The sequence below is a fragment of the Monodelphis domestica genome, chromosome 2 (genome assembly GCF_027887165.1).
Source record: "Monodelphis domestica isolate mMonDom1 chromosome 2, mMonDom1.pri, whole genome shotgun sequence".
NCBI lineage: Eukaryota > Metazoa > Chordata > Mammalia > Didelphimorphia > Didelphidae > Monodelphis > Monodelphis domestica.
The window spans coordinates 260,145,863-260,217,951 of record NC_077228.1 but is presented as its reverse complement, the minus strand read 5'-3'; the positions used below and the strand labels follow the sequence as shown (position 1 = coordinate 260,217,951).

Sequence of the window (72,089 nt, the reverse complement as noted above, 5' to 3'; positions counted from 1 at the left end):
GGATTAAATCTGAAGTTTCCAGAACCTATAGTTTAGTGGAAGTCAATTAGATAAGATAGTTAGAGAAATGGTTTCATGTATTGGGGAAAGGATTGGATTTGGATTCAGGACAACTTGGTCCAAATCCTACTTCTGACACTTATAGATGTATAACCTTGGTCAAGTCTCTGAACCTCTCTGACGTTCAGTTTCTTTGTCTGTAAGACAGAGACAATAATATTTCCACTACTTACCTTGTAGCATTGTTGTGAGGAGATATGAGATAGGGAGTGCTTCTAGAAAAAGGTGTTTCTAGAACTAGTGTTGATTTAGCCCCAAGAGTCAGACTATTTGTATTGTGACTATTTGTTTCAGATCATACTGGCTGATAGTATGGATGAGAATGACTGGGCAGGGAAAATATACCTAAGGAATTCGGAAAGAGGGCCAGTCAGGACTGAGGCTAAAACTCTTGGGTGCAAGAAAAGGATCTGTCAGAAGTAGGGAGAGCAGAACTAAGACCTCAATGAGCGGTTGGAATAAGGCAGGGCAAAGGTGTACAGGAAACCCAGCTAGCAAATGAGGTTAATAAAGAATTGATAGAGATTCTTGAGAATGAATATGTTTTGACTGCCTGACTTAGAATTTATGGTCCTGTTTTCTTTGACGCTTAAATATGAGTCACAGTATCTAAGGGCTGAGAGAGATTTCAGAGGCCAATTGGTTCAAAATATCTGTAAAATAATCCTTTCTATAGCATCGCTGGCAGTTGATTATCCAGTCTCCGCCTGGATAATTAAGACCTCAAATGAAGAAGGAATTCCCTTATACCTATATTATTTTTTGAATAGCTGTGATAATTAAGGAGTTTTTTCTTCTATTGAACTTAAATGCCCTCCATAATCTCACTCATTGCCCTTAGTTCTGCCCATAGACCAAGCAAAACAAGTTGAATCTTTCTTGCATCATGACAACCCTTCAGATACTTAGAGACCATTATCATGTCCTGCGCCCATCCCCCCAAGTCTTTTCTTTTCTATTCCTTCAACTTCTCCTTATATGGCATGTTTTTCAATTCCCTCAACAATCTGGTCTCCCTCTAGATATTCTTTTTTTATGTCCTCTTTCAAAATGTGGCCAGAACCGAACACAATGTTCACTTCCATAAAATATGGATAATAATAGCACCTACCTCACAGGGCTGTTGTGAGGATCCAATGAGAGAACATATAAACACTTCACAAACCTTAAAGCATTATATAAATGCTGTTATTATTTCCTTCTTAATTTTGGATACTCTATCTCCCTTAGTGCAGCCTACAAAGGCAGCAAGTAGCACTTTTGGCTGCTTGTTGCAGGGCTCTAGGTATGTTCGGAGTCCACTAATGTTCACAGAATCTTTTCACAGGAATTATTATCTAGATATATCTATCGTCCTGTCATTTTGAAGTTGATTCTTTGAGCCCAAGTATAGAACTTTACATTTTTCCCCATTAAATTTTTTAATGACATATTTTAACATGAGAAAAATGTATGTTAGTTAGAGAGAGCATTTGTAGTATAGAAAACAGCATGAGTTGAAGGGGGGGAGGGAATGAGAAGTATGTCTGGGAAACTGTGATTATTCTAATTCTGTACTTATCTGAACTTCCAAGAGTTATCTGCTGGGAGGTCCTGGGTTCAAATGTGGCCTCAGACATTTCCTAGCTGTGTGACCCTGGGCAAATTATTTAACCCCCATTGCCTAGCTCTTATCACTTTTCGACCTTGGAACCAATACACAGTATTGATTCCAAGTCATAAAGTAAGGATAAAAAGAAAAAAAAAGAAGGGGCAGCTAAATGACTCAGTGGATTGAGTGAGGTCCAGAGATAGGAGGTCCTGGGTTTGAACCCAGGTTCGAAAGAAAGGAAGGAAGGAAGGAAGGAAGGAAGGAAGGAAGGAAGGAAGGAAGGAAGGAAGGAAGGAAGGAAGGAAGGAAGGAAGGAAGGAAGGAAGGAAGGAAGGAAGGAAGGAAGGAAGGAAGGAAGGATATTCTGTTCATCATTCCTTATAGCACAATAGTATTCTATCACCATCATATATACCACAATTTGTTCAGTCATTCCCCAACTTAGGGCCATCCCTTTAGTTTCTAATTCTTTGCCATTATAAAAGAGTAGTTATAAATATTTTTGTACAAGCAGGTCTTTTCCCATTAAAAAAAAAATCTCTTTGGGATACAGATCTAGTAGTGATATTTCTGGATCAACAGGTATGCCTTCTTTTTTTTTTAATGGCACATTTATTAAAAATAAAGACTCAGAGTACTGTCTAGTTTCAGTCCCAAGCCCTCGATCCTGAACATGTTGAGTTCGGTTTGTGGATTACAGGCCGCGTTTCCCTGTCCTCCAGGACCGCACATGCAGGTTGCCTGGTATGCATTCTTTTAAAGCTCTTTAGGCATGATTCCAAATTGCCCTCTAGAATGGTTGAATCAGTTCACAAATCTACCAGCAATGCATTAGTGTCCCAATTTTGCCACATCCCCTCCAGCATTTATCATTTTCCTTTACTATTAGTTAGGACATTCTTGATACTTTCCCTTTGGTTTTTTTTTTTTTCAGGAAGTAATCAAAGGATTCTTTCTATCTTTATTTTCTTTGCTTCTGATTTTAATAGACTAGATGTGGGCAATTTCAATTTATAATTTCTTGAAATATAGTGCCCCAGCCTTCCCCCCCCCCCAACCTTTACCTTCCATCTTAGAATCAATACTAATTGGGTTTAAGTGGCTTGCCTAGAGTTACACAGCTAGGAAGTGTCTGAGGCCACATTTGAACACAGATCTTCCTGACTTCAGACTTAGCTATTTGTCCATTGAGCCACCTAGCTGCCTCACCAGGCCTTTTTTGTTGTTGTTTTAAAATCAGGGTTTTCAGAGTACAATGATTCTTAAATTATCTTTCCTTTACCTGCTTTTCAGGCTAGTTTAAAAAAATACCAGATACGTATGCTTTCTTCTAATTTTCAAACTTTTCATGTTATTCTGATGTTTCTTGTCCCAAGGAATAAATAATTTGCATTTGGGCTATTCTAATTATCACAGAGAAAAGTTATTTGGGTAAGATTTACCACTTTCATTTGGTTTATTTCTTTTAGATATTTATGTAGTTCCTATAGAAAATCCATTTTTTTCCTTTTCCTATGTTTTCAGTTTTTGTTTCTTCTAGGTTGGATTTTTGTGTATCATTGTATATATGATATTTCTTTTTATTGGTTGGTGTCTTCTGTTTACTCACATCTTTAATCTTAGTTCCTGAATTGGGCCATTGGGCCAGCGCCTGGCTCTACCCTCATTTTTGCTTCTGAATGGAGTGGTTGGTCCTGCTTGATTTTCGTCTTGCGATATTTTTTTTTCTTTTGACCTCTATCTCTGATGGTATGTCTACACTGAGTGTTTATAGGTTTTTGGCCCCTCTTGATCTTTGAGGTTCAAAGTGATAAATCTCAAGTCCTCTATAATATCTCAGTATACAATGTTATTTCCTTTCAAACTCTCAGGATTGAGGTTTCCTGGTGCAAGAAATAATACTCTCAGACTTGGTTGCTCCAGTGCCTAGTTATTTCCATGGTTCATGTGTTGGGCTTCTTTTTTTTTAATTTTTATTTGGTCATTTCCAAACATTATTCATTGGAAACAAAGATCATTTTCTTTTCTTCCCTCCCCCCCTCCCACCACCTCTCCCATAGCTCACGCGCAATTCCACTGGGTATCACATGTATTCTTGATTCAAACCCATTTCCATGTTGTTGGTGTTTGCATTAGAGTGTTCATTTAGAGTCTCTCCTCAGTCATATCCCCTCAACCCCTGTAGTCAAGCAGTTGCTTTTCATCTGTGTTTTTACTCCCACAGTTTATCTTCTGCTTGTGGATAGTGTTTTTTAGATCCCTGCAGATTGTTCAGGGACACTGCATTGCCACTAATGGAGAAGTCCATTACCTTCGATTGTACCACAATGTATCCGTCTCTGTGTACGTTTTCCTGGTTCTGCTCCTTTTGCTCTGCATCACTTCCTGGAGGTTGTTCCAGTCTCCATGGAATTCCTTCACTTTATTATTCCTTTTAGCACAATAGTATTCCATTACCAACATATACCCCAATTTGTTCAGCCATTCCCCAATTGAAGGGCATCCCCTCGTTTTCCAATTTTTGGCCACCACAAAGAGCGCAGCTATGAATATTTTTGTACAAGTCTTTTTCCTTATTATCTCTTAGAGGTACAAGCGCAGTAGTGCTATGGCTGGATCAAAGGGCAGACAGTCTTTTATTGCCCTTTGGGCATAGTTCCAAATTGCCCTCCAGAATGGTTGGATTAATTCACAACTCCACCAGCAATGAATTAGTGTCCCTACTTTGCCACATCCCCTCCAGCATTCATTACTTTCCATACCTGTTATGTTAGCCAATCTGCTAAGTGTGAGGTGATACTTCAGAGTTGTTTTGATTTGCATCTCTCTGATTATAAGAGATGTAGAACACTTTTTCATGTGCTTATTAATAGTTTTGATTTCTTTAACTGAAAATTGCCTATTCATGTTCCTTGCCCATTTATCATTTGGAGAATGGCTTGATTTTTTTTGTACAATTGATTTAGCTCTTTGTAAATGTGAGTAATTAAACCTTTGTCAGAGGTTTTTATGAATATTGTTTCCCAATTTGTTGCTACCCTTCTGATTTTAGTTACATTGGTTTTGTTTGTACAAAATCTTTTTAATTTGATGTAGTCAAAAATATTTATTTTACATTTTGTGACTCTTTCTAAGTCTTGCTTGGTTTTAAAATCTTTCCCTTCCCAAAGGTCTGACACATATACTATTCTGTGTTCACCTAATTTACTTATAGTTTCCTTCTTTATATTCAAGTCATTCACCCATTCTGAATTTATCTTGGTGTAGGGTGTGAGGTGTTGATCCAGACCTAATCTCTCCCACACTGTCTTCCAATTTTCCCAGCAGTTTTTATCAAATAATGGATTTTTGTCCCAAAGCCTGGGGTCTTTGGGTTTGTCATAAACTGTCTTGCTGAGATCATTTACGCCAAGTCTATTCCACTGATCCTCCTTTCTGTCTCTTAGCCAGTACCAAATTGTTTTGATAACCACTGCTTTATAGTATAGTTTGAGATCTGGGACTGCAAGTCCTCCTTCCTTCGCATTTTTTTAATGATTTCCCTGGATATCCTTGATCTTTTGTTCTTCCAAATGAACTTAGTTATGGTTTTTTCTAATTCAGTAAAGAAGTTTTTTGGTAGTTCAATGGGTATGGCACTAAATAAGTAAATTAATTTGGGTAGGATTGTCATTTTTATTATGTTAGCTCATCCCACCCATGAGCAATCAATGTTTTTCCAATTGTTTAGATCTAGTTTTATCTGTGTGGAAAGTGTTTTGTAGTTGTGTTCATATAGTTCCTGTGTTTGTCTCAGCAGATAGATTCCTAAGTATTTTATATTGTCTAGGGTGATTTTGAATGGTATTTCGCTTTCTAATTCTTGCTGCTGAAATGGGTTAGAGATATATAGAAATACTGATGACTTATGCGGGTTTGTTTTGTATCCTGCAACTTTGCTAAAGTTGTTGATTATTTCAAGTAACTTTTTGGTTGATTCTCTAGGATTCCTTAAGTAAACCATCATATCATCTGCAAAGAGTGATAGCTTGGTCTCCTCATTGCCAATTTTAATACCTTCAATTTCTTTTTCTTCTCTAATTGCTACTGCTAGTGTTTCTAGTACAATGTTAAATAATAGAGGTGATAATGGGCATCCTTGTTTTACTCCTGATCTTATTGGAAAGGCTTCTAGTTTATCCCCATTGCAGATGATGTTTGCTGATGGTTTTAGATATATACTGTTTATGATTTTTAGGAAAGGCCCTTCTATTCCTATACTTTCTAGTGTTTTCAATAGGAATGGGTGTTGTATTTTATCAAAGGCTTTTTCTGCATCTATTGAGATAATCATGTGATTTTTGTCAGTTTGCTTGTTAATATGGTCAATTATGTGGATGGTTTTCCTAATATTGAACCTTCCTTGCATTCCTGGTATGAATCCTGCCTGGTCATAGTGGATGTCCCTTGTGATGACTTGCTGGAGTCTTTTTGCTAGTATCCTATTTAAGATTTTTGCATCTATATTCATTAGGGAGATTGGTCTATAGTTTTCTTTCTCTGTTTTTGACCTGCTTGGCTTTGGGATCAGTACCATGTTTGTGTCGTAGAATGAATTTGGTAGAACTCCTTCTTGGCCTATTCTGTCAAATAGTTTGTTTAATATTGGGATTAGTTGTTCTTTGAATGTTTGATAGAATTCATTTGTGAATCCATCTGGACCTGTGGATTTTTTCTTAGGGAGTCCTTTGATGGCTTGTTCAATTTCTTTTTCTGAAATGGGGTTGTTAAGGTAATTTATTTCTTCCTCTTTTAGTCTAGGCAATTTATATTTTTGTAAGTATTCATCCATATCACCTAGATTGCCATATTTGTTGCCATATAATTGGGCATAGTAGTTTTTAATGATTGCCTTAATTTCCTCTTCATTTGAGGTGAGGTCTCCTTTTTCATCTTGGATGTCAATTTGGTTTATTTCTTTCCTTTTTTTAATTAGACTGACTAGTACTTTTTCTATTTTATTTGTTTTTTCAAAGTACCTGCTTCTAGTCTTATTTATTAAATCAATAGTTCTTTGACTTTCAATTTTATTAATTTCTCCTTTGAGTTTTAGGATCTCTAATTTAGTCTTCATCTGAGGATTTTAAATTTGTTCACTTTCTAATTTTTTAATTTGCATGCCCAATTCATTGACCTCTGCCCTTCTTAATTTGTTAATATGTGAACTCAAGGATATAAATTTCCCCCTGAGTACTGCTTTGGCTGCATCCCATAGGTTTTGAAAGGATGTCTCATCATTGTCATTTTCTTCAATGAAGTTATTAGTTGTTTCTATGATTTGTTCTTTAACTAACTGGTTTTGGAGAATCATATTGTTTAATTTCCAATTAATTTTCAATTTACCTCTCCATGTTCCCTTACTAATTATTATTTTCATTGCATTGTGATCTGAGAAAGTTGCATTTATTATTTCTGCTCTTTTGCACTTCTTTGCAATGTTTTTATGCCCTAATACATGGTCAATTTTTGTAAATGTACCATGTGCTGCAGAAAAGAAGGTATATTCTTTTTGTCCCTATTTATTTTTCTCCACATGTCTACTAACTCTAATTTTTCTAAGATTTCATTCACTTCTCTTACCTCTTTCTTATTTATTTTTTGGTTTGATTTATCTAGTTCGGATAGAGGAAGGTTCAGATCTCCCACTAGTATAGTTTTTCTATCTATTTCGTCCTTGAGTTCCTCTAGTTTATCCTTTAGAAATTTGGATGCTATGCCACTTGGTACATACATGTTGAGTACAGATATTTCCTCACTGTCTATACTGCCTTTTATCAGGATGTAATTACCTTCCCTATCTCTTTTAACTAGATTTATTTTTACTTTGGCTTTGTCGGATATCATGATTGCGACTCCTACCTTCTTTTTGTCAGTGGATGCCCAGTAGATTTGGCTCCACCCTCTTACTTTCACCCTATGTGTATCTACCTTTCTCATATGAGTTTCTTGTGGACAGCATATGGTAGGGTTTTAGACTCTAATCCACTCTGCTATTCGCTTGTGTTTTATGGGTGAGTTCATTCCATTCACATTCAGAGTTATGATTACTAGTTATGTATTTCCCAGCATTTTGATTTCTGCTCCTCTACCTGCCTTTTCTTCTTTCACTATTTCCTTCTACACCAATGTTTGCTTTTGAACAGTCTCCCTTGTTCCCACCCTTATTTTACTTCCCTTTCTACCCCCCTCCCTATTTATCCTCCCCCTTATTTTCCCTTAGTCTTTCTAAAATTAACCCCCCGCTCCCTCCCTCTCTTGTACTGTTTCCCTCCCCACCAGACCGTTTGTTACCCTTCTACTCCCCTATAGGGTGCAAATCTATTCTCTGCCCCAATGGATTGGATTGTTCTTCCCTCTTTGAGTCACTTTCAAAGCATGCAAAAGTTGAATATTTCCTGTCTCTGACCTCTTTACCCTTCCAGTGTATTGATGTTCTCCCCCCTCCCACCATGAGCTTCTTTATGACATATAAATTTATTCCCATTTGTTTCTTTTCCCATTTCTTTTAATATTAACCTATTTTAAGCTCTAGTTATATAAATATATATATGCATACTCATGCGTATGTATTTTTGCATGTATATATCTATATACCTATTTATGTATTGTCCTTTCATCCTATACAGTTTGTTGCTGTTCCCTCTAAGTATACTTCTTTTTGCTGCCCAGGTAATAACAACAGTTTTTAAGAGTTACCAATGACCTCTTTTCTTATTGGGATACATATCATTTTAACTTATTGAGTCTCTTAAATTTTTTTTTGTTTTTCTTTTTTCCCCTCTTTTTTAATTACCTTTTGATGATTCTCTTGAGTTCTGTGCTTGGACATCAAATTTTCTGTTCAGGTCTGGTCTTTTCTTTATGAATTCTTGAAATTCTTCTATTTTGTTGAATGACCATACTTTCCCCTATAAGAATATAGTCAGTTTTGCTGGGTAGTTGATTCTTGGTTGTAGACCTAGTTCCCTTGCTTTCTGGAATATCGTATTCCATGCCTTTTTTTTTCAGTGTGGATGCAGCCAGATCCTGAGTTATCCTCACTGTGGTTCCTTGGTATCTGAATAACTTCTTCTTGGCAGCTTGTAATATCTTTTCTTTGGTCTGATAGTTCTTGAATTTGGCTATAACATTCCTGGGTGTTGTCAGTTGGGGATTAAGTACAAGAGGTGAGCTGTAGATTCTATCAATCTCTACTTTTCCCTCTTGTTCATGGATTTCGGGGCAGCTTTCTTTAATAATTTCCTATAATATAATGTCCAGGCTTTTTCTTTTGTCATGGTCTTCTGGTAGGCCAATAATTCTTAAATTGTCTCTCCTTGAATGATTTTCTAAATCCTCTGTTTTGTGAATGAGACACTTCATATTTTCCTCAATTTTTTCATTCTTTTGGTTTTGTTTTATAGTGTCCTGCTGCCTTGTGAGGTCACTCGATTCTAGTTGTTGTATTCTGGTTCTTAAAGACTGGATTTCATCCTTAGTTTTTTGGTCGTCCTTTTCCTTTTGGTCAGATTTTCTTTGGAGGTCATCTTTCGTCTTCTTCACCTCATCTTTCATCTGCTTTGCCTCATCTTTCATCTCCTTTGCCTCATTTTCCAGCTGGTTGATTTTGGCTTTCAAGACACTATTTTCTGTTTACAGATGATTATCTTAGTTTTTAAGTTCTTTTCCCAATTGTCTTCAGCCTCTCTTAATTGTGTTTTGAATTGCATTTTGAGTTCTTCCAAAGTCTGTATCCAATTCGCTAGGATTTCTGATTTTTCCTTTGCTGGGTCCTCCCCCTCTGTTTCATTCACTCTTTGTTCATTACCTGTGCAGAATCTGTCTATTGTAATTTCTTTTTTCTTTTTCTGTTGTTTGCTCGAGTTTACCCCTTCTTTGCTCCCCGTATTTGGCTGTGCTCTTGCTCCTCTCATTTTGTTTTGGTTTGGGGGCTGTCAGTCTCCCCCCTTGGAGCTTTGTCAGACCTCTTGGTACAATCTCTAGGGGAGGAATGTTAGCTTCCCTGTCCTCTGGAGGCTTTTGATTGGATTGAGTTCAATTGGGTTGGGCTGTATGTGGTATGAAGCTCTGAGGCTCTGAAGACTCCTGGAAGGTTGGGCCACCCAGGCTCTCTCCAGTTCTCTCCAGCTGCTTCTCCACTGTCCACAAGTGCCTTTGCCCACCTCCCTAAACTCTGAGGAGTTCTGATGGGATTAGGTTTAACTAGATTGGTCTGGATGTGCCCCGAGGCAACGATGAGACTGGAGCCCGATGGAGGGACCCAGCCACAGCCTGTTTCTCCCTGGCTTCCTCCCCGCTGTCCAAGCTGGATGCTCCAAGCCCAGCACCCCGCTGCTCACAAGGTAGACCCTGCAAACCAGCACCTTTACCCACTCAAAAGTTCCCGCTGCTGCTGGGGGCTCAGCCCTCTGGGTTGTGGGGGAGGGGTTCTGGGACCTACCCTCTGCCTTCCCCTTAGCCCTGAGTATTCTCGGATTCTGGCTTTTGTGGAGGTGTACCTTTTGATTTGAGTCCAGAAGGAGGGTTCCCCGCTTCTGTCCTGTTGTTCAGATTGAATTTCGGTGCCCTAGGAGCATTCAGTCTGTATCGGTTAAGGAAGGGTCTTCCATGAGATCTGAACTTTTGCTGCTTGCTAAGCTGCCATCTTGACTCCGCCCATGTGTTGGGCTTCTAACAACTCTGGAGCTTTCTTGTAGGATTCCACCCTTCTTGTTGTCTCTATTTACAAATCCTTACAGACTTCGGAACTACAACTTACTCAGAATTCTAGGGCTACCTGACATGAGTGTTGGTGGGAGGAATATACTCCTAGTTAAACTAGTTCTCATATGTGCTTCATATTTACACAAATCAGTTACTGTTGCTTCTTAAACATGAAACATTTGCTAAACAAGACAGCAAAAGCAAGAATAACTACAGTTTACTTAGTAGATGTTAGTAGTAGTCTCTCGGTAACTGAGGATGACGATTGTCTTTGTGCATTTTCATCTATGATAGATGAGTGTGCACAAAGACACTTGTGCGTGAAGGAGATTTAAGTGGAAAAGTCGATGCATAGAGACAGTCCCACTCTCTTGGCATTGGAAGCCTGGGTCCAGTGGCATGAAAAGTTGTTACACCTGGAGACTTCCTCAGCTGCATTGGATGGCCGTGTTGTCTTTTGTGTTCCAACACGCCCTAAGCACTCCACAGTGCTTTGCTGCGTCGCCATCTCAGCCATTGAGCCTTCTTATTGGTTTATTCCATCTGTTCAGCCAAAGTAGTTTTCACATGCTGGGTGAGCAAGGCCCTGGTTCACCAGGGGTCTACGACCCGATGGCTACTCTCACAAGGTTTAGCCGGCCTGTCGAAGCTGTTGCCCGGGGTGTGGCTGCTGCCGCATGCTAGCAGCTACTAGGAGCCACAAGTGAGAGCTGGGTATCAGGTGGGGGTCAGAGGCTAGAGAGCTGCCCTAGAAGGGCAGGACAAGCCCTCCATACCAGAGATACTACCCGTCCCTGAACACCCCATATACCCCATCTTCTTCTTCATTACGCCAATGCTGTCACACCAGCCAAAGACCCCCAACCCTGTGGGAGGGCAGGTCCTACATACTGCAGCATGAAACATATTCTTAAGGTCTATAGCTGAATTCCAAGTTGGTTCCCTTAACTGGCAATGAAGGGTTAACACTAGATACTGTTAAGCTATTCCAATAACAAGTTGTTCACTTAACATGGAGATCTGCAAAGCACCTCAGATCTGCTCTGCAAACAACAAAGACAAATATAGCCAGTTCTTTACCTGATAGGATTCTGATAGAGTTCCCTGTCTTCAGTTAGCTTTCAAGTTATAGATAGTACAAAAGAGCAAAACAAGCAAACAGATAGATAGTACAAAAGAGCAAAACAAGCAAACACAGCCAGCTCTTCAGAGTAGGCTTCTACTCTCCCCAATCAACTCCCAGCAAAGCAGCTGTACTTATCTTATAATTTTTTTTTGTTGCTCTGTGTTTTTTTTCAAACAGTAGGAGTCAGTCTCTATTCACATTGTGAAGATTAAATTTAACTCTCCCCTGATTGTGAAAATGAAATTAATTAACTCTCCCCTGATTGTGAAGACTAAATTGTAACCCCTGCCCATTTTTAGATGAAATCACCAAAAGTGTAAACATCCCACTTAATCATTAAGTTGGAGGTCTGTGTGCAATAGTGGGTGACGAATCAGAATCAACTGACTGCCTCCTGGGCAATCCTAAGCAAGGCTTTAGACTATGATTTGTCCATGTAAAAAGTGGAGGAAGACATGGGAAGTAATGCAAAGGAAAGTGTCTTTAAAAGGGAGTGACAACTTCCTAAGTACAGTTTTTACTGGCAGTTCTTTCTTTCTTTGGAGTGCAGGCTGGTGGAGAATCTGCTGACTGAACCCAAGACATGGTGAATGAAAGGCTAAATCCTTTCATGTTGTGTTTTCTGAAAAGAATAGCCTCAGGAGAGACTTTTCCCAGTTCTTCGGCTTTGCCAAAGCCTAAGGACTAACTCTCCCTGCCCAGGTTGAACCAGGGGCTGGGAGTAAATTACTTAGTGCTTAGGCTAGATATCTTACCCTATTCTCTCTCTGATTTTCTTTTTTTACTCTTTCTATATTTTATAAATAATTTGTAAATAAATTTCTTTTGGAATAAATTAAATTCCTGGTGACTGTATATTTAAATATAATCCAGTCCATCCCTTTTAATAATTAACCCTTCCCCCCCTTACAACTTATATCTCCATCATCAGTTTATTTCTTCAAGTAATTTCTGTGTTTTTCAGTTTTTTGACCTTCTAGTTTCTAATGTCTCAAATCAAGACCTCAGGAGTAGTGACTTATTTCTAACTCAAGCTAAGAAACCCAACATCCATAATTTTATTAGATATAAGGCAAACAATATACAACTGGTCCTGTAATAGTTGTTTGATTTATAGTTTCTTAGCTATAGCCTTCAAAATCTTTAAAAAGTGATATGTAAATATGCTGATAGACAATAATGCCTTGCAACCACCCCCAGATGCAGTCAATACCTATGCTTCAGAGGATGTACTTTCAATCAGTTCCTCTCAATCCATTTATCTGAGAAGCTATTTTCTCTCAGAGATCCTCATAACTATCTCAAGCTCTTTTTTCTTATGTATTTTTTTGTCTTTTTCAGAAACTAAAATGTTTACATATAAAAGGAATAGTACTTTATAGCCAAAAGGGCTTATGCTATTCTTTAATACCATCTGTAATTTGAGAGAGAAGGAAATTAGTTTCATTTGGACATATTTCTAGTATCTCCTTGCAGAGAAAAGAGGTGGCATTTGTATTTTCTTTTTTTCAGATTCTGAGAACAGAATTAAGAGGAATGGAAATCAAAGCAGGACACTTCTAGAGATTAACCCATATGGGTCAGGTCAGAAAGACCTCAAAGTCATATTCTTCACAAATTTGAGTCTGTCAGAGCCAGGGAACATAAGAACAAATTTGATAGCACTGGCACTTCAAGGATGAACTGAGAAAAAAGCCCTTCCCAGGAGAGCTCATTGCCAAAAATCACATTTCCCTGGAAGAAAACAGTCCAGAATCTAACGAGAGTCAGAGAAGCTATCATCTGAGTTCAAACTTTATTATACAACAAAAAGTAGATATAAGAAAGGGCCCCCAGAACTATAAAAGATATGATCAATGTGTATAAGAAAAGTCAGAATTTAGTAGACTCCAGAAAATTCAGACTGTAAAGAAAATCTGTGAGTGCAAATATGGTGGGAAAGTCTTTCGTTGGAACTTAAACTTTAATATACATCAAAGAATTCAGGAAAAAATATCTATGTAATGAATATGGGAAAGATTTTAATCAGAGCTCAAATTTTATTATGCATCAGAGAATTCATATAGGAAATAAACCATATGAATGTAATGAATGTGGAAAGAAATTTAATCAATGATCTAATTTTGTTAGACACTAAAGAATTCGCAATGGAGAGGATCCCTATAAATGTAATTAATTTGGGAAAACCTTTAAAGGGAGCTCAAACCTCATTCTACATCTAAGTCAATGTGCAATGAATGTGGAAAAATCTTCCACCAGAGTTCAGATCTTATTATACATCATAGACTTCATACTGGAGAAAATCCCTTTGAATGTTATGACTATGGAAAAACATTCAGTCACAGCTCATATCTTGTACATCACACTGGTAAAAAATTCTACAAATGTAATGAATGTGGGAAAGCCTTCAGGCAGCATTCACGTCTTACTAAACATCAGAGAATCCATAGTGGAGAGAAACCCTATGAATGTAAAGAATGTGAAAAGACTTTCAGTGGAAAACCAGCTTTTCTTAAACATCAAAGACTACATACCAAAAAAAAATTTAATTAGGATCAATCAGGATGCAGGCCTTACTGGAGAGCAGAGAATTCCAAAGGAAGATAAACCTTATGAATGAAATAAATGTGGAAAAATATTTAGAAGTAGCCCAGATCTTCTTAGACATTGTATAATTCATACTGGAGAGAAATATGAATGTTATGAATGTGGGAAAGCTTTTAGTCAGAGGTCATACCTTGTGATATATCATAAAATTCATACTAGAAAGAAGCCTTATGAATACAATGAATGTGGAAAAGCTTTCAGGCAGCCTTCTCTCCTTCCTCAACATAAGAGAAGTGTAGCAAAACCCTATGAATATAATCAATGTGGGAAGACCTTCATTTGGCATACAACTTTCCTTAAACATAAACGAATTCATAGTGGAAAGGAGCTTCATGAACATGAAAGCATCTTCAACTGGGACTCAAATCTTACTGAACAAAGAATTAATAAGGAAGATAAAGCTAATGAATTAATAAGGAAGAGAAAATTCAGTCAATATAAGCAGGGTGGGAAAACTTTTTGCAATAGTTCAAGCCTTAAGACATCAGTCAATCCATTCCAGAAAGAAGCCCTATAATTGTAAAGAATGTGGGAAAACATTTAACCAGTGTTCAGACATTATCAGGAATCTTAGAATTCATAGTGGAAAAAACCCTTATGAATGTTATAAAAGCAGGAAGGCCTTTAAAGGTAGTTCAGATTTTATTAAGCACCACTGAATTCATATTAGATGCCCCATGAATGTAGTGAATGTGGAAAAATCTTCAGTCAGAACTCATACCTTGTTAGTCATCAGAGAATTCATACTGGAGAGAAACCCTATAAATTCAATGAATGTGAGAGAGCCTTCAGTAGTCATACAACTTGTCTTAAACATCAGAATCATCATTCCAGTGAGAAACTAAAAATGAATATGAAAATACCATGAACTTGGTGGTTAGAGCAGGGATTAACAGTTATGGCCAGAAGATCAAGTCTAGCCCACTTCCTGGTTTTAGGCCATGGAGCTAAAAAAAAAATTCTTAGCTCACTGTACATATAATAACAGGCCATGGGCCCTCTAGATCTAGTCTGCCAACATTTGATACCGAGAATTCTTATGAATTACTGAATGAAAAAGAATCTTGGAGCACAGACGGTATTGGATTTTATGTAATTCCTACTGCAGAGGAGCCTATTAATATCTTGAAACTGAGATGCCCTTCAGGCTGAGAACAGACCATGTTGGGCATGAAAGAAATCATGCTTGATAGAAATTCATTAATGCTATGAATATTCAAAATTTTAGTCAGTTCAGACCTTGCTAAATGCAGCAAACCCTCCACACTGAAGTAGAATCTTATGTTTTTGATAAATATGAAAATGAACATTTTAGCCTTTGTTTAATATAGATAAATAATACAATAAATCCAAACTATAAGCTCCTTAAAAGTAGGTCCCATTTCATTCTAACTGGCTTTGTAGGCTTTTGCTTAGGATCATGCACAAATTTGTTCTTAATAAACATTAAATAAATAAAGCATAAATAAAAAACACTAAGTTTAAACACATTTGATCACTTAAGTCTGTGATGTGTTGGGTGCCAAGACAGAATAGTGGTAAGGGCTAGGCAATTGGGGTTAAGTGACTTACCCAGAGTCATATAGCTAGGAAGAGGATGAGGTCAATTTTGAACTTAGGTCTTCCCTACTCCGGACCTGGCTCTCTATCCACTGAGACACCTAGTGAGGGAGGCCAGAGCAGGGAATTACCCAGCCTTGGAAGTTTAGAGACACAACACTTATAGGACCCCTTATAATCTTAATCCTACTCTTAACATTTGGCCCCTGCATTTTAACTGCCTTGTTCTGTTCATGAAAAACCGGCTGGATGCCATCCAGGTGTTGGCCCTCTGACAGCAGTACCAGCCCCTAGCCACTACCGAGCCCCAGGCTGGGAACTATGAACTGCCTCAGTGGGCCCCCAAAGGAGTGGAAGAGAGAAAATTCTGAGCAGAAAAGGGAGATTCTTGTTTCACAGTTAGAAACTTTCACTTAAAATTAATTCTCAACTTGCGTAGGATTGCTAATGATTTTGATATGGTACAAATGTAATGTATTATGGTTACTGTTTGTCAAATGTGAAATGTTGCCAGATTTTTATTGAGCACAGAAACTCCTGATTAGAAGTTTGTTTTGTTAAACCTTGCAATGCATAATGGTTCTGTATGGACAGAAATTGTACTGACTACTTTATAAATGTAAAAGTCATTCAGAAAAAGTTATGTTGTTGAGAAGAACTTTGACACTATTCAAGTTAAGCCTATACTCCTATGGCACTATGTAGATAAAGTCGGTGTTCCTTTTTTATAATCCCATTTTCTAGAATCAGACACAAACATTAACCACAGTCCCATAACATTTATCAATAAATGGTAGGTTTCCATAGTCTAAAGCTTTTGGGTATTGTGACAAGGAAATCACTTTAAAAGACTGATATATATTAATTTAAGGTCACCAAGGAATTCAGCTATGTAATTCCTAAATGAAAACTCAAGTCAGCAGTCAACCTTTTATGGAGTTTAATTACAAACAGGATGAAGAAAGGTATTAGAGATAGAGAGAGAGAGGGAGAGAGAAAGGGGAGAGAAGGGAATAGGGCTTAAATACCCCTTCTGTTTAGGCTGGGCCAAAAGGCCCAAGCCCTTACATAGCAGAGGCAAAGAAAAGAGATCAGTCCCTATTGCTCAAGTGACCAAAATGGAGAAACAGTCTCAGGGGCCTCCACCTCCAGCTTCCTTCAGAGCCAACTCTCAAAGCACCACCTCTCAGACCAAAAACCTCTCCAACCAACCACCCCTCAGTCCTCAGACCCCTCTATCTTTAAGGAAACCATCCAAGTTCCCTCCCCTCAGTTCTCACATCTACTAATCACTGTCCATGTCTTCCCTGTGCCAATGGTGGCTCTAGTTTAACCCAGGACCGCCCAGAGGTCTGTGGCTTTGCACATGTCTGTTGAAGGTCATATTCTCAATAATTAAATCTTGATCCTTTGCTGCAGCCCTTCCTAAATCCTGTTAGGACTGAGTGGGGTGGAAATTGTATTTTCCAAGACCTGGTTCTGTCATTCCAAGTATCTCTATTGTATCAATTCTAAAATCAATCATGACTCAAAGAAATTCCTGTTCTATGCTTAAGCATAGGTCAAAGCCCTTTCCATTGTTCAGCAAAAGGTTTCTGTCCTAAAGTAATCTTAAGAAGGGAGGAGGAGGAACCTCCCATGCCAATGGGGTTCACATTCCAATGGAGTTCCCACTATCAATAGGAAATTTTTCAAGTATGAAATTTCCCAATGGTGAAATTTCCAACATTTATAAGTCTAAGAAATTTTAAGGTTTACAATCCCCCCTGGTGATCATTGGGAGACTAGTCTCCCCATTGATCATTTAACATAATCATTTTGTAGTTCTAAATTCACTTCTAACTAAAGATATACACAATATTCAATTTTCTAAGAGAAATTAGAATAGTGAGAGAGGAAATAGAAAAGAAAAGAAAGCAAAACCAAAGTTTGCTAGGCGCATTGACAGAAAGCCAAATTAGGGGCAGTCCCTTTTGGCATAAATGTGTACAGTTACAATAAATGTTCAATCAAAAGTTCAGTCCAATCAATCACATCCAAAGTTCATTCTTGATCTTCTTGATGAAGTGTAGGTTTTCGGCATCTTTCTGCAACAGTTCATTCTCTGGATATAAAAGTTTCAAGCTTCTTTCTTGAAGATCTTTTCTCAAACAGAATCAAAATCTTTGAATTTTTTATAACAGTAAAATCTTAAACAAAATTCTTGGATTTTTATAAAAATACAATCTCAAACAAAAAAAATTCAAAAATAAAAAAAATTCTTAGATTTTAAATTAAAATACAATCCCCCCTGAAGTAAGTATTTAAAAAATATCAAGTTTAGCTCAGAATGCAATGTTCAGTTATGGGGGTGTATGTGTCAATTATCAAAAGAATAGAAAAATAATCAAAAACATAAGAAAAATTCAAAATAGGCCTTGTATAGGTCCAGTTTAAAGTAATTTCTATCCCACAAGTATGTAGGACAGAATGCAGTAATATTTCACCTAGCCATTTGTAGCCAAGACTACAGGAAGTTGCCATAATAAAGAAGAAAAGAATTAGAATTCTATTTTGATGGGGAAATGTCATTCCCTCGTCTGATTTTTTTTCCTCAGGGATATAGGGAGCCAGCATGATAGTCAAGCTTTGTACTTGTTTGAGTACTTCCTAAAGAGTGTAGATACAAGGAAGTCCTACGACTTAAACATAAGTTAAGCGTCGCAACCTCGAGTCTCACTTTAATATTTCTTGTGTGCTCTATTGGCACTATTCAGGTTTAGTCTGTGCTCCTTGTTTTTATCCCTTTTCCTGGAATCAGACACAAACATTAATCACAGTCCTATAATATTTTATCAATAAATGGCAGGTTCCCATAGTTTAAAGCTTTTAGGCATATATTGATATTATAGCAAGAGTATATATATTAACTTGTATTACTGTAGGGAAAAATAATATTAATATTAATTATGTGTACCTTCAGTACAAAAAATGAGAAAAAATCAAATATTCTGATCAAAAAATAAAAGAAATAAGAAAAATAAGAAAAAAATCAGTAATTCAATATATTCTTGAAAAAAAACAGCATCCATTTGTCTATGGATTATTATCTCCAATTCATATGATAAGATAGAGTCACAATTCATATGATAGGATAGAGTCAATCAGTCTCAGCAGAAGATGCTTTCTTCACATGTGAGCAGTGAATCCAAGAGTCCCTTTCTCCAATCTTTATAGATGTTGGAGTAGTTAATAATATTTGGAATGGTCCTTCCCATGAAGGTTGAGTTGCTCCAGTTCGCTTGAAATTCTTGATATAAACTTTATCTCCTGGGTTCAGGTCATGCAGAGAAAAGTCTAATGGTCCGGCTTGTACTGCAGCTCCAGATTCATGAAGTTCACGTAGTTTGTGCTGTAACTCCTGTATATAGGAAGCAATAGTAATATCTCGACCCTAATAGCGATGTATAAGCCGGGGAGAAAGGCTTAGCCTGTATAGGCGGATGTCCAAAAAGCATCTCAAATGGTGAAATATGTAAGTCTCCTCTAGGCCTGCTTCTAAGATAAAATAGGGCCAGAGGGAGAATTTCAGGCCATTTTAAATGGGTCTCAGTGCATAATTTGCCAATCATAGTCTTAAGTTCTTTATTCATCCTTTCCACTTGGCCTGAGCTCTGGGGATGATATGGAACATGGAATTTTGGAGTTATCCCCAAGCAAGAATATATTTGGTTTAAGACAGAATCGGTAAAATGACTCCCTCTATCGGAGTCAATACGTGCTGGCAGGCCAAAACGAGGAATAATTTCCTTTAAAAGTATCTTTGCAACAAAATCTGCTGTGGCTCGGGTCGTAGGAAATGCTTCCGGCCATCTGGTTAGTTGATCTACAATTACTAGACAAAATTTATAACATCCAGCCTTTGGCATCGTTATGAAATCTATCTGTAGATGTTCAAAAGGTGTGTAAGCCAGAGGACATCCCCCAAAGGCTTTTCCATGATATGCATGTTGGTTATATGCCTGGCAGATAGGGCAGGCTGAACATACTTTAGAGGCTATAGTAGTTATACCAGGGGCTATCCATACTCTCTTGACAGAGTCCACGATGCCCTGGGTGCCAAAATGACCATTTTTATGAATAGATTCGCAAATTTGGTTATAGAAACTTCTAGGGAGCAGGGGTTTTCCTTCAGATGACACCCATACTCCATTAATTTGTTTTGCTTTAAATTTTTGTTTCCATTTTTCCACTTCCTTTTCATTATAGGAAAGTGATAAATTTAAATTATCAGTGGTTGTTAATGTTAAAATTAATCCAGGTCCTTCTATGGCTGCTAGTTTTGCAGCGGCATCTGCTCGGTCATTTCCTCTAGAGACAGGGTCAGAGCCACCTGTATAGGCAGAGCAATGAACTACAGCTAGGGCTTTAGGCAGTTTGAGAGCAGAAAGAACTTCATTAATAATTTCTGCATTAGCTATGGATTTTCCAGCTGAGGTTAAAAATCCTCTCTGGAGCCATAGCATCCCGACTGAGTGACAAATGCCAAAAGCATATCTAGAATCCGTATAAATTGGTGCCTTTTTATCCTTGGCAATTATACAAGCTTGTTTTAGAGCTATGAGTTCTGCTCCTTGAGCGCTAATGTTAGAAGGTAGTGAAGCTGACCATTCAGTGGCAAATTCTGAGACTATGGCAGCTCCAGTGTAACGTATGCCATCCCTCATAAAAGAGGAACTGTCGGTAAATAAAATCAGATCTGCATTGTCTAAGGGAGTGTCCAAGAGATTATCTCGAGGCTTTTCTGCCATGGACACTAATGTTTCACAGTTATGTAATGGTTCTCCTGAAGTAGGTAAATCTGGAAGCAAGGTGGCAAGGTTAAGAGTTGAACAGCGTTTCAAGGTAATATTTTCACTATTTAATAAGGTTATTTCATACTTTGTAATTCTCTGATCCGAGAATGCCTGTGTTCTATGTTTTATCAATAATGCTTATATCTCATGTGGGCACATTATTGTTAATGGACATCCCAATACTAAATCAACGGTTTTTGTTACTAGTAAGGCTGTAGCAGCTACTCCTCTAAGGCATGGTGGTGCTCCTGCTGCTACTGGGTCTAGTTGGGCAGAATAATAAGCAATTGGGCACTGAGAAGGTCCCAAAGTCTGAGTTAACACACCAGAGGCTACTCCTCTTTGCTCATGCACATATAAACTAAATGGCTTGTTGTAATCTGGGATGCCTAGAGCAGGGGCAGACATGATAGCCTTTTTTAGATCTGATAGAGCTGACAAGTGTTCAGGCTCTAATTTGAGGGGATCAGGAACCAAATCCTTTGTTAATGCTATAAGGGGTTTAGTGATTTCCCCATAGCAAGGAATCCATTGTCTACAAAACCCTGTTGCTCCTAAAATTGCTCTCAGCTGTTTCTTAGTGGTAGGAGCACTCAATTTTTGAATGTTCTCAATTCGTTTTGGAGAAATATAACGAGCACCCGCAGTCAAGATGAATCCCAAATATTCTACTTTTTGGAGACACCATTGAACTTTATCCTTAGATATTTTATGTCCTCTTTTGTGCAATTCCAAAAGAAGGTGTTTGCTATCTTCTTGACATGTTTTTGCATCTGTTGAAGCCAAGAGTAGATCATCTACATATTTGATTAATTTGCTATTTTTAAATGTTATATTGTCTGTGTCTTGGCTCAAAATTTGCTCAAATAAGCTCGGACTTTCGACATAACCCTGTGGCAGCCGACACCAGGTATATTGTGAGCCCTTCCAGGTGAAAGCAAAAATATGCCTGGAGTTCTCATGTATTGGTATGGAAAAGAAAGCTGAACACAAGTCTACTACTGTAAAGTATGTAGCTGTGCTAGGAATAGATGAAATAATAGTATGTATGTTAGAAACTACAGAGTATCTCTTTATAATGTGATTATTCACTGCCCTTAGATCCTGTACAAATCTATAGATGTGCTTGCCATCGGGCCCTTTTTTTGGTTTTTTAATTGGCAGGATGGGCGTGTTGTATTCAGATTTGCAAGGGATTATTATTCCCTGTTCTATTAATGAGTTAATAACTGGTGTAATACCCTCAATTGCCTCCTTTGAGAGGGGATACTGAGGGAGAGAAGGAGGTGGGCTAGATTTAGTTTTTATCCGCACAGGAACAGCAGATTTAAGTAAGCCTACATCAGAAGAAGATGTGGCCCAAAGAGACTCCGGTATATCTTTAGGTATTTCAAAAGTGGAAGGCTCTTTTGCCTCCTGGTTTTCCGAGAGAAGTACAGGGAGTAAATTTAGTGATTCCTCTGATACTTCTAATGATAATGAGCCATCTGGGGAGCAGGTTATTGTGGCTCTGAGTTTGCATAGAAGGTCCCTCCCCAGAAAATTTAAAGGGGAGTCAGGCATCAAAAGGAAGGAGTGTTGTACCTCTAGGGGTCCTACAGACACCATTCTAGGAGGAAGTCTTTTAACTCTTTGGGTTATTCCTGATACTCCCATTACATTCTCTGAGCCAACAGAATAACATTGTAAATCAGGTGTTCTCCTTAATACAGACCAGGAAGCTCCGGTGTCTAATAGACAATCATAATAGGTGTTACCCACCTTTAAGGTAACATGGGGTTCATTAGTATGGGGGGGGAAGTGGATAGGGACAACGGGTAGTAGGACGTCAGGGTCCGGGAAATCAAAGGTTGTATCCTCTGATTCCTGTGCCCCAGCCCACCCCGGACACCATCATTATGTTTGGGATATTCCTTGGGCACCCCCCTGAAGGGCACCTCTCTGAGGGTCATTAGTACCTCGAGTATTTTTTGGATGAGAGCCATTTCTCATATATTGTTGTTGTTCATTATCATTATAATTTTCTTCAATTGGAGCATTGTCATTATTTTCCCATTCCTATTTCTATAATTCTGGTTTCTAAAGTTCTTATTTCTATATTCATTATAGTTATTTCCATAGTCATTATTATAATTTCTAGAATTCTGGTTTCTATAACCATTATCATCATTTCTATAGTTATTATTTCTAAAGCTATTATTAAACTGTGTATTCCTTCCAATCATCTTAAGAAAGGTTCTACATTCCATCATTTTGTGGCCCTTCTTCTCACAGAAGTGGCAAGTAATGGATTGATAATTGGATTTCTGGAGAGGGGCAATTGTCGTTGGTTCATTATCATGCCCACTTTCTAATTTAGTCATCCTATCTATTAAATATCTTATTTTTTTCTTCACTTCCTCCATGTCATCAATATTTTCTTCCTCCTTTTCCTTGTTTCCCTTTAAAACATATATAGCTGTTTTTCGCAATTCTTCAAGGTCCATATCTGACCATCTTGGGCATTGTGTTCTAAAATAATTCTTAATTGCTTTGCAAGAGTTATTTACAAAGATTCTTCTAACTTGTCTTAAACTACTCTCTTTAGTTAAGTCCCAATCTAAGTATCTGTCCCCAAACTCGATAATTCTATCCATAAATCTAGAAGGTGTTTCTTCTTCCTTTTGCTTAATTTTTTCCAGTTCCATCCACTTATCTGTACTGTCTGCACATTCCTTCATTGCCATGAGGATGGCCTCTCTACAATGGTATAGATGTAGATAATCCTCAGGATTGTTATAGTCCCATTCAGGATCCTGAGATGGCCAATGTGCTGCATTACGCCCCTGGGGTTTGTTGACATGAGCAATTATTTTATTTTTTTCACGTTCACTTAAAAAAGCCTGTAGTAAGTTCTCAACGTCCTTGTAAGACGGATTATACTGAAAAAATATGTCTCCCATCTTTTTTGTTACCACAAAGGGATCTTTTTTATTTTTTTTAAATTTATTTATTTAGTTAGTCAATTTAGAACATTATTCCTTGGTTACAAGAATCATATTCTTTCCCTCCCTTCCTTCCCCCCACCTTTCCTGTAGCTGACATGCTGAGTATTACATGTGTCCGCAAAGGGATCTTTTTCATAAATGGGAACATTGAGTGTCAATTCATTTATGTTTTGTGGAGTAAAAGGTATATGGTATCTTAGGGTCACCTACTGAGTCCTATTTCAGGCACTTCCCTTAAGGGGAAAAATAACTTTATTTGGATTGGATTATGGTGAGTCAGCTTGGAGAGGAACAGTTTTGTTAGGAAGTGTAAAAATTAAATTAGTCTCTAGTAATAAAAATAATATATTTTATGAGGTTTATTAAGGATTATTAAAAATCAAGGAATAAAGAAGATACAAAATAATAACTCACGTGCCCATGGCTGATTAGCCAATTCAGAACCCCTATGCTTAGCTTACTTACTACATCACTGCAATGGAAGAGAGAGAGGTCGGCGTTACTGCCAGCTAAATACTGTAACAAGGAAATCACTTTAAAAGATTGATATATATTAATTTAAGGTCGCCAAGGAATTCAGCTATGTAATTCCTAAATGAAAACTCAAGTCAGCAGTCAACCTTTTATGGAGTTTAATTACAAACAGGATGAAGAAAGGTATTAGAGATAGAGAGAGAGAGGGAGAGAGAAAGGGGAGAGAAGGGAATAGGGCTTAAATACCCCTTCTGTTTAGGCTGGGCCAAAAGGCCCAAGCCCTTACATAGCAGAAGCAAAGAAAAGAGATCAGTCCCTATTACTCATGTGACCAAAATGGAGAAACAATCTCAGGGGCCTCCACCTCCAGCTTCCTTCAGAGCAAACTTCTCAAAGCACCACCTCTCAGAGCAAAACCTCTCCAACCAACCACCCCTCAGTCCTCAGACCCCTCTATATTTAAGGAAACCATCCAAGTTCCCTCCCCTCAGTTCTCACATCTACCAATCACTGTCCATGTCTTCCCTGTGCCAATGGTGGCTCTAGCTTAACCCAGGACCGCCCAGAGGTCTGTGGCTTTGCACATGTCTGTTGAAGGTCATATTCTCAAATAATTAAATCTTGATCCTTTGCTGCAGCCCTTCCTAAATCCTGTTAGGACTGAGTGGGGTGGAAATTGTATTTTCCAAGACCTGGTTCTGTCATTCCAAGTATCTCTATTGTATCAATTCTAAAATCAATCATGACTCAAAGAAATTCCTGTTCTATGCTTAAGCATAGGTCAAAGCCCTTTCCATTGTTCAGCAAAAGGTTTCTGTCCTAAAGTAATCTTAAGAAGGGAGGAGGAGGAACCTCCCATGCCAATGGGGTTCACATTCCAATGGAGTTCCCACTATCAATAGGAAATTTTTCAAGTATGAAATTTCCCAATGGTGAAATTTCCAACATTTATAAGTCTAAGAAATTTTAAGGTTTACAATACTAATTGTGATCTCGCCCAGGTGGAGACTCAGGTGAGATTATAGGGAATTCTGGGAAATACTAAGGACTTCTAGGGATTGAAGTCTGGGGTTCAAAATCTCCATTTTACAGAAGACAAGATTTCCTTGGGACTAGAACTGGTCATGGGGTGGGAGAAGGAACAGGAGAAGAACAGGTTCAGGAACAGGCTTGTAAAAATCATACATGTTTTGGATGGGGTCAGTATTTGCCATTTGACCATGTAAGAAGTATTTTAAATTGTCCAATTGAATTTGTGTGTCTGCCTACATTTCAGCTTTAATTTTTCATATGGTAGCATTTCTTGTCACAATATTTAGAAATGGAAAAATAAAATTACCTAAGAACATAAGGAATAGGAGGCATTCTGAAACCTTTAAAGTTCCTAATTGTGCAAAAACTTTCATGTAGGGTAGCATCCATTTTTAAAAATTTATTATATATAGATTTGTTAAATTGCTTATAATTCTGGTTTTAGTCAGTAGATGGTGCTACTGGCTAAGGGTTAAAGATAGGGTATGAAAATTAAAGGTAAGAGTGTGGTCCCTTTAAGGATGTCACACCTTGATTTGATTAACTCCTTGGTTGGAGGGTGGGAAAGGAAACCTTTTGTTGGAGGCTAAGTATAGAAGGGGCAATGGGAAACAGCTGACTTCTCCCTCAGGGTGAAATGCTAGAACCATGTGTTTCTACCATGTGCTTACAGGAAGCAGCTTCCAGATGCTTTTTTGTATGGCCTGGGACAAAAAAGGTTTTTAATAAATTATTTTTTACCTTATTTGGGCTGTGAAAGCCTCTTAGGAGAAAAAAAACAGTTTTTGTTGTTATTGTTGTTACTTTAACACTACTCTTCCTGATTGATCTCCCTAGGTTTTATTTCTCATTTAAGTTAATCCTAGAGACAGTGGGGTTTGGAAAAAAGAAAGTAGATTTTCTGTTGGGGCAGGAGGAGGACTACTTTACCCCTCTTAAGAGGAAGTGAAAGCTTTTCCCTAGATTTTTGTCTTCAAAGCTAATTAAGAAACAGCCTATTTGTTGCCAGTAAGGCAAAGATAGAATCTTCCCAGGTGAAAAACTAAAGGTCTGCTAATTGGGTTATTTGTGATAGGGGGTGGATTTGGGAACAGTTTTCCCAGGTGGGGCCTCAGGGTCTAGCTGCTAAAATTAAAAATGACTATGCTATATTTATTTTTAAGGGGGAAAAGGAAAAAAATGGAACTTACCTTCAGCAGCTGTGAAATGTAGACTCAAAATAAGCTATTTAAAGCTGACTTGGGGATAGTCACAAACATAAAGGAAAAGTCGAGAAAAGTAAAAAGATTTAGGGTATTTCATCATAACTAATGTGGTCAGCCAAATAAAATGTAAGGGGGATAGGAGGTTAATTTATAAAAGGTTGGACTGGATTATATTTAAGATAGGGTCGCCAGGAATTTAATTTATTCCAAAGAGATTTATTTATAATTTATTTGCAAAATATAGAAAGAGTGAAGTAAGAAAATCAGAGAGAGGATAGGGTAAGATATCTAGCCTAAGCACTAAGCAATTTACTCCCAGTCCTTGGCTCAACCCAGGCAGGGGAGTTTAGTTCTTAACTGGAAGGTAGAGAAGGAAAGAGCTCCCTTACTAGAGCTGGGACTGGAGTCTAGGAGTCCTGCCTCCCAACCCTCCACCTCTGCTGGGCAGCAGCTAGGCTTTGGGGAGATAGACAGGTCCCCTTGTAGTCAAGGATCTGGGGAAGTCTCTCTCAAGAGGTAGGTCTCTCCTGAAGCTAGTTTTCTTCAGAAAACCCAGGAAATGAGTCAGACTTTTCACTCACCATGTGTCAGCCCAAAGGAAGAGATTTAAGAACAGCCTCACCAGGAACAGAATCTCAGGTCCAGTCAGCAGATTCTTCTCCAGTCTCAATTCTAAAGAATGAAGAACTGTCTCTCACAGGAAGTTCAACTCCAAGTAGAACTGCACTCAGGAAGTTGTTACTCCCTTTTAAAGACACTTTCTTTTGCATCACTTCCTGTGCCTTTCCCTAATTTTATGTCTACCAATCTTACCAAAAGCTTATTAATATTGTACTAGAAATTCTAGCTTTAGCAATTAAAGAAGAAAAAGGAATTGAAGAAATTAAAGTTGGAGATAAGAAAAGTAAATTTATCACTGCAGATAATGTGATGCTATACTTAGAGAATCCTAGGAAAATCAACTAAAAAACCTAGTTGAAATAATTAATAATTTTATAACAAAGTTGCAGGATACAAATTAATCCACACAAATCATCAGCATTTCTCTATAATTCCAACAAAACTCAGCAGCAAGAGTTAGAAAAAGAAATTCCATTTAAATTCACACTAGACAGTAGAAAATATCTGGGAATCTATTTGTCAAGATAAATGTAGTAATTATGTAAACACAGTTACCAAATATTTTTTACACAAATAAAATTAGATCTAAACAACTGGAAAAACATTAATTGTGTGGACAAGAGAAATACAGTATGCACTGCAAGGACTGCGGGAGGAAATGGAACTTTGGCTGACAATGGGGGAACCTCCAGCTAAGAAAAGGAGATGGATATATGGGAAAGGGTTCTTGTCCCTTCTGAACTGAGAGGGGAAAGAGCAACCTTGCTGAGCTTAGCCTGCTACAATCCCTCAACTGATCTGAAGAAATCCAGATTAGCCATCTTTCCTCAAAAAAGGTGGATAGACACTTTTTCCCTTTGGGGAAGGCAAGAGATTATCCATTCAGATTTCCCATCAATATCTTAAAAGCTATATCTCTATATCAGGAAATTACACCAGCCTGACTCCACAACCCAGGTCTCCAGACCTGAGCCCTCAACCCTGAAGGGAATTTAGGTTGAAATCAGAAATAGAGGCTTCCTGTTTTCCCTCTTCCCTAACCCCCCAATCTTGAATCTCCAACCAATAAATAGATCTTATAAATTACAGAAGAACTAAACATCTCATTCTTCAAATGCACTGAGGGGATCAAAGATAATAACCATCCAGAGAAGAGAACAGAAACCAGAGATTGAAGGGGATTTCCTCTTACCCTTCAGTTCTGGACATAGATCCAACTTCATCTTCTCTGGGGCAGCTCTGTCTGGGAGAGGAAGTAGTGCTTCTATTTATCTGTTCCCTCTCTCTCAGAGACTTGTCAAGCTTTGGTTCCTGATCCCCAGCTAGTATAATTGCTCATGAGTAGTTCAAGATAATATAATAAAAATTACAATCCTACCTAAATTAATTTACTTATTCAGTGCCATGCCAATGAAACAAAAAAAAACAATGATTTTATAGAACTAGAAAAAATAATAATGAAATTGATATGGAAGAACAAAAGGTCAAGAATATCAAGGGAACTAATAAAAAATGTGAAGGATGGCAGCCTAGCAATACCAGATCTTAAACTGTGTTATAAAGCAGTAATCATCAAAACAGTCTGGTACTGGCTAAGAAATAGAAGGATGGATCAATGGAATAGATTAGGGATAAATTACTTCAGCAATCTAGTATTTGATAAACTCAAAGATCCCAACCTTTGGGATAAGAATTCACTATTTGACAAAAACTGCTGGGAAAACTGGAAAATAATATGACAAAAATTAGGTTTAGATTAGTATCTCACACCCTATACCAAGATAAGGTCAAAAGGGTATATGATTTAAACATAAAGAGTGATATTATAAGTAAATTAGGGGAACATAGAATAGTTTACCTGTCAGATCTATGAAGAAGGGAAGAATTTATAACCAAAAAGAGATAGAAAACATTACAAAAATTAAAATAAATTATTTTGATCATATTAAATTTAAAAAGTTTTGTACAAACAAAACTAATGCAGCCAAGATTAGAAGGGAAACAACAATCTGGGGAAAATTTTTTTCATAACAGATTTCTCTTACAAAGGTCTCATTTCTCAAATCTATAAAGAACTATGTCAAGTTTATAAGAATCCAAGTTATTTCCCAATAGACAAATGGTCAAAGGATGTAAACAAGCAGTTTTCAGATGAAGAAATCAAAGCTATCAATAATCATATATAAAAATGTTCTAAATCCCTCTTGATTAGAGAAATGCTAATTAAACAGTTTTGAGGTACCATCTCACACCTATCAGACTGGCCAATATGACAGTAAGGGAAAATGATAAATGTTGGAGGAAATGTGGCAAAATTGGGATACTAATGCATTGCTGGTGGTATTGTGAATTGATCTGACCATTCTGGAGGATAATTTGGAATTATGTCCAAAGGGCATAATAAAACAATATTGCACCCTTTGGTCCAATAATACTAATATTAGGTCTGTATCCCAAAAAGATAAAAAAATGGGAAAGGACCTATTCATACAAAAATATTTATAGCTGCTCTTTTTATGGTGGCAAAGAATTAGAAACTAAAGGGATGGCCCTCAGTTGGGGAATGGCTGAACAAAATTGTGGTATATGATGGTGATGGAATACTATTGTGCTATAAGGAATGATGAACAGGATGATTTCAGAAAAAGCTGAAAAGACCTATATGAACTGATGCAAAGTGAAATAAGCTGAATAAGGAGAACATTATACACAGTAACTGAAACACTGTGAAATGATCAGATGTGATGGACTTTGCTTCTGACAGCAATACAATTCAGGACAATTCCAAGAGACTTATGAAAAAAAAATGCTATCCATCTCCAGAGAAAGAACTCTTAGAATAGAAATGCAGATGAGAACAGATGATTTTTCACTTGTTCATTTAGGTATTATGTTTTAGGGTTTTGGTTTTATAAGATTATTCACTTATAAAAATGAATAATGGAAAGATAATACATATATGATCCAAATGGAATTGCTTGACAGCTCTGAGAGGGGAGAGGGGAAAAAGAAAGGGAGAAATATAGATCATATCACTTCAGAAAATATATGTGGAAATTTGTTATTAAAATAAATTGCTATTAGAATAGCTAATTTTAAAAAGGCATCTATTCCTTTTGCCCTTGGACATAGAATGTTTTTTTTGAAAATTTTATTTAAGTAGTCAATTTAGAACATTATTCCTTGATTACAAGAATCGTATTCTTTCCCTCCCCTCCCCACCCCTTCCCGTAGCCAATGCTCTATTCCACTGGGTTTTACACTTGGACATAGAATGTTGCAGGCTACAATTATTCCTGACTTTTTCTCTTTGCAATGAAAGGTTATACTGTGCTAGTGATAGTTTACCTAACACTTCCTTCCTCCCTCTCAAAACTTCCTTTTTGTGCAGTTCTGGAGTGGAAGAAATCATTTTACTACAGTTCCATATTGTATTTCTTTATCATCATTTGGTCTGATGTGAACTTCAAGGTTGTCATGGTATCAGTAGATGTGTGGAAGTTGGACAGCCTACCTCCTTTTCAGGGTATCCAACTTGGCAGGAAATCTCTGTTTTTTATTAATTTTGCAAACCACTTAGCAAAAAAATTCTTATTAGACTTTTTTAGATATACTTCATTTCTGGCCAAGAATCTATCATCCCTATATTGTAAGCAGTAATCTGAAAATTCAAGCTCCATTCTCAGACATAACTTTTTTATCTAGCTGTTTATTTCCAAAATTAATTTTTCTCACTGCCTCCCTTGCCTTCATAAGAGTGGGGTTGAAATTGTCCTATTTGATCTTAGTGACTTGACTAAGTGAAAACATTTTTTGATTAAAACAATCAATCAGAACTGTATGAAAAGGGCTTATACAACTTAAATCAATGAAGTCATTGTGTGGAGCTATTGGGTCATGCCCTTAGCATTTTGTATAAAAAGGGAATTTATTTCTGAATCTGGGAAGGAAGGAATTTTGAATATATGAATTAGGGAGGTTGGGATAAGCACCACAAACATCAGATTCTTCTCCATAGTGCCCTCTGGGAAATGACATAAAGGCTAAATTTGACTCAAAGCCAGAGTTTCTCTAAAAGGGGGTATAGAATAGTCCTTGATGTACAAGGTAGATCAGGTATAGAACAGCTATTTATTTCCTCTACACAAAAGAAATGCTTAATACACAGGAGACCCATAAGTAAGTAAATGGGTACATTGACAGAAAAACAATGATGAAAAAGCAGTAATGATAAACCAAGAGTCCAGAAGACTCAAGATGAGATATACCACCCAGTTCAGTCAATAAACATTTATTAAAGGCATACTATGTACCAGGTATTGAGCTAAGTACTTGGGGTGCAAAGAAAGCTAAAAAACAGTCTGGGCTCTCAAGGAGCTCACAGTTCAATAGTGGAGATTGTGTAAACTACTTACCAACAAGATAGCCAGGATAAATTGGAAATAATCGACAAAGGGAAGACATTAAAATGAAGAGGCTTCCTGTAGGAAGGGGTCATTAGCTGGTAACTGGAAGAGGACAAGGAAGCCAAGAGACAGAGATAAGGAAAGAGAGAGAGCATTCCAGACATAGGAGACAGTGAAAATGCCCAGAGTCTGAAAATAGAGTGTCTTATTTAAAGAATAGCAAAACCTCCCTTCTCTTTAACTTTCCTATTACCATCAAGGGCACTCTCATCCCTCCAGTCATCCAGGTTCAAAAAAGTTATCCTCAATTCTTCACTCTCATCCAAAACCCCCATATCCAACCTATTATCAATTTTGCTTTCCTAACATCTCTGAACTATGCCCTCTTCTCTCATCTGACACTTCCACCTTGAATGCCAGCTCTTATCAAGCCACACACAGACTGATTCAACAACAGTCTGATGGTTGCTTTTCCTGACAGAAGCCTCTCTCTTCTCCAGTCCATTGTCCACCCAATTGTCAAAGTAATCTTTCTAAACCCCAGATCTAAGTATGTCACCTCTTTATTTAATAAACTCCAATGTCTCCCTATAACCAAATGTAAAATCATTGAAAGTCCTTCACATTTTGGTCCCTTCAACTTTCCAGTCTTCTTATGACTTCATCCATGGGTCTTCTTGCTGTTCCTTGGATATGCTACTCCATCTCCAAGCTCTATGAATTTTCACTTGCTATGCCCAAAGATTGAAATATTTTCCTTTCACATCTCTGCCTCTTGGATTCCTTAGCTTCCTTCAAGATCTAGCTAAAATCCTACCTTTTATGAGAAACATCTCCTCCTTAATTTTAGTGCCTTCTCTGTATTGATTTACTCCATTTTATCTCGCATTTATCTTTTTTGTGACTGGTTGTAATTATGTAGTCTGTGAACTCTTTGAGAGCAGGGCCTATCTTTTGCCTTTCTTTATACCACGCATGCCTAAATGCTTATTCGATTGACAAATAATCACAATTGCTTTGAGCTCTCAGTTAAGAAAAATTCCTAACAACTAGGCAGATTTTTAGCTCCTTGACTAACCTTACATGCTAACAATGTTAACATGTTAATAATCAGGAAATCGAATTGAATTGGCCTGAAGGCACCAATATTCCGGAAGTTTGGGGTTCTCTTGGACGCTCTAGGAACAACGGAGGACCCAGATATCGATGGTTGGAGGGCTGGAACTGAGGTTGGCTGGGGGGCTTGGGGAGGACAAAGGGGGCCGTTCCCGGGCTTGCCTGGGAGGGCGCCAGAAGTGGCCATTCCCACCTGGCCTGGTCTGGAGCGGTGACGGTGATGGCGGCTGTAGTGGGTGGGGTACGGGCGACGAGCGGGCAAGAGGCTGGTGGCAGCCTGAAGAAGGTGAGACCCCTCGTCTCCCCGTGGTTCGGAATGTAAAGGGTTGAGCTTAACCCCCTTCCTTCCCAACCCACGCACACCCGTGTCTGCGCCGTGACAATACACCCCTTCACCTACATGTGGTAACACCCATCCATATAACCATCTACCCATCCAACAAGCACCATCCGTCCATCAATCCATCCATCCATCCACCCATCCATGTATCCATTCATTCATCCAAATATTCATTTATTCATCCGCCCATCCATGTGTCCTCTCCAGCACTAGCCCGAGTTCGCTCTCTCGGGCACCCCTCCATTGTTATACCACTCTTATTCACTCCTATAAACACCTTCTTTCCCCATTCCCGATAGACTAGACCCCCCACTCTTGGGTGGCCAGAAACACACTACCTGGTTTCCCAATCTTTGGGAGCCCAACAGTCATTCAGACATTCACCTCTGCTCCTTAAGTACAGCATTCCCTCCTTTTCTTTCATTTCCTTCAACGTGTATCCCTTCCGTAGGCACACAGACTTCTCTTTTTACACACTTTCTTTTTTGTGCCTCTCCCACCCCATAAGACATTTATGCATCAGTACTTCCCCAACCCTCCTGTTCCCCTCCGCCACCACCCCACCCCGCCCCTTCTCTCCTTTTTCTGGTCCACCATGAGACATGGAGTGCTAGAACTTACAAGTCAGCAAGTACTTGATTTAGAAAATTTTATTTAATTAATTTAGAATATTACAAGATTCATGTTCTTTCCCTCCCCTCCCCCACGGCCTTCCCGTAGTCAACAGGAAATTCCACTGGGTTTTACATGTCAGCAAGTACTTGAGTGAAAATCCCACTTCTGTATGTTTTTGGTTGTGTGGGGCTTACAAACTTTGTGACCTCAGGCATCTGATACTCAGGTTTCTTATTTATAAAATGGGGATTAATGATACCTGAAGAAAGTACCTCACAGTAATATAGTGTGTATGAAGGAAGTACTTTGTAAATGTTGAAATTGTGTATGAATTTCAGTTCTTATTATAACCACAATCATCCCTTATCTTCCTACCCACTTATCCTCAGATAAAAAGTCAGATTAAAGCCCCTCGTGCCCTTTCAACCCCTCACCCAACTGGTACCAAAACTTTCTTTCTCTCAGAGCCTATAGTTTTGCATTTGCTTCCTCACAATAACAGAAATTCCCTCTTCAAGAGCCAAATATGGTGCAGGCAATGGCTGTGTTTCATACCCAAAAGGAGTCCAAGAAATTAGTCTTCCCACAAAAGAATATCTACAAGGATCAGGTGCTGGAGAATGATGGAAACATGAGTCCATTAGGTAAGCACTCCTCTCCTTTCCCATAATTTATTGGAACTTTCAAGTGTTATATTTAAAAATTAAAAACAAAAACAAAATCTCTAAGATGGACCTGGGAATTTTATCTATAAAGAGATCAGTTTAAATTGGGATCAGGATTCTTCATTTTTAAAAATGTCTTCTCCCACAACATGACAAATATAGAAATATGTTTTGTATGATAGCATATTGGTTATATAACCAATAGCAAATTACTTACCATCTCAGGGAGTGAGGAGGGAAGAGAGGGATAAAGAGAATGTAGATCTCAAAAGGTTAAAAAGTGAACAGCAAAAATTATTTTTATGTGTAAGTGGGGGAGGGGGGAATAAAATGTTACAAATAAAATAAATTGGGTCAGAAATTATAGATTTCCATATCTCTATGAGTTACAGAAGCTAGATATTTCTGTTTCCTGTACCAGAGGATCAGATCTGGAATAAAAAATTGGGAAATGAGTCATTCATTGATTTCTTCCTTAGTCTATACCTTTCCTTTCTGCAGCAGTCTTACAAAATAGGACCTTCTTACAATGTGATTGATTCACTGCAAACACTTTGCCTTTTTTGGATTCTCTAGCTTAATTTTTGTTGGGCCTAAAGTAACACTCCAGCACTAGTTAACTTCTGCCTCTAAGGAATATTCCTTCCATTAATAGAATTATAGAATTTAGGGCTAGGAGGAACATCATAAGCTGCCCAGTCTGCTTCCTTCATTTTATGGATGTAGAAACTGAAGCCAAGATAGAAGTGACTTGTTAATAACAATGTTAGTATTTGAACCTAGGTTCTCTAACTTCAAATCTAATGTTTTTCCTCTTAAAATAATTTGTTTCCCTCTATTACTTATATACATTTAGAAGGGCTATATCAATTTAAGTCTTGGAGATACCATATGCCCCAGTTGGACACTATAGGTAACCTCATTTTGCCATTGTGTATCTGATGATAAAGACTGGGAACTTTGCAGTATTATATAATGAATTTTTTTTTTCAAGAATCAGAAATTTCTAGATCTTATCTTTTCCACTTCCCAACCTCCCCCCCCCCCCATACTTCCTTCACCTTCTCTTACAATAACTGGAATTCTGCATTGAACAAGTGGGACACCATTCTTCTGTCTATGTGTCATGAAATACATAGTAATCTAGAAATGGAGAATAGAATAAGAAAGGTTAAGAGCAATTCTTTTGAGTCATCTCCATCTCTAGATCTTGAACTCTATCTAGATCATGACCTAATTCAGACCACACCTCTGGTGGTTTAGGTTCAATTTTGGAACACTATGACATACTCAAGGGTAACGCAAAAGGAGATTCACTTAGTCTAGAGCAGAAACAAGATATTCAACAAGATAGACATTGAGGACATCTCTAGTTGATTCATCTGAGCAAAGGCCCCTTGCCTGAATTGCCTATCATGATTCACCACCCAAGAAGCCTTGTGACCTTTTTGTACATAGGTGACTAGGAAATGATATCAGCAGCCTGACCCTTTAGTCCTCTCAGCCAAACAAGTCTCAAGAATGGTTTCAATACTTTTTGAGGAAAAACTAGCCTGATATTTTTGAAGTTGTTCAATCACTTCAGTTGTGTCTGGCTCTTCATAACTCTATTAGGGATTTTCTTGACAAAGACGCTAGTGTACTTTTGCCATTTCCTTCTCCAGCTCATTTTATAGATGAGAAAAGTGAGGTTCACAGGGACTTACTCAGGGTCACAAAGCTAGAAAGTGTCAGAGACCTGATTTGAACTCTAGCCTTCCTGACTCCGGGCCCAAAGCTATGCCACTGTGCCACCCAGTTGCCCTAATTAGGATGTCTTACCATAATACCTCTATGTGCGCCTGAATATTACTCTACATAAAAGAGAGGGCAAATAAGCTAATTTTCAGCAGAGAAGAGACATGATTGAAATGATATATTGGAAAAGTAGTCTGGAAGCAGTTAGTGGAACTAACTCTCACCCTCTTCAAAGTAATAAGCCTCAACTCAAATGCTAACAATAGGGCTAAAGATGAAACAAATGTAAGAGACACAGAAGAATAGATAGGTCTTTATGATCTGGTCTTCCTTTTCTTTCATTTCCTGTATTCAAAGATGACTGTGAGGTTCTAAGCCAGAGTAACTGGAAATGACAGAAAAAGAAAAGTTGGAAGAGACAGCTGTTTTGGATAAAAATGATGGTGGTGGGGATCCATTAACAAAATAATAAGTATTTCAGAGCCTTCTCTGTGCTCAGCAATATTCCATAAAGAAAGAACGAAGAAAACAAATTGTAAGAGTGATTCAGGGTTGAAGGTAGATTTAATAAGAGCTCAGAGAGGTATTAATGTCCTTGGCAGTATCAATGTGGTTGACCCTTGATCTAGTTTGGATAGCACAGTATGACATACTATTGGGAGTTTGTCAACAGTTAAGGAGAACTAGCTATATGTTTATGACTTATAATGTATGAAAAAGTGCTTCATAGTTCCCCAAAATTCATTTACCTCTTCAGTAAAATGAATTATTCTAAAATGAAGGGTTCAGATCCAATGTTATGGACTTTGCCACTAGTAGCAATCCAATGATCCAGGACAATCCTGAGGGACTCATGAGAAAGAATGCTATTCAGATCAAGAGAAAGAACTGTGGGAGTAGAAAAACATATGACTTATCATTTGTTTATAGCAGTATATTATTTGGGGTTTTGGTTCTAAAAGATTGCTCTATTGCAAAAATGAACAATATGGAAATAGGTATCAAGTGATAACATTTGTATAACATAGAATTGCTTGTCAGCTCTGGGAGGGGGGAGAAAAGAAGGGAGGGAAAGAAAATGAATCATGTAAACATGGAAAAATATTTTAATAAGAAAAAAAATTTAATGGAGCATTTTTATTTTATTTTATTTTTCCATTTGAATTACTTTATTTAATCAATTTAGAACATTATTCCTTGGTTACAATAATCACATTGTTTCCCTCCCTCCCCTCCACCCACCCTTCCCACAGCCAACGCGCAATTTCATTGGGTATTACTTGTGTCCTTGATCAGAACCTATTTCCATGTTGTTGTTTGCACTAGGATGTTCATTTAGAGTCTACATCCCCAATCATATCCCTTCAACCCATGTATTCAAGCTGTTGTTTTTCTTTGGTGTTTTTACTCCCACAGTGTTTCCTCTGGATGTGGATAGTGGTTTTTCTCATAGATTCATCCAGGTTGTTCGGGGTCATTGCATAAGAAAAATTTTTTAAAAGAAAAAAGTTTGAAAATGAAATTACTTCATTGCTAAATGGAGTCTGTCTAACATTTCTATTATTAAAAGTGCTGATCTATTTTGTACAACAACAACAAAAAACAGTTAAGGAGAGAGTGGTATCCAAAAATGTAGAGAAGAAAGATTATCCAAAAGAAGAGACTAGTCAGTAGTGTTGAATACAGCAAAGATGTCAAGGAGGATGAGGCCTAAGAAGACTTGTCAATTAAGATATCATTTATCTTTGGAAAGAGTAATTTCAGTTGAGTGATGAGGTCAGAAGTCAAATTACAAATGGCTGAGGAGTGAATGAGAAGAAATCAAGTGGAACAACAAGTGTAGACAGTTTTTCAAGGAATTTGGATGGGAATGGAAGAGATAATAGAATGATAACTTGAGAGGATGGTAGGTTGCAATCTGCTAGACAAAACAGGAGGGGAGGGTATCAAAGATACACGTAGAGAGGTTTGTCTTGGCAGACTATTTCAGTATCATAAACTGGGAGAAAAGAGGTGATAGTTATATGAAATATAACAATAGGATTATAGAAAGATAAACTTTGATAAGGTTAAGTTTAAGAATATTGGATGCTGTCTCCAGAGCTACTATCATGAGCCCATTCCAAGAATCCTAGAAGGAATGTTGGAATGTCCAGGGAGCTGGAAGAAACTGTCTTGAGCTGGGAGAGGAAGGCTGCTCCTTCTGAGTGTTTCCTACCTCAATCTTTTGTGAGAGAAGAAAACTGTAAACTGCCATTGGAGGTTCCTGTTTCACTGGAGAGAACATTTTACAGATGATCTAGCGATACCTGCTGTTTTACCAACACTGTCTAAGAGAAGTTTACCTGAAGATCTTGCTTGGTGGACTCTGAGATTTACTTCAGAGCCATATTCAGCTCTGAGTGAACTCAGCCATCTTGGGTTCATTCTTAGTAAATTTGGAGACACTTCTGAGATATTGTAACTGCCAAAATATGGTTGCCAAAACTGTGAAGGATAATTTTAGTGTTTTGACTTAAAATCTAAATAATTGGTCGCCATGGGAAATTCCCAAATATGAAAAATACCCAAGTCAGCTGGGGATTTATGGAGATTTTAATTAATATAATTGAAGGAATTAAGGGAAGCGGGGAGAGAGAGAGAGAGAGAGAGAGAGAGAGAGAGAGAGAGAGAGAGAGAGAGAGAGAGAATAGCCAAGCAGTAGAAAAGGGCCTAGGCTATTTTGGCCTAGGCCTAAGCCTAAGGGAGAGTGAGTCAATCTTTATCACTCACCACAAGATTATCTCCAAGCTGGGTTCAATTGCGAACTCCATTCAAAATGCCCCTCACTTCAACTCCGAACTCCAACTCCATCCTGAACTGACTTCCAGTCCCAAACTGAATTACTTGAACTGACTTCTCCTTTTAAAGAAATTTTCTCTTATGTCACCTCCCCTAAATTTTCACATCTACCAATCACAGTAGACCCTTTTTCCCAGGACTGCCCATTCTTAGATCTCATCTTCTTTTGTTCTCACCTTCTCTGGTTAGATTAAATCCTCTGAGTACTTCACACCTCTTTTGTTAAGCTTGCCTTTTGTAAGTTGCTTGACCTTTTAGGTACTAATTTAACCTTTATAGATACTTAGCACCTTTTTGTATTAGATCTAAAAATAGACCTAGCAAAGGTTCTAGCTTTACTATAAGTGTGAGTTAGGGACTTTTCATTGTTCAATCAGGAGTTTGCAACTTTATCTTCCCCTAAGGCACTGTCTGAGTTGGGTGGAGTAATTTTAAAAGTTCTCAATACATTCCTGATCAAGTACCTCCATTGTTAAAAATGGGGAATAGCTTAATCAAATCTTCTGAAGTAAAGTCTGAGCAGTTTTAAGATTCACATTATAAAATTAAACCAACAACTGAAGATTGTAGTCAGGTAGAATAGAAAAAGTTTTGATGAGGAATTAGTGAGAGCCAGGGAGAAATAGTATAGCCTGAAGACCAGAAGACTCCTGGACATATATGGACATATATTGAAGGGGTGGAGTTTTAGGACTTAGAATCAGGGCATCCTTGTGTTTCAATCCCTATATTTTACACTTGATTTCTAAATAAACAAAGTTACTTTTACACAAATCAGTCTCCAAGGTGTATATGCACTGGCCCAGTGAAGGAATGTTCATGTTGCCTTCCCTTCACAATAGGGAACTGAGATACTTACAGACAGCCAATTAAGTATCTAACCCAGTTTCCTATAGTGGATATCACCATCTATCCACATTATTTTTTCAGTTGGTGAGCTAAACAGGACTTTTTGCACCTATAATCTCCATTTTGAGCAAAAACTGCCATTTCTTCATTCACCTGGCAGTTTGGAACGTTTGTTCACAGCAGGGAGTCTAGGCAGGCATAGAACTCCAGCAGCTGACAAACTATAATTACTGTGGGAGAAACAACAGGTGGCTCAAAAACCCTTCTCTCAGTCAGCCACAACTCCCTAAGCAAGGAATTTTGTTTTTTTTTTAATCTTACTGATTGATTATTGTAACAATGTGTAATTACATTGTTCAACTAGTGTATTTCCCTACATATTTCTACATAACCTTACCTGCACTGATACAAGATTGGATAGGTTATGAATGTTTAAAGCCTGTGCTAAAAATTACTATACAGCAACTCATATCGTATGTCCCTATACTGGTTTTGACTCTGGCTCAATGGTTAAAGCAAAGAATAAAGCAAATAAAATTAGAAAATGTGGAGGCACAATGCAGAGAGCTAGCTAACACAAGGAGATCAGTGCAGGGTGCAGAGAAATCTGATGCACCTACAAAGCTAGAGTTGGAAAATGAGGCATTAGAGTCAAACCCTACTACCATATTTCCACTAAAAGAAATTCCTGTAGTGTCCCCAGATAGTGGAATCTGGCATGTGAGGGCTCATAAGAGTTTCACACAGGCCAATTTGAATGGCATTAAAAAGAGATTTCCTAAGTATGAAGAACCAATGCAGGTTGTCAGAATTTATGAGGGTCATCAAAATTTTTTATCCTTCCTGGCAGGATTGTGAAGTTTTATTAGATGAAATTATTACTAAAAGAGAGAAATAGAGGATTATAGAACAAAATAATTTCAATCCTGAATAACCCAACTGGCCAACAAAGGAGCCAAACTGGGAATATTCCTCAGTTTCCATGCATAGAGAATTGGGGAGAGCAAGAGAAGCACTCTTAGAAACAATGAAGGCCAATTCCAAGTACCTGGGAACTTGGTATAAGTTTGAAGGGCTTAGACAAGAGGAGGCAGAGACTCCAGCTAGTTTTTTTAAGACAGGATAATTTATTTCAGTGAAAAATGGCTTGTATATGATTTGCTATCAAGAACATATTAACCACATACATCACCAACTTGTGAAAAATTCCTCTCTTGTAATAAAGAATTTTTTTCAGAAATAATTGCCCAGACTGGTTTACAATGGAACTTGAAGAATTGAAGAAAGTAGCTACTTATATTTGGTGGGGAGAACATGATAGGCTGAGGAAAAAACAGAGGTCATTGACAATTTGCAAAAAGAGATCAGAGTACTTAAGCAAAAACTGAAAGACAGTGGCATACAACAAGTAAAGACTGTGGCTTCATTGAGATCTTTCAAGCCTCAAAGAAATAACTTTAGCCCTAGGATCAAATCCTAGGTGCTATCTCTGCAACAAAATGTGCCACATGATGAGAGAATGTAGATTCTGGGGACAGTTCTCTTCACAAGGATTTAGGGGAAACAAAGGCAGCCCTTTCAACAATTATAATACTGTGGAGTATTTTGTACCACTTGGAATGGAGGAAATAATTGTTCTAGGACTTGGTACTTCTGGGTGGGATTTCACTACATGATCATTGATTGCTCTTAAATCTTGTACAAATCTGTAGCATATGCGCCCATTTTCATCTAGCTTTGGTTCTTTTATAGGTAAAATTGAGGTATTATATTCAGATATGCATAGTACCAGAATGCCTTGCTGTAATAAGGATTCAGTTATGGGTCTTATCCCCTCTACAGCCCCTTTACTCAGGGGATACTGAGGCATATAGGGAGCAGGACCTGGTTTAGTAATTACTTTTATAGGAGTTACAGATTTTAATAACCCAATATCTGTAGAACTTGATGCCCATAAGACTTTGGGAATATTGTTTGGGATGGAATAGATGGTATTTCCTTCTCCCTCTGGTAAACCTCAGAGCCCACCAAGCAGGATCTCCAGGTAAACTTCTCTTAGGCAGTGTTGGTAAAACATCAGGTATAGCTAGATCTTCTGTAAGATGTTCTCTCCAGTGAAACAGGAACCTCCAATGGCAGTTTACCATTTTCTCTCACAAAAGGTTGAGATAAGAAACATCAGAAGAAAGCAGCCTTCCTTTCCCAGCTCAAGACAGGAAGTGTCAGTTGCTTACTCATACAGCTTCTTCCAGCTCCCTGTACATTCCAACATCCCTTCTAGGATTCTTGCAATAGGCTTATTCTAGTAGCTCTAGAGATAGCATTCAGTATTCTTAATCTTAACCTTATCAAAGTTTATCTTTGTATAATCCTATTCTTATAGGGAATATGAACCTTTTGTGTAATACCTATTCCCCCATCCTATTCATCCCCAGAATTTAGGGTGATTTTTTTTTTGTTAAAACAGACAAAACAAAACAAAACCCAAGATGGAACTGGGATCATTTTAATTCGGACTCATTAAGTTTAGACTCCAAATTAAACTGATCCCAACCTCATCTCAGTCAAGCAAAAAATTAGTCCACATATTGACTTCATTTCAGGCCAATATGTATATGAGTTAGAACCTCAGAGTTGTTTTAATTTGTGTTTGTCTTATTATTAGTGTTGTAGAACATTTTTATATGGTTATTGTTACTGTGTCACTCTTTTTTTAAGTCTTATAGTTCATTCATGTTTGAATTAATTCCTATATGTCTTGGATTTGTTGTTGTTTAGTCTTTTCAGGCATGCCCAACTCTTTGTGACCTCATTTAGGGTTTTCTTGGCAAACAAACTGAAGACTAGTACTAGAGTAGCCCAGTTCATTTTACAAATGATGGCAAACATTAAGTGACTTGCCCAGGGTAAGTGTTCAAGGCCAGATTTGAACTCGAGAAGATGAGTCTTTTTAACTCCAGGCCTAGCACTTTATTCACTAGCTGCCCCATATCTTGGATAGCCAACCTTTATCAGAGAAACTTTCTACAATAATTTTTCCGCAGTTTCCCTTCTAAATTTAACTGCAATGTTTGTACAAAACCCCTTCAATTTCATGAAATTGCAGGTTTTATTTTTTATTATGCATTTCTATCCCCTGGTTAGTCAATAACTTTCATTCCCCTTTTTGAAGGTATATGTGGTATTTTCTTCTCTTTTCCTCTTAATTTGTTTTTGACATGACCTTTACTATCTCAGTCTTATAATCATTTTGAACTTATAGTCAGTGATGGATAGAGAAAGTCAGAAAACCTTAGATTCCAGATCTGCCTCCACAAGTTGACTCATCCACTATTTAGAATGTTTTCTTTTTATATTCCATTCAGTCCTTTGTCTTTTGTTCAGTTTTCCTTTATTGATTACAATTTTTATCATATTATGGTCTATAAAATATGGGCTTAAGATTTCTTCTTTTCTGCTTTTTTATGAGTTCTCTATAAACTAGTACATCAATCATTTTTAATAAATGCAACTGCAGTCTAAGAAATAACCCATTCAGAAGTCTCCACAGGACTCTTTAATATAGTTTTCCCAATGTTTTATTTGTAATGTCCTTCTTTATCTCTTTTGTTAGACTTATCAAGCTCTGGTGGAGAAACATTAAGTTTGGCTATAATTAATTCCCTACTATTAATTCTTTTAGAATAATGAGTAGCTTTTATTTTAAGAACTTTGTTTCTTCCTAGCTGTATGACCCTGGGCTAGCCCTTACTGCTCTTCTGTCTTAGAGTCAATACACAGTATTGATTCTAAGATAGAAGGTAAGGTCTTAATATTTTAAAAACAACTTGATTGCTTCAGAAAATGTATGTTGGAAATTGTTATTACATGTAAATTGGGAAAATAAAGTATTTTAAAAAGAAAATCAGTAAAAAAAAGTACAAATAAAAAGAACTTGATTGCTATGTTATTTGGCACTTACAATGTGTATGTATATATATTTTATTTTTGAATATTTTATTTCACAAGTAAATGTATAATTTTCATTGTATATTTTCTGAAATTATATCTGCCTCTTTCCCTTCTCTTCACTCTCCTGGAGATGATGAGTAATTATAATAAAGAACTGCTTAATAATACATTAAAATGTATATAAATGACTATGATATTGTTTTATTGCCTATAGTGCTTTTTAATCAAGAAGTGGTTTTCCTGCTTTACCTTTTTTATTTTCTTATTTTAAAATCCTTAGCATCTGTTTTAGAACCAATACTAAGTGTCAGTTCCAAGGCAGAATTGAGGGCTAGGCCATTGAGTTTAAGTGACTCACTAGAAAGTGTCTGAGGCCACATTTGAACCCAAGACCTCCCATCTCCAGGCTAGTCTATCTATCCACAGAGCCACCTAGTTCAAATTGTTTTCTACTTCTTGAGCATCCATAGTACTTGTAGGAGTGAGTTTTGTAACCAATATTAGAATAATAAGAAGTAATTAGAAAAACAATTATTAATGTGTGATCGTGAAAGTATATAAGCTCTTCTTTAATAGTGGATGTGGCATCTTGGGAGCCTAATTGTATTGGGTAGGGCATTTAAGACACCTATAATTTAACTATGGCAAAGTTATGTAATAATTTTACCAATATCTTATGAGAAAGTCATAAAGGTTATGAGGTTGACTTGAAATCAATCTTAGGGGGTTCAATTCCTCCCTTTCTTGAATTAAGATTTGATAAAGACTGATTGTTCAAATGTGTGGTATGGTGGTGGACAACCAAAGAGTCATTCAATGTTAGTTGTTATGAGTTCAATGTTAAGAACTTCTCATTTGGATGTGAAGGCTTCTCAGATAATAAAAATCATTAAAATAATGGCTGTTAATGAGATAAATGAGCCAATTGATGATAAAACATTTCATATACTATAGGCATCTGGGTAATCTGAGTATCATCATGGTATACCAGATAATCCTAGAAAGTGTTGTGGAAAAAATGTTAAATTTACTCCTACAAATACAATGAAGAAGTGAATTTTTGCTCATATATCATTAAGTATATAGCCTGTAAATAAAGGAAATCAATGGACAAAGCCATCCATGATTGTGAATGTGGCTCTTATAGATAGGACATAATAAAAATGGGCTACCACATAATATGTGTCATGTAAAACAATATCTAATGATGAATTGGCTAATATAGTACCTGTTAAGTCTTAAATTGTAAACAGGAAAATAAAGCCTATCTCTTTTCTAATAAAAAATAACTGTTCTTTAATTTTTACATCATATATATATTTCCTACCAGAAAAAGTTAAGCAAAACTTACCACCAACATCAAGAGCATAAACCCTTAGATATATCTCTTCAGTCAGGACATGAAGCATATGCATGAAAGCACTGGTATAACCTATATCAGACTATTTACCACCTTGGGGATGGGAGAGGGGAAAGAGAGAATCTGAATTGCAAAATATCAGAAAACAATGATTCAAACAAAAATTGTTTCTACCTATAATTGGGGGGAAATTAATTTTATTTATTAGTTTTATTTTTTTATTTTAAGCCTACAGCACCCAGTATTTCCAGGTGGCCTCCCATCTAGATACTAGCCAGTACTTGGCTCAGCTTCCAAGATCATATTGTTAGGGTACGGGATTTCGCCCACCACCACGGAAGACCAAAAGACAATGCAATCAAGCAAAACGGTCATTTATTGAACTGGTGTGCACCAGCAGCACACACCAGGGGAGCCCTGCCATAGAGTTCCAATCATACTCTGGGGATGCTGGGATATATATTCCTTCCAGCATGCATGGCCCCCCAGTCCCTATCTAGTACATACCATTGTTGGAATGTTTGCCAGCATTTATGGTCCCTAAGTTCTTATCTGGGACCTTTGACATATTAACTTCCAAGGTCCAGCAATTTCCTGCTCAGGCCCCTAAGTTCTTATCTGGTACCTACTGCTGGGATCTTTGACATATTAACTTCCAAGGCCTGGCAGTTTCCTGCTCCCTCATTTTCTACTTCTTTTTCTCTCAGGGGGCAGAGGGAAGGTCTGCACGCTGAGAGGGCTCGTAGCCTCAGCCTGGAGCTCAAGGTGGCTAGGGGTGGCTAGGGGTTGGTACTGTCATCGGAGGGCCAACACCTGGATGGCATTCAGCTGGTCTTTCACAAACCAGACAAGGCAGTTAAAAATGCAGGGGCCAAATGTCAAGAGTAGGATTAAGATTACAAGGGGCCCTATAAGGGACATGACTAGGATAGTGAATCAGGGAGAAGAGCTAAAAAGGTGGGCGCACCAGGGACCAGCAGTTTCTCTCTCCTATGTGTTGTGTCGTGTATTCTTTTTGCTAGTTGTCTCCCCACTGCCATAGGGGAACCACACAGCCTTCAGGCGGGCCAGAATCTGAGGCCCCACCTGGTTCAATGCCCCCTGCTGTCCTATTCCCTCCCCTCTCCAAGTATCTAAGGACAAAGGGTGAAGGTCCAAATATACTGTCTGAGAATGGGTGTAGAGCTGTCCCTGCCTATGGTCAGGAGAGAGGGGGAGGGGAATAAGAGGGGGAGGGAAAGGCTGCAGACACAGAGTCTTTAGGGGCATGTCCTCAGTGAATTCCAGGGTCCCAGGTCGGTGGAGAACTGCTTGGAGATCTAAAGGGTGTCCAGCCACTGCTTCCCCCAACGGGCAGACAGATCACAAGGGGAAAGAGTCAGCCCCTAAGATAGAAGTGTACTGGGGCAAATAGCAGATAGGAACAGAACATTAATACAACAGTAATGAACATCACACATTTGCATTTGGGTATCTTAGCCAACAGACTTCATCCTCAGGAATAGATCCCTTTAGGCAATCAGATTCCTGAGTTGTTTGCAGAGCTGGTATGTGATGTCTCTGTTAAAGAATATCCCTTTGCAAAGCACACATTAACTATAAACATCTATAAACACTTGAGTAACAGTATCTTACAGATGTATTATTTTACCCCAGATTCTGGGGAAAATTCAAGAAAGCTTTGAGCTATTCCAAGCTCAAGATCCAAACTTTAATTAAGGCTGCAAATACAAGCCATCAATTAATAAACTTCACCTACTTCTCAAAGTATGTTCCTAACAATTTGAGAATTCCCAATTATTAGGGTTGTTTGAGGAAATGGAAATTTTAATATCACAATTTATATTATGTGCTGATTATGGGAATGTCACAAAGGAAGAAGGCCCAAAAAGGGAAAATATCTCCTCATGTCACAAAGGACACAGTGAGTGGCTTTGTGTACCAAGCAAGGCTGTCACTGCCATTATTGTTTCACTCAAGGATTAATAGCCTAGATGGTCAGGAAAATTCAGTCCAAAGTGAGCCTTGGGCTGCCTTCTCTATAACCATCCTAGGACTTTCCCTCTCCTTAGAGCACTTGCCACTGGATCCCAGAAGCCTTCTTTTTCCTTAAAGCACAAGTCTCACCCATTACAGCTCAGAGAAATTCTGCTTGTCAGCAGACCAGAAACAAATTTCCATACCCTCAAACAAGCTTTTCTGACCATTTGCCCTCTCTAAGGATTCCTTAAGGCCTATGAGTCTACATTATAGCAGTTTTTCTTACATATTTTGGCAATAATTAATTTATCACAATTTAGTCATAAAACCTGAACAGGAATGTTGAATTCATTAGCTCTACAGTAAATACATATCAGGGCTAGATCAACTTGGGCCATCTGAAGGAACTAAGACAAGATCAGTCAGGAATCTCTAAGGATTTCAGAGAAATTCCAGAATTATTTGTGATTTTACAAAACTACATACATCAATTCTAGAAATTATCCCTAAGCTAAAAGATCCAATTATGAGAACAAAACATCTGTTCTCTTTCACCTTCTCCCTCTCTGTCTCTGTCTCTCTGTCTCTGTCTCTCTCTGTCTCTCTCTCTCTCTCTCTTTCCTTCAAAACCCCTCTGCTTAAAAAGCAGAACACAACTTCCATTCTTCCTTTACAAACCCACATACTAAAGTTTTATGGACTTTAGATCAAAGTCCCTCTTTCTTCTGAATTCAAATCCAACATACCTTCTCTACTTTCTCTTACTTGCTTTTACCATCATAAGTCAAACAACTATCCCCCTGGTATCACTTCAATTGCTAACCGGTAACCCAAAAGAATTCTGATTTAAAGGATTACATCATTGAACCACTGCACCTTTAGCATAGTGCTCATCCATTATAAATTTTAGTTCATAATACAAATTGGTAAACTGAGGTAACCACTGAGTATTGAACAAGTGGCACAGGTTTACAATGAGCTTTTGTTCACATCTAAACAATACTTAAACACATATTTTAGCAGCAACTCACATAACAATTGTAAAATTCTGAGCAAGCATTTTTCACATATATGCCATTTTTTAACACCCTACCCACTCTTTGGCTACTGTTTGCCACAAATATATTTATACAGATCAAAAATGTAATCCAAATATTAACCAACAAATCCCTAGAACTCGTATGTGGTAACTTATCAATTACATATCACTCAACTCATTTTATCACTCTGGACCTGGAATGTTTGCATTAGGATTCCACAGCTCCACACAAGCTTCTTGGTCAGCCAGGGCTGGCAATATTTGCTTGCTTGAGCACCTTAAAACCTCCAAAATATACAATTAAAATATACTCATCTTTAAGTTCTATCACACAGTGATTGTCAACCTTTTGAGGTCACTAATTCAGCCCCTAAGTATCAATGTGTAACAATTATAAGCACTTCTTTCTCCTTCCTGTGTGCAAGGAAGGGGTTAATAACTTCTGAGCAATTTATCCTTAGGCTGCTTGGCTTGATTTAGATTTTATTACTTAGCAACCTTGGTCCGTCCTTCTCAGTGGATTTCATTTTGAACTCCATACTTCCAAATAGTTATTTGGAAGTCCTTTAGCAATGTTTCAGTGTAACCAAACTGAGGTGCAAGCATTTACCTGTACTTCTCTCAAATCTGTCTAAAGTAGAATAGAACCTCCAATTTAGTTTTCTTTTAGCTCAAAACATTGCTACATTCCTAATTTAAGTCCATCAACATTATCCCAATTTATAATTTGTCATATCTATTTCATACTAGAATTCATAGTACCAGTTAGTACCTCTATTCATTACTCTTATTGAAGTGGAGCACTTCATAGAACAAATCCAGACACCCCAAAATTCAATTATTAACTTATATAGACAGGTTATAAGATATAAAGTTATTTCCTTTCACATGTACTTAATCACTTTTCCCTAGTTAGCTACATGTTACCTGGCATTCCAGCCTCACCTCTTTGATATCTCTGAAGCTAGACTATTTAATCCTCATGACAAGCCCTCTTGATTTCAAGGCTCGTTAAATTTGTCTTGTTAAAGACTTACAGTTTGTATATCATATACCCCTAACCTATTTAGGTGGAAAACTTAATTCTTCTCATAATACAAATGCATACATATTTCGCATCCACTCAGCATTACTAATTTCCAGCATTTGGTATCTGAATACATGTTCATCTCTAGATTGCAAATTCCTTCCTATGCATTTTGCACAGTTAAAAACAATTCACATGACCTTGATCAAAGACATCATTTAAAAATTTCCTCTTTTGTAAAATATCATATTCTTAGCACTTATATCATTAAATCCCATGCACAGATTAACCACTTTTAAATCTGATTTCAAAGATTCCCAAGTTTAAATTCTAGAAACCATTATGCATTGCAAGGTTTAACAAAACAAACTTCTAACCAGGAGTTTTTGTGCTCAATAAAAATCTGGCAACATTTCACATTTAGAGTTAATTAATTTTTTAAGTGAAAATTGCCTCCAACTGTGGAGTAAAAATCTCCCTTTTCTGCTCAGAATTTTCTCTTTCGCTCCTTTGGGGGCCCATCCAAAGGAAGAAAGAGGAAAAAAATCATTGAACAGGTAATTGCTTTTGTCCTCTGTTGAGGATTAATCTTGCATCTCCCCCATTTTTACATAGAGACGAGACTGTGACAGAAACACACAACTTTGTAGCAAGCATGCTTTGAAAGGAAAAAATCAATGTTTTAGGATCCATTCTTAAGAAGAAATATTTTCAGGGAGAAAATTCATTAAAACAGTTTCAGTGTACTGCTCCTTTAAGTGTCTCAGGGAAGGAACTTCTAAATCCCCTCCCATGCAGATTTTACTCTTTCATAGCCTGCCTGGTTGGAATTCAGGCAGAGGGAGCAGGGGAACAGCCACTGCAAAGTTAATTTCCCTTTGTGACACTGCATCCTAAACTCCTTTATCTTCTTTGTTTAATCTAGCCATGACAAAGACTCAAAGAAGCCTATAGGACACCCTCTCTTACACATTCATACACCTTTGTCCAAATATAGAAAGACACACGAGACAAACAGTAAAAGCCAGAAGACAAACAACAGAGACACGGACATTCACTAGGTTTCGGGGCAGTACACCCCTCCAACCCTACAGGTTTATCTTATGAAACTTGTAAGGACCGTAAACCTTAAAGCAAGCTGTTTGACCAGGAGGCTGATTATCTATTGTTGAGACCAAGAAGTTGAAGGTATCTCAAGGCATTGGCTAGGTTACTTATCAACCTTATCCCTTCCGTCTTTAACCGGTGAAGAATCCTGATATCAGTGACTGCTTGTCAGTGGCTGGCTGCCCAGTTCCTCCTTGTGGCAAAAAACCTCGGTACCAAAAATAAAAAACCTCAGGGTTAAAAAAACACCTAGAGATCAAGGGGCGTCCCCCAGTTTCTCTTAGAGATGCAATATCTTCCCAAAAGGGGACTCGAACCCCTTTCCCAAAGCTAGTTGAGAGCAATTCCAACCTGACAAAGACTCGAACTCTGTGCTCAGGGCCCTCCCAAGTGACTTGACAGATACTCGAACTCTGTACTCAGAGGACTTGAACCCCCGAAAATGCCAAGGTACCTGACAGAGACTCGAACTCCATGCTTGGGGGACTTGAACCCCCGAAAGTTCCAAGTTCGGTACGTACCCTGGACCGTATTCTTTCCCCACCCCACAGACAGATCACAAACACTTCCTCTGGTTCCTGACTGGCCTCCTTGCAGAGGACGCAGAGATGAGATAAAATAGAGTACACACTCAGAAACAGGTGGGAGGATTGGACAGATGTTGCGGGGAGAACCCCTCACTCCAGAACGGGATGGGCCTTGAAACTTAGCTTAAGGATGGCCTGAATAAACCGCAGGCACAGAGAATCATCCACTGGGCCATATGTTTAGCGAGAGTCCTCCTCTCCCCCATACACTTTCGGTCACCACACACACACACACACACACACACTCACACCCCACTCAGCTCACCTGAAGGTCTGGTCCAAGGCAGTGCCTTTGGCCCTTCTGTCAAGGGGTTCTGAGGTGGGGACGACCCAGACGAACCCCCAAATGTTAGGGTCCAGGATTTTACCCACCACCATGGAAGACCAAAAGACAATGCAATCAAGCAAAAGGGTCGTTTATTGAACTGGTGTGCACCAGCAGCACATACCAGGGGAGCCCCACCATAGAATTCCAATCGTAGTCTGGGGATGCTGGGATATATATTCCCTCCAGCATGCATGGCCCCCCAGTCCCTATCTGGTACATACCATTGTTGGAATGTTTGCCAGAATTTATGGTCCCTAAGTTCTTATCTGGGACCTACTGCTGCTGGGATCTTTGACATATTAACTTCCAAGGTCTGGCAATTTCCTGCTCAGGCCCCTAAGTTCTTATCTGGTACCTACTGCTAGGATCTTTGACATATTAACTTCCAAGGCCCGGCAGTTTCCTGCTCCCTCAATATGAGATCAGGCTCATTCAGGGTGGTATGGCTGTAGATCAGGGGTCCCCAAATTTTTTACACAGGGGGCCAGTTCACTGTCCCTCAGACCATTGGAGGGCTGGTCTATTAAAAAAAAAAAACTATGAACAATACTGCTGTCTGGGATAGTAGAGGCTGCAGCGCTGGCAGTGATGGGCCTGTCACACCTTGCACAGGCCCATCACTGCCACCACTATACCAGGCAGCAGTATACACAGTGCAGAATCCCCTCCTCCAGATCGCCACTCACCATGCTGATGTTTTCCATTTTACAGCCACATAATCCTTTGCATGGCACCTTGTTCTGAGAATGAACATCAGAAGTAGTACTGTACGTGAGCAATGGCGCTTTGTGGCACCGCCATATACAGTGCTCCTCTCACTGACTACCAATGAAAGAGGTGCCCCTTCCGGAAGTGCAGTGGGGGCCAGATAAATGGCCTCGGGGGGCCACATGTGGCCCATGGGCCATAGTTTCAGGACCCCTGTTGTAGATTAAAATTTAACTTTTAAGAAAAGAATATAAACAATCAGTAAATGCTTACCGTTAGGAATATAATCCCTTGTTCAGTTGTTTCAATCATGTTTAACACTTTATGACCCCATTTTGAGATTTCCTTGGCAAAGATACTAGAAATGTTTTGCCATTTCTTTCTCTGGCATTTTACAGAGAAGGAAACTGAGGCAAACAGGGGTAAGTGACTTGCCCAGGAACACAGAGCTAGGAAATGTCTGAAGCCAGATTGGAACTGAGGAAGATGAGTTTTCCTGATTCCAAGCCCAGAATTCTATCCACTGTACCATCTAACTGCTCCATATAATTCCTAGAAATGTATTAATAAAAATATTTCACCATAAAGCAACTGAGAGATCTCAGTGAGTCTAGTAAATAGTTTTTCGTCCATAATACATAACTGTCAATAAATTCAAAAGGTTTTTGGTAAGGACAAGTTTCAAATCTTCCTTGACCCAGACACCACTGACCTTTCAGACTCCCAGACTCAGTCTATTTTTCTGGCTCACCCCACATAACTATTATAACTAATTCATCATTAGTTTATCATAGCACATAACTAATAAGGTGTCACATATTGCCATTTTTACCTCCACAGCATCTCTTGACCTTTCCTCACCTCTCACCTAACTGTCACTCAGACCCAGGCCCTTATCTGCCTAGCAGATCTCAGTAGAACCTCTGATTGGTCTCTCTTGGGGTAGGCCCAATACCAGCACATTTTCAGTTCAGTCTCAAAATTAGAATGAATGGAAAAGTCATTGAACAATTAATAAAAAGAGGTTGACTTTGTCCTGGACCAGCAAAGTTTATGCAACAAGGATACAATGAAGTTTAGCTTCTGTAGGCACTGCCCCCTTGTGTCCATACAGAAACATGTCTGGCCAAATGGACAATTTGGTGACTCCAGTGTTCTTCAGATTTTCACCAGTAATGTCCTTAAGAAGGCTATGTCCTTAAGAAGGCTAGAACCATTCAGGTCCCAGAAACTGCTCTGTTGCTTTTTTTAGGGAAAACCTATCATTGTTTCAGGGAGATGAGGGGGAACCCTGGTTCAGTCATAGAATCCTGGCCTCAAGTCTAGTATTACTCCAGTTCCCTTACATACCACTGACATAGTGATTTTCCTTAAGCACAGATCTGACTTCCTCATCTCCTTCCCTTCCCAGCCCACTCCAGTGACTTCCTTTTGTCTCTACCTATTCCCCATCTATCTTTCCTAACTCCTTAAACATTCCTCTCCTTATCATATTCTGTGATCCATTTAATCTGTTATTCTCTCTTTCTTACATACCATACTCCACCCTCTGTTTCACCTTTTAATCCACTATTGCTGGAATGAATTCCATTCTCATTTTCACCCCACTGATTTCCTTTGAAGGAAGCTTTGACATACAGCCCAAGCAACATCTTTGACATGAAGCCCTTCTTGATTTCCCAACTACTATAGTCCTTCCCTCAAACTACCTTGCTTGATTTTTTGTACAATTGACTTAGCTCCTTATAAATTTGAGAAATTAGACCTTTGTCAGAGGTTTTTGTTATAAAGATTTTTTTTACCAAATTGTTGTTCCCCTTCTAATTTTGGTTGCATTGGTTTTGTTTGTACAAAAACTTTTCAATTTAATGTAATAAAATTATTTGTCTTACATTTTGTAATAGTCTCTATCTCTTGCTTGGTCTTAAATTCTTTCCCATAGATCTGACAGCTATTCTATGTTCACCTAATTTACTTATAATTTCCCTCTTTATATTTAAGTATAGAAATTGAAGGGTCATTCCTGAAAATAATAAACAGTATATATTTAAAAACCATCAGCAAGCATCATCTGATATAGGGATAAGTTATACTCCTTCCCAATAAGATCAGGAGTGAAGCAAGGATGCCCATTATCACCTCTATTATTTAATATTGTTCTAGAAACACTAGTAGTAGAAATTAAAGAGGAAAAAGAGATTGAAGGGATTAAAGTAGGCAATGAGGAGACTAAACTATTCCTCTTTGCAGATGATATTATAGTCTACAAATTTGTTATTCATGATGAGAATTTGTTTCATTTTGATTATTATTTCTTCCTTCAAACAATTCCCTTTCTCCTAGAAAATAAGTTAACATTTATTTGAAATTTCTCTTTATATTTTCAGATTGTGAGAACAGGACTAGAAAGAAGGACTGGAAACCAAAGAAGGAAATCTCTGATGATGTTAGTCCAGACATCAGAAGCAATAGCAAGTCCAATTCCACAAAGATTTGAGTTGGTGGAAATCAAGGTATGTAAAGATGAGTTAAAGGGGCACAATTTAAACCTCTCAGAGGATGGGATGAGTCAGACCCGTTCCCAGAAGAGAAGTTTCAGGCAAGTGAATATCACCCAAAGGAAAAGTCTTAAAGAAGAGAGTGGCAAAGAAGATAATGAGACAGAGAGAAACTTCACTGAAAGCTCCAACCTCATTAGACAGCAGAGAGTTCCTGCAGGGAAGGGATTCCAGAGATTTGAAATGTATGATCAGAGGTCAAAAAAAAAAGTCAGAATTTAATGAATATCAAAAAAGTCATACTTTAAAGAGAGCCCATGAATGTAATGAGTGTAGAAAAGTCTTTAGCCGGGGATCAAATCTTACCATACACCAAAGAATTCATATGGGAAAGAAACCCTATATATGTGATGAATGTGGGGAAGGTTTTAATCAGAGCTCTAATCTCTGTAGACATCAGAGAATTCATAGTGGGGAGAATCCTTATGAATGTCATGAATGTGGAAGAGCCTTCAAGGGGAGCTCAAACCTTATCCTGCATCAGAGAATTCACAGTGAAGGGAAACCCTATGTTTGTAAAGAATGTGGGAAAGCCTTTAGTCAAAGTTCACACCTTGTTGCACACAAGAGAATTCATACTGGGGAGAAACCCTATGAATGTAATGAATGTGGAAAAACATTCAGACAGAGTTCACTCCTTATTCAACACCAGAGGATCCACAGTGGAGAGAAACCTTATAGATGTCACAAATGTGGAAAAGCCTTCAGTGGTGCACAGTCTTTCTTAAGCATCAAAGACTTCATGCTGTTGAGGAACTTGATGAACAGGCCTTAAATCAGAACCCAGGCCTTAAAGGACAGCAGAGCATTAATAAAAAAGAGAAACTTTATGAATGTAATGAGTGTGGCAAAGCCTTCCGGTGTAGCTCAGATCTGATTAGACAACAGATAACGCACACTGGCGAGAAACCCTATGAATGTAATGAATGTGGCAAAGCTTTCAGTCAGAACTCAATCCTTATAGAACATCAGAGAATTCATTTGGGAGAAAAGCCTTATAAATGTAGCAAATGTGGAAAAGCATTAAGGAGGAGCTCACAACTTATTCAGCATCAGAGAATTCATAGTGGAAAGAAGCCCTATGAATGCAATGAATGTGGGAAAACATTTAATCAAAGTTCAGCCCTTAATAGACATCACAGGATTCATAGTGGAGAAAAACCCTATGAATGTAATAAATGTGGGAAAGCCTTCAGGTAGAGCTCAGATCTTGGTAGGCATCAGAAAATTCATATTGGAAAGAATATTAGGGGAAGTTAGGTGTTTCAGTGGTTAGAGAACCAGGACTGGAGACAGAAGGTCCTGAGTTCAAATGTAGCCTTAGATACTTCCTAGCCAGGTAATCCTGGGCAAATTACTTACCCCCAGTTGCCTAGCCCTTACTGTTCTTCTGCCTTGATACTTAATATCAACTCTTAAAACAGAAGGTAAGAGTTTTTTAAAAAGAAAAGAAAAAAGCACTTATGAATGCAATCAGTGCAAAAAAGTCTTTAGTCAGGGTTTGGCCCTAAGCATTAAAGAATCCATGCTACAGTATAGCCCTCTGAATATAATTATGACAAAATGCCAGCTTGTTTTTACTTTTGTTAAATATTGGAGAATATATTTTATGGTATAGTCTCATCAAAAGCTATGGTCTCAAGAACAAAAGTTTCATTTTAATCATCAAGAATTATATAATAGAGGGACACATAGGAAAGGTTGAGATGAAAATGTAACATCCTTTTCCAAAGTTTCTTTGGCATCAGAAAATGGTATAAATTGGGTAGAACAATCTGACATCTCCTTATCTAATGTTCCTACCAGGGGGCTAGCAAGTCTAGTAGGCCACACCAATTCCCAAACTGTAGAGATCTTCACAGCAACAATACTAGAGGAGAAATAAATAGGGCAAGTGGGAGAACATAACGAAAAAGTTGGATTTAGTACTAGAGGGTCTGATTGTAAGAAATAGCCTCTTTTGGCCTCGTTTCCTTATCTGTAAAATAGGGATAATGATAATGCCTACCTCACAGGGCTGTTGTGAGGATCAGTGACATATGAAAAATCATTCGAGCCCTAGAGCACCTTTAATTCAATTTTTGCTTTTTTTGAATTCTGAATTTAAATAGTGTAAAAAAATAGTATTTCCATATACACAACAAAAAAGAGGATGGTTTATAAAATTCTGATTTCCATTTTATACCACTTGTTATTTATATTACAAAGAAGTTGTAATAAATTCCACATTATTTTCAAAACTATCCTGCTTGTTTCTGCTTAAACCCCCCCCTCACTCTCTGCACCCAATCCCTTAAATCAGCCTTTCTTCTTCTTCCAAGAAACTACTGGACTGGAGAACCATCCCCCTTCCTTTGTAGAAGTAGGGCACTCAACCATGAAAGTCATGGATATGAATATGAAGCTGTTGTTTCAAGAATCTGTTCTAGCATTCAAAAATGCCAGCTGCCTGAGGCTAATGCAATAGTAGAAAACCCAGTGGATGTAATGACAGTGAGTGCAATTTTGGGTGTTTTCTAGGGAAAAGGGAACATAAGGTAAAAAGGATAAGTTCTTTGAGAAGGCTATGATGAATAGGTATCAACTGTAGTGTAAAAAATAAAATATGCTGACTATGAATTATATTTTATGTTGATAACTTTGAGGGAATAGGATGACTATAATCAATCACCCATTGGAAGAAAGTCAACAACCATACAGAATCATGCCATACTTCCTGTGGACGCCATTAGGCAGAAGTGGCTACTTTCTGCTTAGGGAGAATCACATGGTACAATGCCCACTACAAGATGTCATCATGTCCCCCATGTCTTGATGGGCAATAGATCCACTCCTCAACCTCTGCTGTTCTCATAATGGAATCAATCTTATTATTCCGTTTAAGAAGGGGATATAAAATATCTGATGAGTACTGATATGTCCTATAATCAATGATGTGCCAATAAAGGAGTCATCAGTATAATTCCTTCATTGCTCCTAATCTCAAAGGAGCAGTTAATTGTCTGGTCCTATTTACGCCTGGCTCTAGACCACTCAGCCAGGCTGGTGGCCAAATTGTAAGAATCAGTATTGATGATCTTATCATCCCAGTTCCCTAAGGCTCTTTACATGCAATCATACTGGGAGCCCAACCCACTAGGAAGACCCCATCCCTAACCACATCTTATATCATGGACCACTGAGATGCAATTGTGCATGGCTCTCATAATAGGCAAAGACATCAGGGAATCAGGCAAAACAGCATTCTTTAGGAGCCAGGTCCTAATAGGCAAAGGAGACTATCAGGTTATTGGAAGAAGAAGCATACCAGAACTTGGACTAAATGCCTGCTGCCTCTAGCAGAGTTGCAACCTTTTCATGAAGACTAGCACTCAATGGATCCAGGTGGACTTAATCCTGATTGTATCAATTCCATTTAACAATAGAAGCTTCCTGTACACTTTGTTGAAGAAACCATCTTGCATCATCCAATTCATAATAGAAAACTCTGACAGGTTTGTTTGTTTTTTAATTTGGTGTGTAGCAAGTGGCCACTTGGTCTGGTCTTATGGAAGGAAATCTCCAAGGGTCCAGGTAGAGTGACTGCTAGATGTGTCATGTAATAGGAAAAATATCCTAACAGGTTCTGCCCTCCAGGTAGATTAGACTAGTTTTTCCTTTAAAAGTATTGCGATATCCATTGAGACTTGGTTGGGACTAAATGATTGTTGACATCATTTCCTCATCACTTGAGTACAAAGCCACCTGGAGCAGCTGGAAAGGCTCCCAATCCCACATGGTTGACTTATGGATCATGATGAGAATTTTACTTGCCTGAATCAACTTATGGGGCAATCAATGCCTGCCTTTGTTGAATATTCTACTATTATGGCCAAGTATATATCTTTCAACTGTTGAATCATCTATGAGTCTTACTTTGTTCCAATATTGAACCAAAACTGCCAGGGAGTTGGCTTGAGAATGGTTCAGCTCAGAATATTTGGTGTTGTCTTACAGACCTGGAATATGATAAGTTTGCTGATGTAGGGGGCAGGCAATAAAGAGGAAGATGAGACTGGATTGGCCTTCATACTTCAATTGGAGCTTTTGGTGAAGCCCTTGGACACCATGGTTGCCTTCTATAAGGCATACCCTATTCCCAGGAAATTAAAAATGGCCTGTGGCCATTCTTTGACAAAACAATGAGCATATACTATGACCTTAAGAACTATACTATGAAAATAATTGGATTGAACTGTTTTTTCTTTCAGTCCTGTCTGGCTTTTCATGGGGTTTTCTTGGTAAAGAAACCAGAGTGGTTTACTGCCAGGGACATCTATGGAGTCACAATAGGGGACAGTTTAGAACTGTCGGGGGACAGCTTAGAGCTGTCGGAGAACAGCTATAGAGTCACAAGAAAGAAAGACTGGAACATTATCAAAGAGGGATAATGAGCGTTTATTATAAGCAGCACACCAGATCTAAAGTTCTTCTCGAGAGACACAATCTATCCTCCCCAATCCTCCCCAGAGTGTGAACAGGGGAGTTAACCCGTTCCCAGGAGATCTTGGAACTGTTCATGCAGCCTTGAACTGAGATTACTGTGTTTTGGCGTACTCAGCAGGAATGGTATGTCACAAACACCTGGGAAGAGGAACTCCATTCCATGAAGTCATGAAAGGTTCACTGCAATTTACCATTTCCTTCTTCTCTCATTTTATAGATGAGGAATCTGAGGCAAGCAAGGTTAAGTGATTTGCCCAAGGTCACACATCTTAGTAAGTATCTGAGGCCAATTTGAACTCAAGTCCTCCTGACTCCAGGCCCAGTGCTCTATCCACTGTACCATGTAGCTGCCCAAAACTTTTAGGCTCTCTAGTTCTATAAAGCCTTCCAACCTGATAATTTAAGCCACCTTCGTGATCTACTGGGAAATCTCTTCAGAACTGATTACATTTAAAGTATCCTTAAGGAAAGGAATTTGGATGAGAGAGAAAAAAATGTTCCTTTCATTAGAAAAGGACAAATTCAGAAGAATCAATTATGTTGAGCCCTTATTAGTATTTATTGCCTTTTTATTGCAATTAGTCATTATCACTTAGTTGCCACAATGGAAAGAAAAAGGAAAAAATAAGGATAAGAAAGACCTCCAGAAAATAGACCTTAACCTACTTTTAGGTAAGTTATATTTATATAAATTGGTTTTATTTGAATGATTTTTTTGAATTATCTCTGTAGTCGTGGGGGCAGCCAGGTGGTAGTGAATAGAGTGCTGGGCTTGAAGTCAGAGAGATTCATATTCCTGAGTTCAAATGTAGCCTCTGACACTTACTAGCTATGTGATGCTAGGCAAGTCACTTAGCCCCAATTGCCTTAGTTTCCTCATCTGTCAAATGAACTGGAGAAGGAAATGTCAAACTGCTCCAATATCTCTGCCAAGAAAACCCCTAATGGGGTTATGGAATCAGACATGACTAAAATAACTGAACAGTGACAAATGCAGCCTTAATGCTAGAGCCATAGCTAGCCATTGAGGGATGTAGCATGAGGGATCCAAACAGTGTGAGAATGCAAACCAAGACTGGATCCCTCAGATTTCAGTGTTAACAACTATACTGAAGGAACGGTGCAAGCTTTGTCTGCTTTTTAACTTGGAATCTGTGAGACCAGCTGCAATTCTGCCGCATGAATTTTGTTGTGATTCTTTGGTGCAAGTCACTGAACAGGCACTTGAAAGACCTCATTTATCAGAGTGTTTACTTATGTGTGGATGGAAGTGGGGGGAGTCACAATTTTCCTAATGTCAAGAAAAATGGTTTCTTGTCTTACCAATATAACTACAGTTAGATATGTTTATACACATATATATTCTCTAGCAAGGAATACCAATCCATTTACATCCAAAAGGAAGAATGGCTCTTGAAGTCACAAAAATCCAAAATAGCTGTATCCTTATATACATTTTTTTTTAAAGAGAAGGCAGGAATTACAGAATATAATATAGAACACAGATTTTGGCTACAGCTAATCCCTATATGCTATCCTGCTTCTGTGTCTTTCTCCAAGACCTGCAGAAAGTGGCCTGAGTGTAGTTATCTATTACCCAAAGGCCTCAAGTTTTGTGGACTAGGGGAAGAAAAGATATTCCTGGTAAAACTTCCTTTAGCTGATACTGAGTTAACTGTAGTAACAAGAACTGAGATCACCAGAGAACACTGTGGAGCTCAGAACCCAAACCTGTGAAGATGTAAAAGCAGAGGAAGATAAAGTAGAGATGATACAAAGCAGACCAGAGGATTATTCAAGCCTAGTCACATGAAGGTGATGATTCTAGGCTGCGAAAGAGCCACAGCAAAATAAAGCTGAGCGGACTCCATTGTTTTCTTCCTGTCACTTTCTTACCCCCAACTAGACACTTGCTGGGAAAATCTCAGAGTTCTTATGCTTACTGCATGCTTTCCTGTTTGTCCTCCCTGTCCTGTTTGCTGCCTGTGAGTAAGGAGGGAGTGTAGGAAAAGGAAGTCAGCCTAGCTTCAATTTGCTATTTGAAAGCCTTTTTATGCTTTGGGTTTCTCTACCACCCGGATGTTTCAAAAAATTACATATCGATTAAGACTCTCTGGGGGCAGCTAAGTGGCTCAATAGATTAGGAGCCAGGCCTGGAGGTCCTGAATTTAAATCTGGCCTCAAACACTTCCTACCTATGTGACCCTGGGCAAATCACTTAACCCCCATTGGCCAATCCTTACTGGTCCTCTGCCATGGAACTAAGGCACAGTATTGATTATAAGATGCAAAATATGTTTTTTAAAAAAGTGAACTGTCCAATAAGATCAAAAGTCATTGCGTAATACAGAAATGATAGAAGCACATGAACAAATCAATCGATAAACATTTATTAAGCACCTACTATGTACCAGACTCTGTGCTAAGTACAGTTCTCAAAAGGAGAATTACAAACTATTAACCATATGAAAAAATGTGCTAACTTACAGTTTCTTAATAAGGAAAATGCAAATCAATATGAAAGAATGCTCCAAATAATAGAAATACAAATCTAAGAAACCCTGAGGGTTTACCTCACAACCAGAAAATTGGCAAAGATGAGAAAAGATGGACAGGAGCACAATGCATTGTTGGTGGACCTGTGAATAGGAATAACCATTTGGAAAAGCAATATCAAATTATGTAAATGAAGTCATTAAAACTTCTTATGCCCTTTCATCCAGAGATCCAACTGCTGGGCATAGACTCCATGGAGGTCACTGGAAAGAAAAAAAAAAGGGAAGATTCCATATACACCAAAATATAGCAGCATTTTTTTGTGGTAGCAAAGAACAGAAAATAGATACCCATTGATTAGGGAAGAGCTAAGCAAATTATACTTCTTGAATGTAATGGAATATTATTGTGCCACATAAGTAACAGCAAATGTGATGAATACAGAGAAGTATGGAAATATTTGCATGAACTGATGTAAATTTAAACAAGTAGAGCCAGGAAAACAATATATATGGTGACTACAATAGTGTAAATGGAAAGAACAACCACCACAAAATAACTGAATATGAAAAAATAGCTAGGTGACATGGTGGATAAAATGCTAGGCTTTTAAGGTGATCTGAGTTCAAATCCAGCCTCAGAACTTACTAGCTATGTGACGCTGAGCAAGTCATTGAACTTCTGTCTGCCTCTTTATAAAGCAGGGATCATAATAGCACCAATTTCCCAGGGTTGTCATGAAAATAAAATGAGATAATATTTGTAAGGTGCTTTGCAAACCTTAAAGCATCATTTAAATGCTAGCTAATTATTATTACTATTTTTTTTCAAAATTATAAAAAGCAAACGGTCCCCCAAAAGAGATGAAAGAAACTTTCCCCAACTTTTTTGCAATGGTCAGGGTACACAAATTTGAAATACTGCATTTAACTTCAGATATGTTCGTTGTATCAATTGTATTACCAGGTGGTTTTTTTCTTCTTCTTTTCATTGTTCTTGTTAAATAATTACTTATTATAAGTAATAACAAGTAAGGCATACATAATATTGTTATAATGCAATATTATGATTACAACAAGTAATAAGCAATGCTTTCTAAAAGGAGAAAGGATCAGGGGAAAATCTAGGTGAAGAAAAACAAAAGACACTAACAAAAATCTTTTTAAATTTTTTGAAAAAGAATGAATGATTCTCTCAGAAGAAATGAATAGTCAGGTCCTACAAACGGGATACATTATGAATGAGGAGGAAAGGCTCAAATCCTAGGATGTGGGAACCAAAAGAGCAGAGATGAAAGAGATTCCTGTTTTGGTTATGTGTAAAACCTATTCTAAAAGCTCTTTGATCTTGATGGGTGAGAAGAGGGAGCAGGTTATTCAGACAGTCTGATCACCATCTGGTGGCCAAATAGTATACTGCAAGCCCTCAGGTGGTAAATGAATGCTTCCTAAGACAGCCTCAGAAATAGCAGAAAACTGGGAAATAGAAAATAGATGCAACTAGATAGAATTCTGGCACCCTAAGCCTCAGTCACTCTTGTAACACCCTGTTGCTCTTCCACCTAACTATCTTTTATGGCTCAATTCAAAAGCGATTCTCCTCCAGGAGTTCTTCCCATTGGATTGGATAATGGTCTTTGCCTACTCAGATCTCCCATGGCACTTTGGTCTTCCCTCTAGGATGTAGATTGCCTTATTTACTATTATATGTGTGTATATTATATATGTATATGTAGTTGTGTCCTCTCTTAAGATTATCTCAGACGACTTCGGTCAAGATGGCGGCTTAGAGAAAGCTAAAGTTCAGATCTCCGGAAAACCCTTCCCAACCGATCTCAAACTATAAGCTCCTAAGGCGCCGAAATTCAAAACGATCAACAGCACAGAACCTGGGAATCCCCTTCCTGGACCTGGACCTGGATCAAAACGTACGGCCCCCCTCAAAAGCCAGAACCCGAGATCACTCAGACCTAAGGGGTAGGAGCGCAGAGTCCAAGGCTCCGGGAAGCCGCAGCCCCGCCCCACTCAGAGAGCAGGGTCATCTGAAACAACAGCAACCCTCAGGGCCTTCTATACGAGTCCCAGTGAAAGTCACTGCCCTCAGAGCTCCGGGAAGCCGTGGCCCATCCCCCTGCAGAGAGCAGGGTCCTCGGAAACAACAGCAACCCTCAGGGCGGGCAAGACAGCCTCACCAGCTGGATCCTGCTATCCAAGTCTCAGTGAAAGTCACTGCCCTCTGACCTCCGGGAAGCCGCGGCCCATCCCCCCCGCAGAGAGCAGGGTCCTCGGAAATAACAGCAACCCTCAGGACCGACAAAACAGCCTCACGGCCAGCTATTCTGAAGAAAACTTCCGGAAAGCAACCCAATCCAGTCGAGGGGGCACCTTAGCAGCAGGGAAGCAGATAGAGCCGGGGGAGAGTGTGGCCCCCTGGTCCGACCCTTCCATTCCAGTTCCAGTGAAAGTCATTGCCTGAAGGTATACTCAGTTTAACCCAGGGAAAGCTCATAGAACTGACAATCTGCCCAGAACTAAAGCCTCTGAACACCAGACAGAGATAAGAAAAGCTAATCCACCCCATTCAGAGATGGCAAACTCCACAGAAGCACAAAAGCCCCCAAATCCCAAGAAAAATAAGAAGAAAGGGGCGACTTTGGACACATTCTATGTAACCAAAATACAAAATACAGAGGAGATAGAAGACGATACACAAGAAAATGCTCCGAAACCTTCCAAAGGAAATGGAAACTCTCCACAAAGCCATGAAGAATTTGAATCAGAAATGACCAAAAAGATGGAAGCCTTCTGGGAGGAAAAGTGGGAAATAATGCAAAAGAAATTCATGCATCTACAAAACCAGTTTGACCAAAGTGAAAAGGAAAACCAGGCTTTAAAGGCCAGAATCAGGCAGCTGGAAGACAACGATAATGTTAAAGAGCAAGAATTAATAAAGCAAAGCCAAAATACCAAGAAATTAGAAGAGAACATAAAATATCTCACCAACAAGGTGACAGATATGGAAAATAGAGGGAGAAGAGATAATTTAAGAATAATTGGACTTCCGGAAAAGCCAGAAATAAACACCAAACTCAACATCGTGATACAAGATATAATCAAAGAAAATTGCCCAGAGATTCTAGAACAAGGGGGAAATACAACCACTGACAGAGCTCACAGAACACCTTCTACACTAAACCCCCAAAAGACAACTCCCAGGAATGTAATTGCCAAATTCCAAAGCTCTCAAACAAAAGGAAAAATCCTACAGGAAGCCAGAAAAAGACAATTTAGATATAAAGGAATGCCAATCAGGGTCACACAAGACCTTGCAAGTTCTACTCTGAATGATCATAAGGCATGGAACATGATCTTCAGAAAGGCAAGAGAGCTGGGTCTTCAACCAAGAATCATATATCCATCAAAACTGACTATATACTTACTTCCAGGAGAAAGTATGGGCATTCAACAAAATAGAAGATTTCCAAGTATTTGCAAAGAAAAGACCAAAACTCAGTGAAAAGTTTGATATCCAAACACAAAGAGCAAGAGAAACATGAAAAGGTAAATATGAAAGAAAGGGAAAAGGAGAAAAATATTTTTCTTTTATTCTATAACATTTACATTTAGATCATATTATATATATTAATATGTGGGGAAAATGTTATGTGTAATTCTCAAAAATTGTATGCATTATTAGAGTAGTTAGAAGAATCACTCATAAGGAAAGATCGGGGCAGAAAGATGATATGGAGAAAGGGGGAAAAAGAAAAAAGGGAGGGGGAATCGATTATGGTATCAATATATACTTGAAATTAAATAGAATAATCCATGTCACACAAAGATACACATGGGAAGGGGAGGGGAAGAGTTCTCTTATAAGAAGAAGAGGAAGAGAGTGATAATTGGTACTACTTAAACCTTACTTTCAGTGAAATCAAATCTGAGAGAGAAGAGCATCTAGATCCATTGGGATCTTGAATCTTATATTATCCAACAAGGTAAGGGAGAAGGGAAAATTAAGGGGGGCAGAGGGGAGGGACTACAAAAAGGGAGGGAAGGAGAGGGGGGAGGGAAATTAACATACCCTAAAAAATTAAAATTAAAAAAGAAGGGAACAAAAAAGGAGAGGCTAGAAAGGGAAGCATATCAAGGGAGAGGACTAGGGGGACTGATTTAAAGTAAACCACCGGTTTAAAAGGTTATAGCAAAAGAAGAAAGGTCAGAATTAGGGGAGGAGATCAAAATGCCAGGGAAGTCACAAGTGACAATCATAACTTTGAACATGAATGGGACGAACTCACCCATAAGACATAGACGAATAGCAGAGTGGATTAGAATCCAAAACCCTACCATATGTTGTCTTCAAGAAACACACATGAGGCGAGTAGATACTCACAAGGTCAGAATTAAAGGTTGGAGTAAGATCTATTGGGCCTCAACTGATAGAAAAAAGGCAGGAGTTGCAATCATGATATCTCACAGAGCCAAAGTAAAAATAGACCTGATTAAAAGGGATAGGGAAGGTAAATATATTTTAAAAGAGACTATAGATAATGAGGAAATATCACTAATCAACATGTATGCACCAAATGGTATAGCACCCAAATTTCTAATGGAGAAACTAGGAGAATTGAAGGAGGAAATAGATGGCAAAACTATATTGTGGGAGACCTGAACCAACCACTATCAAATTTAGATAAATCAAATTAATAAATAAATAATAAAGAGGTAAAAGATGTGAATGAAATAATAGAAAAATTAGAGTTAATAGATATATTGAGAAAAATAAATAGGGACAAAAAGGATTATACCTTGTTTTCAGCAGCACATGTCACATTCACAAAGATTGACCATGTACTAGGTCATAAAAACATGGCAAACAAATGCAGAAAAAGATAAATACTAAATGCAACCTTTTCAGATCATAAGGCAATGAAAATAATGATCAGTAAGGGTACATGGAGAGCCAAATTAAAAATTAATTGGAAATTAAATAATATGATACCCCCAAATCGGTTAGAGAACAAATCATAGAAACAGTTAATAATTTCATTAAAGAAAATGAAAATGGTGAGACATCCTTTCAAATCTTATGGGATGCAGTCAAAGCAGTACTCAGAGAAAAATTCATATCCCCAAGTGTATATATTAACAAATTAAGGACGGCAGAGTTCAATGAATTGAACATGCAAATCAAAAAACTTGAAAGTGAACAAATTAAAAACCCCCAGAAGAAAACCAAATTAGAGATCCTAAAAATTAAGGGAGCAATTAATAAACTCAAAAGTGATAGAACTATTGAACTAATAAATAAGACTAGAAGCTGATACTTTAAAAAAACAAACAAAATAGACAAAGTACTGGTCAATCTAATTAAGAAAAGGAAAAAAGAAAAGCAAATTAACAGTATCATAGATGAAAAGGGGGACCTTACCTCCAATGAAGAGGAAATTAAGGCAATCATTAAAAACTTCTTTGCCCAATTATATGGCAATAAATATGCCAATCTAGGTGATATGGATGAATATTTACAAAAATATAAATTGCCTAGACTAACAAAAGAAGAAATAGAATTCTTAAATAATCCCATATCAGAAATAGAAATCCAACAGGCCATCAAAGAACTCCCTAAGAAAAAATTCCCAGGGCCAGATGGATTCACAAGTGAATTTTACCAAACGTTCAAAGAACGGCTAATCCCAATACTATACAAACTATTTGACATAATAAGCAAAGAGGGAGTGCTACCAAATTCCTTCTATGACACAAATATAGTACTGATTCCAAAGCCAGGCAGGTCAAAAACGGAGAAAGAAAACTACAGACCAATCTCCCTAATGAACATGGTTGCAAAAATCTTAAACAGGATACTAGCAAAAAGACTCCAGCAAGTTATCAGGAGGGTCATTCACTATGATCAAGTAGGATTTATACCAGGAATGCAAGGATGGTTCAATATTAGGAAAATCATCCACATAATTGAACATATCAACAAGCAATCCAACAAAAACCACATGATTATCTCAATATACTCAGAAAAAGCCTTTGATAAAATGCAACACACATTCCTATTAAAAACACTAGAAAGCATAGGAATAGAAGGGTCTTTCCTAAAAATAATAAACAGTATATATCTAAAACCATCAGCAAACATCATCTGCTATGGGGATAAACTAAATGCATTCCCAATAAGATCAGGAGTGAAACAAGGTTGCCCATTATCACCTCAATTATTCAACATTGTACTAGAAACACTAGCAGTAGCAATTAGAGAAGAAAAAGAAATTGAAGGTATTAAAATTGGCAAAGAGGAGACCAAGCTATCACTCTTTGCGGATGACATGATGGTCTACTTAAAGAATCCTAGAGAATCAACCAAAAAGCTAGTGGAAATAATAACTTTAGCAAAGTAGCAGGATACAAAATAAACCCACAAAAGTCATCAGCATTTCTATATATCTCCAACACGTCTCAGCAGCAAGAATTAGAGAAATTCCATTCAAAATCACCATAGACAATATAAAATACTTGGGAATCTACATCCCAAGACAAACACAGGAACTATATGAACACAACTACAAAACACTCTCCATACAACTAAAACTAGACTTGAGCAATTGGAAAAATATTAACTGCTCATGGGTAGGACAAGCTAATATAATAAAAATGACCATCCTACCCAAACTTATCTATTTATTGCCATGCCCATTGAACTTCCAAAAAACTTTTTTACTGAATTAGAAAAAATCATAACAAAGTTCATTTGGAAGAACAAATGATCAAGGATATCCATGGAAATAATGGGGGGGAAAAACACAAAGGAAGGTGGCCTTGCAGTCCCAGATCTCAAACTATATTGTAAAGCAGTGGTCTTCAAAACAATTTGGTACTGGCTAAGAGACAGAAAGGAGGATCAGTGGAATAGACTTGGGGTAAATGACCTCAGCAAGACAGTCGATGACAAACCTAAAGACACCAACTTTTGAGACAAAAATCCATTATTTGATAAAAACTGCTGGGAAAATTGGAAGATAGTGTGGGAGAGATTAGGTCTGGATCAACACCTCACACCCTACACCAAGATAAACTCAGAATGGGTGAATGACTTGAACATAAAGAAGGAAACTATAAGTAAATTAGGTGAACACAAAATAGTATACATGTCAGACCTTTGGGAAAGGAAAGATTTTAAAACCAAGCAAGACTTAGAAAGAGTCACAAAATATAAATTAAATAATTTTGATTACATCAAATGAAAAAGATTTTGTACAAACAAAACCAATGTAACTAAAATCAGAAGGGAAGCAACAAATTGGGAAACAATCTTCAACAAAGACCTCTGACAAAGGTCTAATTACTCAAATTTACAAAGAGTTAAATCAATTGTACAAAAAATCAAGTCATTCTCCAATTGATAAATGGGCAAGGGACACAAATAGGCAATTTTCAGATAAAGAAATCAAAACTATTAATAAGCACATGAAAAAGTGTTCTAAATCTCTTATAATCAGAGAAATGCAAATCAAAACAACTCTGAGGTATCACCTCACACCTAGCAGACTGGCTAACATGACAGCAAAGGAAAGTAATGAATGCTGGAGGGGATATGGCAAAGTAGGGACATTAATTCATTGCTGGTGGAGTTGTGAACTGATCCAACCATTCTGGAGGGCAATTTGGAACTATGCCCAAAGGGTGATAAAAGACTGTTTGCCCTTTGATCCAGCCATAGCACTGCTGGGTTTGTACCCCAAAGAGATAATAAGGAAAAAGACTTGGACAAGAATATTCATAGCTGCGCTTTTTGTGGTGGCCAAAAATTGGAAAATGAGGGGATGCCCTTCAATTGGGGAATGGCTAAACAAATTGTGGTATATGTTGGTGATGGAATACTATTGTGCTAAAAGGAATAATAAAGTGGAGGAATTCCACGGAGACTGGAACAACCTCCAGGAAGCGATGCAGAGTGAAAGGAGCAGAACCAGGAGAACATTGTACACAGAGGCTGATACACTGTGGTTCAATCAAACATAATGGATTTCTCCAATTGTGTCAATGCAATATCCCTGAACAATTTGCAGGGATCTAGGAGGAAAAAACACTACCCACAAGCAGAGGACAAACGGTGGGAGTAAAAACAATGAGGAAAGGCAACTGCTTGACAACAGGGGTTGAGGGGAAATGATTGAGGAGAGACTCTAGTCTAAATGAACAACCTAATGCAAATACCAACAACATGGAAATGGGTTCAGATCAAGGACACATGTGATACCCAGAAGAATCATGCGTTGGCTATGGGAGGGGTGGCGGGAGGGAGGGAAGGGAAAAAAATGATCTTTGTTTCCAATGAATAATGTTTGAAAATGACCTAATAAAATAGTATTTAAAAGGGGGGAAAAAAAGATTATCTCATATTGGGGCAGCTGGGTAGCTCAGTGGATTGAGAGCCAGGCCTAGAAACGGGAGGTCCTAGGTTCAAATCTGACCTCAGACACTTCCCAGCTGTGTGACCCTGGGCAAGTCACTTGACCCCCATTGCCTAGCCCTTACCACTCTTCTGCCTTGAAGTCAATACACATATTGAGTAGGGTAATACCTTCTGTCAGTTTTGGCTCCAAGACAGAAGGTAAGGGATTAAAAAAAAAAAGAAAAAAGAATTGGAATCATGTGCTAAGCATTATAAGGGCAGTTAAGTGGTACAGTGGATAGAGTGCAGGATCTGGAGTAAGGAAAGCTCATCATCTTGAGTTCAAATCTGACCTTAAGCACCTATTAGCTACAAAACCCTGGGCAAGTCACTTAGCCCTATTTGCCTTAACTCTTATTTATAAAATGAGGTGGAAAAGGAAATGGCAATCCACTCCACTATCTTTGCCAATAAAACCCTAAATGGGGCCAGGAGGAGTTGAATCCACTGAACAACAATAGCTAGGCATTAAAAAAAGATGTATGCATTTGCTGTGATATCTAATGTTAATTGAGTTTCTGTGATTTTTAAAATTTTAAAACATTGAATATTGATACAAATAACTAACTTATCCCTTTCCAATAAAATTCATTTTGGTGTGCTATCATAATACTATTTTATTTGGATTTTTTGCCCATTAATTCTCATTTTTAAAAAATACTTGTAGTCTATGCTTCATTTTTTTTTGCTTTGCATATTTTCATAAAGAACTTTTCAGGTCTCTAACTACCTACTTACCCCATGAGCCCTACTTCTGTTGGATAATAAAGTTGTTTCCAGTTTTGCAACTATATATAATACTTATAAAAAAATCGTTGAGCAGATCGTTTAAACACATTCTCTCTCTCTCTCTCTCTCTCTCTCTCTCTCTCTCTCTCTCTCTCTCTCTCTCTCTCTCACTCACTCTAAGGTAGCTGCCAGTTTCCTCTAGTTCCTTATCCCCCAATGCCCGATCCTGTTTGACCCAGAGAAGAATCCACACTACAAGATGTGTGTTGGGTAGTGTCTATATTTCTCTCCCAGATCCCAGTGGACTGCCCTGTGGCCATCCTTCCAGGTCACCCCTCTGCACCCCTCTACTGTGTGATTAGCTCACTTCAATAAAGCTGGTTTGCTTCACTTTCTGTCTACTCTAGCTTTGTGATTCCTCTTAATACCACCTCTCAGACATGCCAGTCTTCTCCTTTGAAGAATGAACCTCCTCTAGGAATGTAACTACCTGAGCAGTCACACCTGTATCATGAGTTTTTGACTTAGGAATGTAAAATGCAAGGGTTTAATCAACCTAAACTTGGCCCAGTGGCAGGGCCCTTCTCCTTCTCCCTAACACCAGGGCTGTGAATAGGGACCCTGTCCCAAACTACATGGCCCTAGTAATGTGGCAGATAAAGTACTACCTTTCCCTGTGCTGAACTGTAGTATTCTGAACTGAATCTGATTTAGGATACAAGTATATTCCCAATCATGAATTAATTCTTGGACCAAAGGGTTATCAGGATTTTAAGGTTTACAAAGCAATTACTCTCACCATTTTCTTGCATACTTTCAGTTTGCTCTACCCAAACAGTCCTTAGTATTGACATTTTTCCACCAGTGTGCCAGTTTCTCCATAACCCCATCAACACTTTCATTGCGTCATATTTTGCCAGTCCAGTAGATTTGAGATATTTCTTAAAGTTAATTTATATCTCTTTGATTATGAGTGAAGTTAACCATTTTTTCAAGTAATTACTAATAATTCCTTTCCAAGTAATGATTTGTTCCTTTCTTGAAAGTTAGGTCTGTATCTTTTGACCACTGTCTGTCTATATCCATCTCAAACTGGAAGTTATCATTTTGACTTTTTACTAACAACTGAATAGTGGAGGGCAAGAGTTGGCAAATACTGCCCATGGGCAAGAACTAGCCTGTTTCTGTAAGGTCTATGAGCTGAGTGTTTTTTTTTTAATATTTGTAAGTATAATAACATTTTATTTTTAAATGTAAAAAATGTTTTTAGCAACTGGAAAACGAGGGGATGCCCATCAATTGGGGAATGGCTGAACAAACTGTGGTATATGTTGGTGATGGAATACTATTGTGCTAAAAGGAACAATAAAGTGGAGGAGTTCCATGGAGACTGGAACAACCTCCAGGAAGTGATGCAGAGCGAGAGGAGCAGAACCAGGAGAACATTGTACACAGAGACTAATACACTGTGGTATAATCGAACGTAATGGACTTCTCCATAAATGGTGGTGTAATGTCCCTGAACAATTTGCAGGGATCTAGGAGAAAAAAACACTATTCATAAGCAAAGGATAAACTATGGGAGTGGAAACACCGAGGAAAAGCAACTGCCTGACTACAGCGGTTGAGGGGACATGACAGAGGAGAGACTCTAAATGAACACTCTAATGCAAATACTATCAACAAAGCAATGGGTTCAAATCAAGAAAACATCTAATGCTCAGTGGACTTACGCATCAGCTATGGGGGGGTGGGGGGGAGGAAAAGAAAATGATCTATGTCTTTAACGAATAATGCTTGGAAATGATCAAATAAAATATATTTTTAAAAAAACTGAAGAAAAAAAATGTTTTTAGCTC

General features: G+C 38.1%; 1 protein-coding gene across 1 annotated transcript; it reads left to right on the top strand.

Annotated features, from left to right (window-relative positions):
• Positions 1 to 32,340: 32,340 nt before the first annotated feature.
• LOC130457303 (zinc finger protein 594-like) lies at positions 32,341 to 56,294 on the top strand. The gene is given in 4 exon segments (XM_056817726.1): positions 32,341 to 32,648; positions 33,820 to 33,961; positions 53,884 to 54,805; positions 54,808 to 56,294. Coding segments are annotated over 2 exon segments (873 nt in total). The 5' UTR covers positions 32,341 to 32,648; positions 33,820 to 33,961; positions 53,884 to 54,379; the 3' UTR covers positions 55,255 to 56,294.
• The last annotated feature ends 15,795 nt before the right edge of the window (positions 56,295 to 72,089 follow it).